Genomic DNA, 72089 nt, shown 5'->3' on the forward strand with positions numbered 1-72089 from the left:
TCCCATCCACCGACGACAGGGGCCCAGGGATAAGTGGTACCTCCTAGTACTTACAACAAAACTTTGGGTGCCCAAGGTCCCTCTGCAGAGCCCATCCACCAGCATGATCTAGGGAACAGAGATGTGTTTTCCTCAGAGACACTTGGGGGTCGGTTCTCAGCCCCCTGCCTTGTTGAGAGTGTCACCTCCTGCTGCAGTCAGATACCAGTATATACGCCAATCACCCCTGGCCCTCTAAGACTGTAGGACAGAGCATGTACCACACACTTGATATCAGCTACCTGGAAACCTGAGCTGAATTCAGACAAGAAAACTGGATGGACTCCTAGACTGATATACCTGATAACAGCTCTAGCCAGCTGGGGACAGGACACCAGAGCTCCCAAGGCAAAAATAATCGAGCTAGCTCCCTCAAGCAACCCATGGGGCATACCAAAACAAAACAAAGCAAACAGCTACAACACAGTAAGCAAGTATAAACTAATACAATAACTTATAGATGGCTTGGAGGCAACAGTCAATATCAAGTCACATAAAGAAACAGGCCATGATCACCTCAACGGGCTCTCAAAACAAAGAATCCAGGGATCTTTTAGATGAAAGTGCATTCCTGGAATTACCAGATGCAGAATACAAAAGTTTAATATACAGAACATTTAAGACATCAGGAAGGAAATGAGACAATCTGCAGAACAAGCCAAGGAACACACAGATAAAGCAACTGAAGAAATTAGAAAGATTATTCAGGAACATGATGAAAAATTGAATAAGCTTGAAAAATCCATAGACAGACAACAATCAGAAATTCAGAAGATTAACAATAAAATTACAGAATTAAAAAACTCAATAGAAAGTCAGAGGAGCAGAATTGAGCAAGGAGAAGCTAGAATTTCTGAACTCGAAGATAAATCACTTGGCACTAATATATTTGAAGAAAAATCAGATAAAAGAATTAAAAAAAAATGAAGAAACCTTAAGAATCATGTGGGACTCTACCAAGAGAAATAACCTGCGAGTGATTGGAGTACCAGAACAGGGAGGGATAACAGAAAATACAGAGAAAATTGTTGAGGATTTGTTGGCAGAAAACTTCCCTGATATTGTGAAAGATGAGAAGATATCTATCCAAGATGCTCATCGAACTCCACATAAGGTAGATCTTAAAAGAGAGTCAACAAGACATATTATGATCAAACTTGCCAAAACCAAAGATAAGGAGACAATTATAAGAGCAGCGAGGGATAAAAGAAAAGTCATCTACAAGGGAGAGCCAATAAGAATAAGCTCGGACTACTTGGCAGAAACCATGCAGGTAAGAAGGCAAAGGGATGACATATTTAAAAAATTGAAGGAAAAAAATTGCCTGCCAAGAATCATATATCCATCAAAACTGCCTCTTAAATATGAAGGTGAAATTAAGACATTTCCAGATAAACACAAGTTGAGGGAATTCGTAAAAAACAAACCAAAACTACAAGAAATACTAAAGAGAGTTCTTTGGTTAGAAAAATCAATAATATCAGGTATCAACCCAGGAGTAGAACACTGGACAGAGCAACCAGAAGTCAACCCAGACAGGGAAATCCAAAAAAACAACAAAGCAAGATTAAAAAAAAAAAAAAAAAATGTTCAACACAGGGTAATGGTGACATTATTATATAAAAGAAGACAATATTAAAATAATAAAGAGGGACTAAGAAATGTAATCATACACCTTCCATATGGAGAGGAAGATACAGCGATACAAAGAAATAAAAGTTAGTTATAAATTTAGAAAAATAGGGGTAAATAATAAGGTAACCACAAAGGAGACAAACTATCCTACTCATAAAAATAAAATATAAGGGAAGAATACAGACTCAGCAGAAACAAAATCAACAACAAATATGAGGAAAGGACAATATATAAAGAAAATCTACTCAGCACATAAAATCAAGTGGGATAAAGAAGCTGTCAACACACAAAAAAAGACATCGAAATGATACCACTAAATTCATAAAAAACAAAAAAAAATACCTATCCATAATTACTCTGAATGTAAATAGACTAAATGCACCAATAAAGAGACAGAGAGTGGCAGAATGGATTACAAAACAAGATCCGTCTATATGCTGCCTACTAGAGACACACCTTAGACTTAAAGACAAAAACATACTAAAACTCAAAGGATGGAAAAAAATATATCAAGCAAACAACAATCAAAAAAGAGCAGGAGTGGCAATATTAATTTCTGACAAAATAGTCTTTAAAGTTAAATCCATCAGAAAGGATAAGGAAGGACACTATATAATGATTAAAGGGACAATATACCAAGAAGATATAACCATATTAAATATTTATGCACCCAATGAGAGGGCTGCAAGATACATAAAACAAACTCGATCAGCATTGAAAAGTGAGATAGATAGCTCCATAATAATAGTAGGAGACTTCAACACACCACTTTTGGTGAAGGAGAGGACATCCAGAAAGAAGCTCTGGAAAGACACGGAAGATCTAAATGCCACAATCAACCAACTTGACCTTATAGACACTTACAGAACACTCCACCCAACAGTAGCCAACTATACTTTCTTTTCTAGTGCACATGGAACATTCTCTAGAATAGACCACATAAAGCAAGCCTTAGCAGAATACAAAACATTGAAATACTACAAAGCATCTTCTCTGACCATAAGACCATAAAAGTGGAAATCGATAACATGAAAAGCAGGGAAAAGAAATCAAACACTTGGAAACTGAACAATACCCTGCTCAAAAAAGACTGGAGTATAGAAGACATTAAGGATGGAATAAAGAAATTCAGAGAGTCCAATTAGAATGAAAACACTTCCTATCAGAACATTTGGGACACAGCAAAAGCGGTGCTCAGAGGCCAATTTATATCAATAAATGCACACATCCAAAAACAAGAAAGGGCCAAAATCAAAGAACTATCCCTACAACTTGAACAAATAGAAAGAGAGGAAAAAAAGAAATCCTCAGGCACCAGAAGAAAAATATTAAAAATTGGAGCTGAACTAAATGAAATAGAAAACAGAAAAACAATTTGAAGAATTAACAAGATCAAAAGCTGGTTTTTTGAAAAACTCAACAAAATCGATAAACCATTGGCCAAACTGACAAAAGAAAAACAGGAAAGGAAGCGAATAACCTGAATAAAAAATAAGATGGGCGATATTACAGCAGACCCAACTGAAATTAAAAGAATCATATCAGATTACTATGAAAAACTATACTCAAACAAATTTGAAAACCTAGAAGAAATGGATGAATTCCTAGAAACACACTACCTACCTAAACTAACACAAACAGAGGTACAACAAATAAATAGACCCATAACAAAAGAGGAGATTGAAAACGTAATAAAAAAAAAAAACTCCCAACATAAAAAAAGCCCTGGCGGGGTCTTAAATCCTAACAAGTGGCCATCTAAGATGCATCAAATGGTCTCAACTCACCTGGATCAAAGGAGAATGAAGAACACCAAGGTCACACGATAACTATGAGCCCAAGAGACAGAAAGGGCCACATGAACTAGAGACTTACATCATCCTGAGACCAGAAGAACTAGATGGTGCCCGGCCACAACCGATGAATGCCCTGACAGGGAGCACAACAGAGAACCCCCGAGGGAGCAGGAGAACAGTGGGATGCAGACCCCAAATTCTCATAAAAAGACCAGACTTAATGGTCTGACTAAGAATAGAAGAATCCTGGCGGTCATGGTCCCCAAACCTTCTGTTGGTCCAGGACAGGAACCATTCCCAAAGACAGCTCATCAGACATGGATTGGACTGGACAATGGGTTGGAGAGAGATGCTGATGAAGAGTGAGCTACTTGTATCAGGTGGACAGTTGAGACTGTGTTGGCCTCTCCTGTCTGGAGGAGAGATGGGAGGGTAGATGGGGTTAGAAAATGGCAAAATGGTCACAAAAGGAGAGACTGGAAGGAGGGAGCGGGCTGACTCATTAGGGGGAGAGTAAATGGGAATAAGCAGTAAGGTGTATATAAGCTTATATATGACAGACTGACTTGATTTGTGAACTTTCACTTAAAGCACAATAAAAATTATTTAAAAAAAATTTAAAAATATGGAGGCTTGGGCTGGAGAGCTAACAGATGGATAATCAGTATACTTGAGGAAGAAAACAAAGCTATTGGAATAGAAAAAATAAAATGAAATAATATTTTCTTGAAAAAAAAAAAAGCTCTGGCCCAGATGGCTTCACTGCAGAGTTCTACCAAACTTTCAGAAAAGAGTTAACTTCACTACTACTAAAGGTATTTCAGAGCATAGAAAAGGATAGAATACTACCAAACTCATTCTATGAAGCCACAATATCCCTGATACCAAAACCAGGTAAAGACACCACAAGAAAAGAAAATTATAGACCTATATCCCTCATGAATGTAGATGCAAAAATCCTCAACAAAATTCTAGCCAATAGAATTCAACAACATATCAAAAAAATAATTCACCATGACCAAGTGGGATTCATATCAGGTATGCAGGGATGGTTCAACATTAGAAAAACAATTAATGTAATCCACCACATAAATAAAACAAAAAACAAGAATCACATGATTTTATCAATTGATGCAGAAAAGGCATTTGACAAAGTTCAACACTCATTCATGTTAAAAACTCTCAGCAAAATAGGAATAGAAGGAAAATTTCTCAACATAATAAAGGGCATTTATACAAAGCCAACAGCCAGCATCACCCTAAATGGAGAGAGCCTGAAAACATTCCCACTGAGATCGGGAACCAGACAAGGATGCCCTTTATCACCACTCTTATTCAACGTTGTGCTGGAAGTCCTAGCCAGAGAAATTAGGCTAGATAAAGAAATAAAGGGCATCCAGATTGTCAAGGAAGAAGTCAAAGTATCTCTATTTGCAGATGACACGATCTTATACACAGAAAACCTTGAGGAATCCTCCAGAAAACTACTGAAACTAATAGAAGAGTTCAGCAGACTATCGGGATACAAGATAAACATACAAAAATCAGTTGGATTCCTCTACACCAACAAAAAGAACATCGAAGAGGAAATCACCAAATCAATGCCATTTACAGTAGCCCCCAAGAGGATAAAATACTTAGGAACAAATCTTACCAGAGATGTAAAAGACTCATACAAAGAAAACTACAGTACACTTCTGCAAGAAACCAAAAGAGATTTACATAAGTGGAAAAACATACCTTGCTCATGGATGGGAAGACTTAACATTACAAAAATGTCTATTATACCAAAAGCGATCTATACATTTAATGCAATTCCAATCTAAATCCCAAGGACATTCTTTAATGAGATGGAAAAACAAATAACCAATTTCATATGGAAGGGAAAGAGGCCCCAGATACATAAGGCATTACTGAAAAAGAAGAGCCAAGTGGGATGCTCTACTTTACCTGATTTTAGAACCTACTATACCGCTACAATAGTCAAAACAGCCTGCTACTGGTACAACAACAGATGCATGGACCAATGGAACAGAATTGAGAATCCAGACATAAATCCATCCACATATGAGCAGTTGATATTTGACATAGGCCCCAAAACAGTTAAATGGGGAAAAGACAGTCTTTTGAACAAATGGCGCTGGCATAACTGGATATCCATCTGCAAAAAAATGAAACAAGACCTATACCTCACTCCATGCACAAAAACTAACTCAAAATGGATTAAAGACATAAATATAAAATCTAAAATGATAAAGATCATGGAAGAAAAAATATCAAGAACATTAGGAGCCCTAATACATGGCATAAACATTATAGAAAACATTATAAAGGATGTAGAAGAAAAACTAGATAACTGGGAGCTCCTAAAAATCAAACACCTATGCTCATCCAAAGACTTCATCAAAAGAGTAAAAAGATTACCTACAGACTGGGAAAAAATTTTTAGCTATGACATTTCTGATCAGCGCCTGATCTCTAAAATCTACATGATACTACAAAAACTCAACTGCAAAAAGACAAATAACCCAATTAAAAAATGGGCAAAGTTATGAATAGATACTTCACTAAAGAAGACATTCAGGTAGCTAACAGATACATGAGAAAATGCTCATGATCATTAGCCATTAGAGAAATGCAGATCAAAACTACAATGAGATTTCATCTCACTCCAACAAGGCTGGCATTAATCCAAAAAACACAAAATAATAAATGTCAGAGAGAGCGTGGAGAGATTGGAACATTTCTACACTGCTGGTGGGAATGTCAAATGGTACAACCACTTTGGAAATCGATTTGGCGCTTCCTTAAAAAGCTAGATATAGAACTACCATACGATCTAGCAATCCCACTCCTTGGAACATATCCTAGAGAAATAAGAGCCTTTACACAAACAGATATATGCACACCCATGTTTATTGCAACCCATGTTTATTGTAGCACTGTTTACAATTGCAAAAACATGGAAGCAATCAAGGTGCCCATCGAGGGATGAATGGATAAATAATTTACGGTATATTCACACAATGGAATAAACAGAAATGTAATACTACGCATCAATGAAGAACAGTGAGGAGTCTGTGAAACATTTCATAACGCGGAGGAACCTGGAAGGCATTATGCTGAGTGAAATTACTAAGTTGCAAAAGGACAAATATTGTGTAAGACTACTATTATAAGAACTTGAGAAATAGTTTAAACTGCGAAGAAAACATTCTTTTGTGGTTACGAGAGGGGGGAGGGAGGGAGGGGTATTCACTAAGTAGATAGTAGATAAGAACTACTTTAGGTGAAGGGAAAGACAACACACAATACAGGGGAGGTCAGCACACTTAGACTAAACCAAAAGCGAAGAAGTTTCCTGAATAAACTGAATGCTTCAAAGGCCAGCTTAGCAGGGGCAGTGGTCTGGGGACCATGGTTTCAGGGGAGATCTAAGTCAATTGGCATAATAAAATCTATTAAGAAAACATTCTGCATCCCACTTTGAAGAGTGGCTTCTGGGGTCTTAAACACTAGCAAGTGGCCATCTAAGATGCATCAATTGGTCTCATCCCACCTGGATCAAAGAAGAATGAAGAACACCAAGGACACAAGGTGATTACGAGCCCAAGAGACAGAAAGGGCAACATGAACCAGTGACTACATCATTCTGAGACCAGAAGAACTAGAGGGTGCCCGGCTACAACCGATGACTGCCCTGACAGGGAACACAACAGAGAATCCCTGAGGGAGCAGGAGAGCAGTGCGATGCAGACCCCAAATTCTCATAAGACCAGACTTAATGGTCTGACTGAGACTGGAAGGACCCTGGTGGGTATGGCCCCCAGACCTTCTGTTGCCCCGGGACCAGAACCATTCCCAAAGCCAACTCTTCAGACATGGATTGGACTGGACAATGGGTTGGAGGGGGATGCTGGTGAGGAGTGAACTTCTTGGATCAGGTGGACACTTGAGACTATGTTAGCATCTCCTGCCTGGAGGGGAGATGAAAGGGTGGAGGGGGTTAGAAGCTGGCGAAAAGGACACGAAAAGAGAGATTGGAGGGAGAAAGCAGGCTGTCTCGTTAGGGGGAGAGTAACTGGGAGTATGTAGCAAGGTGTATATGGGTTTTTGTGTGAGACACTGATTTGATTTGCAAACTTTCACTTAAAGCACAATAAAAATTATTAAAAAAAAAAAAATTAAACACCTATGCTCATCCAAAGACTTCACCAAAAGAATAAAAAGATTACCTACAGACTGGGAAAAAGTTTTTAGCTATGACATTTCCAATCAGCATCTGATCTCTAAAATCTACATGATACTTCAAAAACTCAACTACAAAAAGACAAATAACCTGGTTAAAAAATCTGCCAAAGATATGAACAGGCATTTCACTAAAGAAGACATTCAGGTAGCTAACAGATACATGAGAAAATCCTCACGGTCATTAACCATCAGAGAAATGCAAATCAAAACTGCAATGACATTCCATCTCACTCCAACAAGGCTGGCATTAATCCAAAAAACACAAAACAATAAATGTTGGAGAAGCTGTGGAGAGATTGGAACACTTCTACACTGCTGGTGGGAATGTAAAACGGTACAACCATTTTGGAAATCGATTTGGTGCTTCCTTAAAAAGCTAGAAATAGAACTACCGTACGATCCAGCAATCCCACTCCTTGGAATATATCCTAGAGAAATAAGAGCCTTTACACAAACAGATATATGCACACCCATGTTCACCGCAGCCACAAACAGGTATATGCGCACCCATGTTCATTGCAGCACTGTTTACAATACCAAAAAGATGGAAGCAACCAAGGTGCCCATCAATGGATGAATGGATTTTTAAATTATGGTATATTCACACAATGGAATACTGCACATCGATAAAGAGCAGTGATGAATCTGTGAAACATTTCATAACATGGAGGAATCTGGAAGGCATTATGCTGAGCGAAATTAGTCAGTTGCAAAAGGACAAATATTGTGTAAGACCACTATTATATGAACTCGAGAAATAGTTTAAATAGAGAAGAATATATTCTTTGATGGTTATGAGAGGGGGAGGGATGGAGGGAGCAAGAGGGGTATTCACTAATTAGCAGATAAGAACTACTTTAGTTGAAGGGAAAGACAACACACAACACAGGAGAGGTCAGCACAATTGGACTAAACCAAAAGCAAAGAAGTTTCCTGAATAAACTGAATGCTTCGAAGGCCAGCGTAGCAGGGACAGGGGTCTGGGGACCATGGTTTCAGGGGACATCTAAGTCAATTTGCATAATAAAATCTATTAAGAAAACATTCTGCATCCCACTTTGGATAGCTGCATCTGGGGTCTTAAACACTAGCAAGCGGCCATCTAAGATGCATCAGTTGGTCTCAGCCCACCTGGAGCAAAGGAGAATGAAGAACACCAAAGACACAAGGTAATTATGAGCCCAGGAGATAGAAAGGGCCATACAAACCAGACAGTACATCATCCTGAGACTAGAAGAACTAGATGGTGCCCCGCTACAACAGATGACTGCCCTGACAGGGAATACAACAGAGAATCCCTGAGGAAGCAAGAGAGCAGTGGGATGCAGACCGCAAATTCTCGTAAAAAGGCCAGATTAATGGTGTCACTGAGACTAGAAGGACCCCAGTGGTCATGGTCCCCAGACTTTCTGTTAGCCCAAGACAGGAATCATTCCCAAAGCCAACTCTTCAGACAGGGATTGGATGGGACAATGGAACAGAAAATGATGCTGGCGAGGAATGAGCTTCTTGGATCAAGTAGACGCATGAGAGTATGTTGGCATCTCCTATCTGGAGGGGAGATGGGAGGGCAGAGGGGTCAGAAACTGGCCGAATGGACATGAAAAGAGAAAGTGGAGGGAAGGACTGTGCTGTCTCATTAGGGAGAGAGCAATTATGAGTGTATAGCAAGGTGTATATAAATTTTTGTACGAGAGACTGACTTGATTTGTAAACTTTCACTTAAAGCACAATAAAAATTAAAATATACACATATATACAATAGCACCATCAGCTGATTTTCTAAAGACAATATAATAAAAAGACTACTGGTAGAGGTGTGGATGGGTTTAAAGAAACCATCACACTATGTTAAAAAAAAAAAAAAAAAAAAAACTGTAGTCATGATTCCAACCCGTGACTATGCCATGTACGTCAGAGTAGAATTTTGCTCCACAATGTTTTCGATGGCTAATCACAAGGCCTTTCTTCCAAGGCATCTCTGGGTGGACTCAAGCCTCCAGTCTTTTGGCTAGCAGCCGGGTGCATTAAAGACACCGAGAAGCTAGCTGCAGTGGGGAACCATTTCTATATCTAGACCTGGAAGACCAAGGAGAGGAAACCGTGTTCCTGGGGCCTGATGATATCCAGAGCCATGGAGGCTGCCACCTGCAAGAGAATGTAGTCATGGAGGGCTGCAGCCAACTCCAGAAATGTGCACCAAAGTAGGGAGGTAGTGGGACAAGAATAACCTGCCTCTCTCTTCCAGCATTCCATTCTCCTGGTGACTCTCATTAGCCAAACAGAGGTGATGTGGGACGCAGGGGCGAATGATGCAGTTCATAGGATATAATCTCGCAGGATACTGGAGGAGGAAAAAATGGGCACAGAATAGATTTGTTGGGAAGTGGGGAGGGGAGGTTGGCAATGAAGCATACCAACACCCTGGAATTATTAAGCAACTTATCGTGTTGTTGTTGTTAGGTGCCATTGAGTTGGTTCCTACTCATACCAACCCTATGTGCAATAGAAAGAAACACTGCCCGGTCCTGTGTCATCCTTACGATCATTGTTTTGCTTGAGCCCGTTGTTGCAGCCAATGTCAACATATTGTTGAGGGTCTTCCTCTTTTTCCCTGATCCTCTACTTTACAAAGCATGATGCCCTTCTCCAGGGACTGGTCCCTTCTAATAACTTGTCCAAAATATCTAAGATGAAGTCTTGCCATCCTTGCTTCTAATGAGCATTCTGGCTGTACTTCTTCTAAGACTGACTCGTTAGTTCTTCTGACAGTCCATGGTATATTCAATGTTCTTCACCAACACCATAATTAATAAGTACTTCTTTATCCTGGAAACTCTGATGGCGTAGTGGTTAAGCGGTATGCCTTCTAACCAAAAGGTTAGCAGTTCAAATCTACCAGATGCTCCTTGGAAACTCTATGGGCAGTTCTAGTATGTCCTATAGAGTTGCTACGAGTTGGAATCGACTCAATGGCAATGGGTTTGGTGTTTTTGGTTATTTATCCTTTCATAGTATCCAATTATGAAAATGAAATGTAAATACATAAAAAGAGTTGACAAAGGAATGGTAATACAATGCTGTGAGTTCTCAGGGTGCTGCAATCAGTTAATACATTCACTGCTAACAGAAAGGCTGGTCATTTGAGTCCACCCATAGATGCCTTAGAAGAAAAGCCTGGTGATCTAGTTCTAAAAAATCAGCCATTGAAAACCTTATGAAGCACAGCTCTACTCTGATACACACGGGGTCTCCATGAGTCGAGGCCTACTCAACAGCAACTGGTAAGTAATACAATGTTGTAGTCTGTGCACTCTTTAAGCAACTCCAACAAATGGAATGCTGGTTAGCCTTAAAAGACATGGAGCACCCTCCAGAACGTAGAGAATGAGTAACATTTTGCTATAAAGGACTTACCAATCAGTTGCTAAAGGTGTTCAGAAGTGATTTGTCCTTTAGCATTTCCTCCAATCTAAATATACTCAGCAAGAAAATGATACAGCTCCAACTTCCTCCTTCCTCCCCAGCAGCCCAGCCCAACCACTGCTCAATTCAACCAATTAGCAATTTGCAGGGGGAAATGTGAACAAATTAACGCTGATGACTGTGGGCCACTAATTGGCTGCTGGGCTGTAGGAGTGGGAGTACACTTGCTAAATCAAATTGATAGCTAGAGGCCTTGAGCTGTTCAGCTCTCCGTTCTTCTCGTTTGGGGCTTCAAGACTGAGGAAGAGGAGAGTTTTCTGTGGCACTCTGGTCAATCTGTCATGACTGGTCCATCATCCCCACATCTGTCGGTGGCCAATAATTGTGGGGCTGGTTTTGAGGCTGTGGCTCTGGTCAGGCAAGAGGCTGCCAGTCTTGGGCAGATATTGCCAGTGTTTCTGACAGGCAGCAAGCATCTGAGGTGAACTGTGAAGTGGGTCAGATTCTGGAGAAGCAGTGTGACACCTCAGAGGCTACGTGGTTGGAGAACAGACACAGGGTAGAGCGAGGGGGCAAAAACGGCAGCACCACGCGGGGAAGAGGCAGGCCTTGCAGAGAAAGACACTTGGAGTTAAGTTCAGTCAACTACGGCTAGTCACTGTGGGTCCCCAGGTCCCCTCTCCCTATTTGATGGGAGGATTCAGGGCACACTGCTGCCCTGGATGGACAAAGGTGGGATGCAAGAAAATGAAATAAGGACTCTGATTTTTTTTTGTTGTTGTTATTGAAACTAAGTCACAGAAATGTAAATATGTAAATTGGTATTGCTCCCTTCAAAGCAGCCCCCTTATGAAGGCCTATTACTTATTCCAAAGGTGCTGCTGGTTCTCAGGTCAACTCCAGACATGGTGCTGGAGAATTCCCAAAACAACAAATACTTGCATCTGATTTTTAGAAAAATATCCTCTTAATGGTTTACAACAGTGATTCTCAACCGGGGGCCAGTGTTTGCCCCTACAGTAGGACATTGGGCAATATTCATTAGTATTATTAAAAATATAATAACAGTAATAACTGGAGACATTTCTGGTTGTCACAATTTGGTGGGGGTGCTATCGCCATCTAGGGAGTAGAGACCAGGCACAGAACAGCCCCCCACATTTGGACAGAATTTCTAGTCCAAAATGTCAATAATGCCAAGGTTGAGAAGCCCTAATTTACTGAAATTGGGTTGATTTTGTGAAATTATCCAAAGGTCAGCTGGAGCTAAGTCTGGTGATTGAGGAGGTTCAGGAAGCTGGGTAATACCATTCCTGGACTGCAATGAGGGTGGTAATATAGTAATGACACTGATTTTCTTGCATAGCAATTTCCACCATGGAGTCCAAGAAAAGGTTTTGAGTAAAACTGTCATTTATTCATTCATCAAATATTTATTAAGCATTTAATATATGCCAGGAACAGATTAACAAAACAAAATCCCTTTTTTTCCCAAGAGCTCTTGATCTAGAAGTACATAAAGTAATATACTAGGACTGTTTGGCAAAGCTCACCCTTTTAACCCCTTCACTATTCTACTTCTCCAAAGTTTGCTTCTTATGAGTTAATACATGTAAAATATTTAGAAAAGGACCTTTAAGCAGTTAACCAGTTGGCATTGAGTTCTGACTCGTGGCAACCCCAAGTGTGTCAGAATAGAACTGTGCTCCACGAGGTTTTTCAATGGCTGGTTTTTTGGAAGTAAATTGCCAGGCCTTTCTTCCAAGGTGCCTCTGGATAGACTCAAACCTCCAACCATTCAGTTAGCAGCCAAGCTAACCATCGGCACCACCCAGGGATGCCAGAACAGTACCTGGCCTATAGTAAATACTCAGTAAGTCTTAAATATTAGTTATTATTATTTTAAAAATATAATAACCATAGATGACTTCTCAAATGGATTATTTTGAGGAACACATAATCTTTAGACGTACACACTTAGGCATCTTTGCAATTATACACATATTGCCAGTTGAGCATTTTTCTATGTTAGACTGTGATTAATAAGGTTTCCCAAGAAGGAATATATGATCACATCCTCATTAGAGATGATTAGATCAGAAAAAACAATCAAGCATTTTGTAGACATTTGTCTAGCATTTCTGACCTGAAAGGCATTGTATAGGTTAAAGTCATAGTTATAAAATAATGCAGTCACCTCTCTCCATCCTTAGCTGTCTTTCAATAATCTTGGGGAGATAAACCATAAGATAATGACCTTGGAGAATGAGCAAAATCAATAATTGGTCAAGAGATTCAAAAGAGGGAAGGGTCTTTATAGGCTAAGAGGAATACTTGCAGAGAAATGGTAGTGAGAGACATGAGCACGAGAGAGAGACAGATATCGGCCCTCCATTCGCTGTCCTCATGCAAGAAGGTCTCAGCAAAATATACTAAGGTAGCAAGCCAAATGACTTGCAAAAACAGCAGTACTAGGAAGTTTTTGTTAGAATAATCCTGTAATTATGGCCACTGAAATGGAATGGAAAGAAAAGGCCAATGGGAACTCCTGAGCTGATTGGAGGCTAAGAATTTTGGTGTGACCACTGATTCAGAATTATCTCAGACTGACTAAATAGGGTCATGGAGACCCTCAAGTGGCTCAGGGGAGAGACTCAGAGCTAGGTGCATCAGGGACCTCAGTGTTATCTTTAAATAACTCCTTTCTGGTCTAGATACACATTGCTGAAACTTCCTGAGATCTGTCATAAATTTAATACTCACGAGTGCCTGTTGGAATATCTATTTAGCATCAGGCAAAAGAAGGAATAGGAAAAGGTGGTATGTAAATCAAATCTCTGCATATCAAACCCTATTTGAAAGGCACGAAAGAGGTTCATTATTTAAGAGAACTCTGTAGGAAATCTTTATGAAAAGCAAATAAGACTTTTAGAATTGTCCTACCTTGACCATCTCCTGGCTGTGTGACTTTGAGTATGTCATTTCAACCCACTTAGACTTATTAGGATTAAAAAAAAAAAATTGTGCTATCGAGTCGTTTCCGACTCATAGCAACCCCATAGGGTTTCCTAGGAGCGCCTGGCGGACTTGAACCGCCGACCATTTGGTTAGCAGCCATAGCACCTAGCCGCTCCTCCACCAGACTTATTAGGATTATTAGGACACCATATTATAAACGAGGAAACTCTTTCCTTGGCCGTTCCCAAGAGGCTGTTGCAAGCCTGAGATGGATTAATGTATACAATTCGGTTGCTGTCAAGTAGATTCCAACTCTTGCTGACCCCATGTATGTCAGAGTAGTGCTGCGCTCCATAGGGTTTTCAATGGCTGTGATCTTTCAGAAGTAGATCTCCAGGCCTTTCTTCTGAGGTGTCTCTGGGTAGATTGAAACTGTCAACCTTTGGTTAGTAGCTGAGTGCTTAACTGTTTGTGCCATCCAAACCCAACCTAACCAAACTTGTTGCCATTGAGTTGATTCCAGTTCACAGCAGCCCTATAGGGCAGAGTAGAACTGCCCCATAGGGTTTCCAAGAAGTAGCTGGCGGATTCGAACTGCTGACCTTCTGATTAGCAGCCGAGCTCTTAATCAGTGCATCACCAGGTTGAATCACTGTTTAAAAAGTTTGAATTTTGGCAACTTCATATGATTTTTTCTAGGTATTTCAGCCTTGTCTATACATGAGTAGTACCATTAAAGTAAACTTGGAGCAAGAGTTCAAGACCTAAACATGGTGAGTCAGCTTCTTCAGCTTGAAAACATGAGGAAAATGATGCCAGAATAATTTCCTCTAAAGAATTTAGGTATAATGGAATAGACTAATGGATGGGAAGATATTTTAGGTAAATACGATTATATTATTGCTATATAAGATAGCGATGTTATTTTTTTTCTTCCTCTGGTATGAATTTGAGCTGAACTTGATATTTATGTAGTAGAGTCATATCTTGGCAGAAATTAATTAGCTCCAATGGAACCTCCTGCAATCCAGGTTCACACATGCAGAATGTTCTAGGGTCTATTTCCCAGACCTCCATCACTCCATTTGAAAAAGAACCTTATAGTCAATCCTTACAAAAAGCAAATAAACTCTGGGATTGTCCCAGCTTTGCTGTCTCCTGAGTAATCTCCTGGGTGTATGAAAACAGAAGCAAAAATCTACTTCTATGCCGCCATTTATCTACCAGAGAGACTACACAGTAACAAAACTCAAGGGCTGGCAGGACTCTTATCTAAGTGAAACCAGTATGTTTATGCATTGAGGTTTCCAGAAAGTAAGGAAATCAAATAGTGATTATTGTTAGTGTCCTATTAAAGAGGTTCCAGGCTGTTTGGTCCCCTGGCAGGAATTGCCTGATGAAAAATTTGGGACTAGAATGGCTCTTAGAGCCCAGCAAACTAATTGCCTCATTGGTTCTTTAACACGGATTCGGGAGGCAATGGAAACAGAAGAGCAATCAGAGAGAAAAGCAGGCCTTTCATTGTCCCGTGCTCTCTGGCTAAGTTCTCTGCTCATAGGCTGCCTGGAGGCTGTGGGTCAGCAACTAAGTTACTCTTCTGCTTCAAGGAGAGAAATAGTCAATTACCAGAAACGAAATAAATGAACCACGAAACTCACCAAACCTCTCTCCATTTCATGTCTTAGCATCTCCCAGACAATAAGCATGCTCCAGAGAGCGTGTCTGGTTCTTCTTGATGATGATGGATTTCAATGTTTAGTCTTTAGTCTCTAGTATCTGTATGTCTGTATGTGAATCCATGTTAAAAGGAAAAAAATTCCGTAATATAAAAATGCCAAATAACATGAGCTGAAGTAATGGATAGTGTACCAACACAAGGCAAAGCCCAAATCTATCAGAGATTTACCGCTTTGAAGTATAGCCTGATGGGGATAATAATACCAAACCCAGACAATAAAAGCGCCCTTTCTATTGTACAGCGACATTGAGATCCATTTCTTTTCTCTTGCATTCCATCAACTGTGTAAATCCGCTCTTTGGACCAGACACTGTTCTAGGTGCTGGGATACAGTGGTGGTGAGCAAGCTGGATAAGGTGACTACTCTCTGGGAGCTTACATTCTAAATGGAGAGGTTGGGGAGGTGGGCGGGAATAAACCAATACAAACACGAGAAAAGTTCAGAGTGGCAAGTGCTGGGATGAAACTAAACAGGCTGGTATGAGTTCATCCTTCATCACAAACCTGTAAAACACCTCAAGTGAGTAACTGGAATTTTTATTTTGTGCAAGGTTCACAGAATTCTCTGACCTAGGCAAGATCATGTAGCCAAGAAGGTCCTGGGTGGTGCAAACGGTTTGCATGCAACTACTAATGGAGAAGTTGGTATTTTGAATCAAGCCAGCAGTACCATGGAAGAAAGTCTTGGTGATCTGCTTTCAAAAAGACTATAGCCAAGAAAACCCTATGGAGCATTTCTACTTTGTAACCTATGGGGTTGCCATAAGTTGGAATTAACTTGACAGCAAAAGGTTTAGGGTTTTTTTTTTTTTTTTTAATAGCCAAGAGTTGCTGGGTCAGAGACCAGCTTCCAGTCCAAACGTCTGTTCTTTATGTCATGCTGCCAATTCCAAACCAACCAAACCATTGATGTCAGTCGATTCTGGCTCACAGTGACCCTATAGGACAGAGTAGAACCGCCTCATAGGGTTTCCAAGAGCGGCTGGTGGATTCGAACTGCTTTACCTCTTGGTTAGCAGCCAAGCTCTTAACCACTGCGCCACCAGTGCTCCTTGATACCTTTTAGGAATGTCTTATTTTTTACATATGACATGGCCAGATCTGGGCACACTAAGATTCACAGCCTTGTGGGGTCATCTTGATATTAGTGAAGACCCGGGGCAGCAATTTAGCGAGGAAGGAGTGAAAACTCTAGTTAGATGGAGCCAGGTTTGAATTCTATTACTGTCCCTGTGAGCTTGGACCTCTCTAAGCCTTAGTTTCTCCTATCTGTTAATAGGGATGATAGTGCTTCATAGGTGATAGATTGTTGAAGGGCCTAAAGGAAGGTTTTATGTTTGTCTCTTTAATTTCACCTAGCACCAGGCTGTAGTATTGGTTGAGTAAGGAAAAATCATGTGGGGGTAGAAAGGAGGGTGTGTAATCTGCAAAGGACATCACCTGTGTTCTGAGGGGCAAGGAGGTTTCCCTAAGAAACATGTCAGATGTTAAAAGTTCAATGCCAGTTTTGATAAGCTGGCACGTTAGTTGATGACTTGGTTTATTTGCAGAAAACTTTAAAAAATTTCCCTCTCCTTTTAACAACCTAGGATTAAACTATTATGTAAAAGTATTTCCGCCTTTAAGAACACAAGGGCATCCTAGCTGTTGTCTGAAGCTCTAACTGAGAAACAAAAGGAACTCGGACAAACACTTAAATACGGCATACTAATTATTTCTGAACTAGAAAAATCTGGATTTCAGAGGGGGCTTTCCAGAAGCCCCAAATCAGACGAAAGGTCAATTCACTAATGTCTAAGGGGTGCTGAACTAAACCGGTGAAGCTTCCAGCAAAGTAGACAATGTGTTCCTGAGGAAATGTAAAGGCTAAAAGCTCACCTTTACTGTTCAATGTCCATAGATTACCTTTTGCAACTTTCACATACAACCATAGTCAGCTGCGGTTCTAAAGCACTTTACACATCATTTAATGTTGGGTGGGAAATAAGTAATTTGTTTTAATTTCTCGATTTTAAACCTTTTAATTAAAGGAGGCTAATTATAGGCCTCAACCTGCGAGGTTGTTTTGAAGTTAAAGTAAGATAATTTAACACATTTAGCATAGGGTTTGGCATGTGATAGACACTCGATGTTAGATATCATTATGATTATTATTACGCCTTCCAAGAAGTCTAGTTCATAAAATTCTAAAAGAAAACTGAAGCTAAAATAAAATTGCATAAAAGTGGAAATCGTTTTGCTAATATTTTTTAGAGCTTTCCTTGGCCAATACAAGAAAAGTAGTGGGAGGCAGTCAGTTTCCATGAACAATATTTTCTGCACACAATTGTCTTAAGAAAAAAAATCACCTTTTATAAATATTTAAGAAATATTAATTTGTAGAGGGGTTCAGTTATTGGCTTGCTTGGGATTACCATGTAGCTTGCTCAACTGGCCTTAGATAAGATGTATTGCTATGACAAATAGCATTTTGCCCATTTAAACTGCTGCTGTTTGTCCCAATTTTCCAACTCCTAAATACATGGCATGTCTCCCTATTGTGTGGTGTTTACCAGAATGCCTGTTACAGCAATGATTTCTGTATCTGTCTGGACGAAACATCCACTGGAAGCAGGGAAACAAGCCTCCTGCCTGCCTGCACCTTCACAGGTTATAGCACTGTTTGTTCTACATCATAGGGCTGAATGAATAAAAAAAAAAAATACTTAATACATAAACACTGTCCTCTTTGGGAGTGAAGAAAGGAGACGAGAGAGATTATGTAGAAGCTTAAAGTGCTTTTCAGATATCTCTACCATGCCCTTTTATTGACTCAAAGGGATATAAATTGTTTTTTCTTTGCAGAACCTGCAGTCTAGACTTCTACTGTGGCATTCCTCATTCGTGAATACACGTGTAGGTTTCTGGTTGGTGACGCAGTAACTGAGTTGTGGAGAAATATGAATTCAGCAAGGCTTTTTCCCTGAACCGGGGACCTTGAATGGATGCCCCCATTTCCACGAGCATGAAGCCAGAAGAACATCTTCCATTAGAACTGAGTTCTTTTCTGCCGAATGCTTATGTGTATTGCTAAGAAGCAGGCCAAGAAGCTGGCTGAGTGTTTCTTCCTGCTTTGCTTCTTTTGTTCTGTGTTTTCCTTCCTGTTTACTGGATTTGTCTAATACTGTGTGTGTTTCATCGGCAGACCGGTACTGTGATTTTGACTGCTGATATTACAGGATACAAAGCAATTTTGACTGAGAACTCTGGCAGATACACATTTACCTAAATATAGTCATTTGCTGTTAGTTCCTTCCTCAGGACCTGCGAGAAGGTGGGAACGTGTACTTGGTTAATCCCAACCCCTGTATCTTTCTGTTTTAACAGCGCAGTTAACGACTGCTGTGGGGGCAGGTTGGGGAGGGATGGGATTCAATTTTTAGCAGCCTCAAAGCACATAGCCTAATGATCTGCTTTACTGTGTCCCTAGACCCTGAGTGTGCTCACCTCCCGGAGCACGCAGGGCCATTCCATGCACTCTGTTCCTCAAGGACTGCCAGTGGAGCACAGATTGGCTTTAGTACCCTATTAGCAGTTGTTAGGGCAGAGCGAGGTTTGCTTCTCAGCCCACACACTCCATACCTCTAGAATCATTTTTTAATGAGTTACGTTTTACTTTCAACTTTGAAATTTTGCTACTAAGCTGCAGTGTGGAGTCAGAAGCTAACGGGTTTAGATCATGAATGTTAGCCAGGAATTGATGTCCTGTATAGATACCGCTGGCCCTATTGTATTTGCTAGCATCGTATAAATCTTAGTTAATGAGTTGTCTAATCTATATCTTTGGCCTCATATTGTACTCTAAGCTAGGCCCCTGGCAGCATTTTCCCCTCATTGGAGAGATGTCAGCCATATAGAACTTCCAGCTCACTAGGATCCCCCAGCCCCATTATACGCAGAACTTGGCCACCACCATCTAAAATGGTTTGGATTAATAGTTTTTTCGTTAAGAGTCAATAAACGAGCTCCTGGTACACACAGCTTCTTATAGCAAAAGCTCTATGTTGCCATTCATCATTGCCACCAGAGAACCAGAAACTCCATTTGTTTTCTCTGCTGCTGACAAATGTAATTTATAGGCTTTAAAGACCTGATTATTTTCTGTTGCAGGATTAAACCTTAGCACTTCTTACTGGAGGGGTGGAAAAGGAATTGGAGATCTTGGAAGCCCAGGGCCTCCAAACTCTATGTCTCAGACTCTCAGCTGAGTGGAGGTAACGTTATCCCCTGAATTGTAAGTTCAGGCCAATATAAATGGAGGACAACAACAATGCTCCCATAAAACCAGTGCCCCCACTGAAACATTCACTGTCTGTGTTCATTCCAGACCCCCTCCCACCACTTCTATGCATCCCTTCCTGGCTTCTGTGTTCCTTTGAGTCTGATCTTCAGCAATCCTTCAGAGGGCTGCCTGAAGGCTACTTGTCTGCAATAGAGATCTAGAAGTGCCTAGGAGTTTTCTTTCTTATTTTCTCCCCAAAGAATATATTACTCAATGACCAATTGATGCAAGGAAATTAAAACTCATTCCCTTGTCTTGCTGAATTCAGAAAAAACTCTGAGGTGTAAGTCACACTGTGGTGTTCCTCTGTAGGATCAGGTTGACCTGGCTCTTTGCCTGAAATCTCTTCCTTCTTGGCTTCTTCCCACTCCTTGTCTTTGTCCCTCCACTCTCTTACTGGTTTCTCTGGGCAACACTTCCTCAATAAATGATTTCATCACAAATTACAATCTCGGGATCTACTCTTGGACCACCTGCCCTAAAATACCCACCAACCAGCCCCACTTGGAGGAAAGTTTCAATGGGGCATTGAAGAGGAATATTGGAAGCTCATTGTCCAAGAAGACAGTCAGCAATGGTAATAAATACCTACTCACAACTCGTGACTGTTCTTTGTTAATCCCATTTTAAATCTCTACTTGGCCAATTGTCTCCCAGAAAAAGTCAGCTTGATATGTGAGAGCAACCTGGAAGATCACACTTATCATCTCAGGTGGGTCTACTTTACCTCACACCTCAGTTACTGCCTTAGTGGGCTGACTATCACAACATTGCATAAATACACCTGTAGACACCTGATTCTCTACGAAGCCAAGTGCAAGCACCTCTCCTTGGCCTTGGAGATGTCCTTTGTCTTTCTTTACATCCCTCCTAGCCAACTTTGACTTCTACATGACTTTGCATGCATAGTCCATGCCCCAATCTGTCTTGACTCTTTACAGTCCCCAAAATGTTTCATCCATAACTTTGGGGTAAGTGCTGCATTCTTCTGATGATTCTCTATCAGGTACACTTGTTCCTGGGTTGGGTAACACACTGAGCCACCTACATCTAAAAGAAATAGTTTATCTGTTTGTTGTTCTTCTACAATATGAGTGGTAAGATTCATACGTGAGCGTTTGCCCCTTAGCCATTGAAATAAGAAAATAAAGGCAAACATGAATGAAGGGGAAAAACACGGTGGTATCAAATTATAAAGCCCTGGGCTTTGGTATTGCTAGCTGGTGGAAATACATAACCTGTTGCATGTTTGTACACAAGCCTGTGTATGTACATGCACATATAGTTTGCCAAGTTGCCACAATTTCTCTTACTAACTTCCCAGACTAAGTTCTTAGCTCTTTGGATGCTGAATCAATGCACTTAATTTTAAGCAGAGGATGAGAGAAAATCTGATTGGAATCCCAGTATATGTGAAGCCTCAGCTATAGCCACTTCTACCAGAATTAACCAAATCAATAGACCTGACAGGCATAGGAGTTTTATATTGTGAGGTTTTCCCCCCCAAGATGTCTCATAGATTCCTGATGTTATTTAATTGGGAAACACTTCAATTCTCTTTTGATTCCAGATTAGTTCAATTTCAGAAAGCCAAGTTAGGAATGAGTGTGCTAATTTAAGTTGTCAGGCCACTGGGGGATTCATTAGAGACCAAGAAATGGACTCAAACATCAAATACTTTTATTTTCCCCACCTCTTAAATGGTAGAAAAGGAAACCCTGGCTAAACCTCTTTGTAGGTCACTTGAACTTAAACTGAGAAGATGTAGGGAAAACTTGTCAGAAGCCTTAATAAAGAGGTTAAATTTATCTAGAAATGAATTGAGAGTATAGCCAATCTGGGTTATTGTAAGGAAAGGTCACTCGCTACTTCCAATCTACTTGGCCAACATACAGAGTAATTCAGGTATCTCTTTGGCAGACAAGCTAACAATATATACAAAACTATTTACAGATGAATAAATAAATTGTCTGTGGTTGAAGGAGGCTATCGACCAACCATCACATGCACCTATATCTCTGGGTATGTAGGATAATAAATAATCCCTTGCTGTCTCTGTGTGTGTTAATCTTGAAATCTCTGGCCGCTAAGCTATAGTTGACTCCATCCGGGGAAGGTAGGCTAGATAGTTGCTTATTATTAGCAGATGCTAAGTTTAAATCTCTTCTTGGGATCTGAGTCTGTTTATATGAGGTGACATGAGGTATCCACCATTCATCTGTCAGTTTCTTATACTGTGGTGGTTTGTGTGTTGCTGAGATGCTGGAAGCTATGCCACCTGGTATTTCAAATGCCAGCAGGGTCAGTAATAGTGGACAGGTTTCAGTGGAGCTTCCAGACTAAGACAGACTAGGAAGAAAGGCCTTGCACTTTACCTCCAAAAATTAGCCTATGAAAACCCTGTGGATCACAACAGAATATTGTCTGATATTGTGCTGGGAGAAGAGCCTCCTAGGTTGGAAGGCAACAATGGACTCAGGCATGCTAGAGGTCATAAGAATGGCAAAGGACTGAGCAGCATTTTGTTCATTTGTACATGGGGTCACTGAGAGTAGGAGCCAATTTGATGGCAACTAATGACAAAAATTAATGAGGTGTAATATTCAGATTTTGTTTCAACGTTGTTATTATTTTTCAATATGACTAATTTTCTAAGCAGAATCTAGTTCAATGGGAATTTATTTCAAGAAAATTTATTAAATTTATCATTCAAACCCATTTCTCTCTCTCTTAGCTTTGATAGAATCTGTTTCTAAATTTAGGATACATTGAGATGCCATGAAAAGTTTTGATCTTGTTTGGATGGGATAACTTCACCATGTGTCCAGTTTTCTTGTCTGGAAAATGGAAGAAATCATACCTGATTGTTTCCTTTCCTTCTTCATTCTATGGAGAGAGGCCAGCCTTAAAATGTTTCATTTTAGGCAATAAAATAGTGTCATAACTTAAAGGTAATAAAAATGTTGAGGAGTTATGGTGTGCTCTGATAGTCTTGGATGACAGCTGCTATTTAAATACTAATTTTCCCTCCTAGATTTTCTGTATCTTCATATTGTTGTGGAAAAATATATTTCTCATGTAGGAGATTGGAGTATATGCCTGCTTTTCATGTGTGAGAAGCAATTAAGGATTTTATATGATTTTAAAAGGACATATTTTATCATTCTGAAAAATATATGGAGATATGGTGTAAGCTCATCACATTATTTTAAACGATGGCAACTATCTCTCAGTAACTTGTTTTGGGAAGGCCAAACAGTACTTAAAAATATTAAATGTGTCCTTTGGTGAGATGAATAAATGAGCATACTGGCTCTAGTGGCTGCAGTTATGATCACAGAGTAAAACACTTCCATCATTGCATCTTTTATGGAGGTATAACCAAAGCCAAGTTCCCAGTGAGTTGACTCTTGGCAACCGCATATGTGTCAATAGAACTGTGCTCCACAGGATTTTCAATGGCTGATTTTTTCAGCAAGTAGATCACTAGAGTGTTCTTCTGAGGTACTTCAGAGTGGACTTGAATTTCTACCCTTTCCGTTAGCAGCTGAGTGCTTAACTGTTTGTACCACCCAGGAATAAAGGATGTTAAAAATATGGCCCTCCCAACTTGAAAACTTAAAAAGGGCTAGTATTTATTGAACACTTAGTATATGCCAGGCATTTTTGTGTGGTTAATTTCATTTGATCCCTGTAACAGCCCTATAAAGTAATTCTGGTTATTGTCCTCATTTTACATAGGAGGAAATGAGGCCCAGGAAAGTAATCACTTGTTTAGAGTCATGTTGCCAGCAGTGGGCTGAGGGAGAATGCCAGCGAGATGCATGACACTACAGAGCTCTCACTCTTAACCCTACACGACGCCGCCTCTCACTAGCAGACACATTTCACCCTCTGACAAAGAGTGTAGGAGTCAGATGTTCTCACATGCAGCTGTATTGTGCAAAACATGTATTCAGACGTTCTTATACCTTCCTTTGGGGGAAGAAAAACTAAAAATAACAAAAGTGGAAGGATCTGTTACCTCCAATGCTCAGGGAATGAGTTCATGCGATTAACTCAGAAGTGAGAACAAGTCAGAATATGTGGGGAAAGGCAGGGGATGGGGAGAAACAGAACTTGAGTATTTCATGTCCAATGACATCTGGAATAAAGGAAGTCAGTTTGAAGTGTTATTAAGACAAATTTTCCAGAACATAATGACCAATAAGGGAAAGGAGAATTGGTGACGGTTAGGTGTGCTCAGCACTCGAAAATGAGAGTTTCAATTAGACAAGCTCTGGATAATTTGAGTATTTGGAATCAATCGAAAAAGTTATGGGCATTGCTATCTTAAAATATTGAAAAAGATACTTGGATAACTTAAGAACAGGCATGCCTTGAGGTAAGCAGGGAAGAGAATTAGATGAGTTCTAGACCTTTAGAGCTTAACATAGCTTTGTTCCACTTCTCAGTGTAGAGTATAAGTATAGATCCAGGGGTCTGTACAAAATAAAGGACATTTTACTGAACATGTTTGTGGAAGACTGAATAATGCCCCCCCACCCCCTCTCAATTTATCCACATCCTAATCCCCAGAGGAGCCCTGTAGGTGCAGTGGCTAAGCATTCAGCTGCTGTCCAAAAGGTTGACAGTTTGAATCCACCAGCTGCTCTCTGGAAGCACTATGCGGCAGTTCTACTCTGTCCTATAGGGTCCTTATGAGTTGGAATTGACTCAATGACAATGGATTTGTTTTTTGGTTTGGTAATCCCCGGAACCTGTACATATGTTACCTTATACAGCAAAAGAAACTCTGTGGGTGTGATTAAGTCAGGAATCGAGAGAGAGAGAGAGAGAGAGAGAGAGAGGGAGAGAGAAATTAACCTGAATTATTCAGTGTGCTCAATGTAATCACAACAGTCCTTATAAAAGGGAGTCAGGAGGGTCAGAGTCAGAGGACAATGTGATATGATGATGGAAACAGAGGTTAAGGTGATGCACTTCGAAGATGGTAGAAGGGACTACAAGCCGAGGAATATAGGTGGCCACAGTAAGATGAAAAAGGCAAGGAAATTGATTATCCCCTCAGACATTCCAGCAGGAATTATCCCTGCTGACACCTGACTTTGTTGTTGTATTGTTAAGTGCTGAGTTGTTTCTAACTCTCAGGGTCCCTAACATACAACAGAATGAAACACTGCGCAGTCCTGCGCCATCCTCACAATCATTATGCTCGAGCCCATAGTTGCAACCACTGTGTAAACCCATCTTGTTGATGGTCTCCCTCTTTATCGCTGACCCTCTACTTTACCAAGCATGATGTCTGTCTCTAGGGACTGATCCCTCCTGATGACACATCCGAAGTACATGAGACATAGTCTCCCAATCCTTGCTTATAAGGAATATTCTGGTAGTACTTCTTCCAAGACGGATTGTTTCTTTCTTTTGGCAGCCTGTGGTATATTCAATATTCTTTACCAACACTGCAATTTAAAGGCAATAATTCTTTTTCAGTCTTCTTTATTCATCGTCCAGCTTTCGCATGCATATGAGTTGATTGAAAACACCATGACTTGGGTCAAGCGCACCTTAGTCTTCAAGGTAGCATCTTTGCTTTTCAACACTTTAAAGAGGTCTTTTGCAGCAGATTTGCCCGATGCAATGCGACTTTTGACTTTTTGACTGCTGCTTCCATGGGTCTTAATTGCGGATCCAAGTAAAACGAAATATTTGACTTCAGTCTTTTCTCCGTTTATTACAATGTTGCTTATCGGTCCAGTTGTGAGTATTTTAGTTTTCTTTGTGTTGAGGTATAATCCATACTGAAGGCTGTGGTCTTTGATCTTCATCAGGAAGTACTTCAAGTCTTCTTCACTTTCAGCAAGCAAGGTTGTGTCATCTCCATAATGCAAGTTGTAAATAAGTCTTCTTCCAATCCCGATCCCCTGTTCTTCATATAGTCTAGCTTCTGAGATTATTTGCTCAACATACAGATTGAATAGGTATGGTGGAAGGATACAACCCTAACGCACACCTCTTCTGACTTTAAACCATGCAGTATCTCCTTGTTCTGTTCAAATGACTGCCTCTTAATCTATGCACAGGTTCCTCATGAGGAAAATTAAATGTTCTGTAGTTCCCATTCTTTGCAATGTTATCCATAGTTTGTTATGATCCACAGAGTCAAATGCCTTTGCATAGTCAATGAAACATAAGTAAACACCTTTCCGATATTCTCTGCTTTCGACCAAGATTCATCTGACATTAGCTATGCTATCCATGGTTCCACGTTCTCTTCTGAATCCAGCTTGAAGTTCTGGCAGTTCCCTGTCAATATACTGCTGCAGCTACTTTTAAATAATCTTCAGCAAAATTTTAGTTGCATATGATATTAATGATATTGTTTGGTAATTTCTGCATTTTGTTGGATCACCTTTCTTTGGAATAGGCATAAATACAGATCTCCTCCAGTCAGTTGGCCAGGTAGCTGTCTTCCAAATTTCTCGCATAGGCAAGTAAGCACTTCCAGCGCTGCACCCATTTGTTAAAACATCTGAGTTGGTATTCTGTCAGTTCCTGAAGCCTTGTTTTTCGACAATGCCTTCAGTGAAGCTCTTCTTTCAATACGATCAGTTTCTGATCATATGCTAACTCCTGAAATGGTTGAACATAGACCAGTTCTTTTTGGTATAGTGACTCTATGTATTCCTTCCATCTTCCTTTGATGCTTCCTGCATCGTTCAATATTTTCTGTACAGAATCCTTCAATATTGCAACTTGAAGCTTGAATTTTTTCTTCAGTTCTTGAGAAATGCTGAGCGTGTTCTTCCCTTTTGGTTTTCTAACTGCAGGTCTTTGTACTTATCATTATAATATTTTGTCTCCTGGAGTAGCCCTTTGAAATCTCCCCTTCAGCTCTTTTATTTCATTATTTCTTCCATTTGTTTTAACTACTCCACGTTCAAGAGCAAGTTTTAGAGTCTCTTCTGTTATCCATTTTGGTCTTTTCTTTCTTTCCTATCATTTTAATGACCTCTTGCTTTCTTCATGTGTGATGTCCTTCTACAGCTCATCTAGTTTTCTGTCATTAGTGTTTATCACTTCAAATCTATTCTGGAGATGGTCTCTAAATTCAGGTGAGCTATACTCAAGGTCATACTTTGGCTCTCATGGACTTGTTCTAATTTTCTTCAACTTCAACTTGAACTTGCGTATGAGCAATTGATGGTCTGTTCCACAGTCGCCCTTGGCCTTGTTCTGATTAATGATATTGAGATTTCCCATCGTCTGTTTCCACAGATGTAGTCGATTTGATTCCTGTGCACTCCATCTGGTGAGGTCCAAGTGTATAGTCACTGTTTACATTGTTGAAAAAAAGGCATTTGCAATGAAGAAGTCATTGGTCTTGCAAAATTCTATCATGCAATCTCCTGCATCATTTCTATCACCAAGGCCATATTTTCATCTACTGATGCTTCTCTGTTTCTTTCACATTCCAATCACCAGTAATTACCAACGCATCCTGATGCCATGTCTGATCAATTTCAGACTGCAGAAGTTGGTAAAAATCTTCAATTTCTTAATCTTTGGCCTTAGTGGTTGGTGTGTAAATTTGAATAATAGTCATATTAATTGGTCTTCCTTGTAGATGTATGGATATTATCCTATCACTGACAGCATTGTACTTCAGGATAGATCTTGAAATTTTCCTTTTAACAATGAATGCAACGCCATTCCTCTTCAAGTTGTCATTCCCGGAATAGTAGACCATATAATTGTCCGATTCAAAATGGCCAATACCAGTCAACTTCAGCTCACTAATGCCTAGGATATTGATCTTTATGTGTTCCATTTCATATTTAATGACTTCCAATTTTCCTAGATTCATACTTTCCACACATTCCACATTCTGATTATTAATGGATGTTTGCAGCTGTTTGTTCTCATTTTGAGTTGTGCCACATCATTGAATGAAGGTCCCAAAAGCTTGACTCCATCCCCACCATTAAGGTCAGCTGTACTTTGAGGAGGCAGCTCTTCCCCAGTGATCTTTTGAGTGGCTTCCAACACAAGGGGCCCATCTTCCAGGCACCGTATCAGACAATGTTCCACTGCTGTTCGTAAGGTTTTCACTGGTTAATTCTTCTCAGAAGTAGACAGCCTCTTCCTACTCTGCCTTAGTCTGCAAGCTTAGCTGAAACTTGTCTGCCATTGGTGACCCTGCTGATATTTGAGTATCTATGGCATAGCTTCCAGCATCACAGAAACACGCAAGCCCCTACAGTATGACAAACTGCAGATGCATACCTAGACTTTAGCTCAGTGAAACTATCTCAGAGTTCTGATCTGCAGAACTATAAGGGAATAAATTTGTGTTGTTTTAAGCCACAAAGTCTGCGGTAATTTGGAAACTAACATAAGGTTAATGGAGCCCTGGTGGCCAGCAGGTAAAGAATTTAACAGCTAACCAAAAGGTTGGCAGTTCGAAGTCATCAGCCCCTTCACAGGAGAAAGATGTGGCAGCAGGAGCGGCTTATCCAATAGGCAAGGTAAGCAAGGTGCTTACCTTGCTTACCAGATCAACTGTAGTGAACAATTTCAGTTTTTCACCACATTGAAGACTCTGCTTCTAGATACGGTGAGCATCTGTCTCTCTCTCAACCACACAGTGCTGTTCTACAGAATCAAAGCCTCTTATCAAATCTGTAACAAGGGTGGATAACCCAGTAAGCAAGGAAAGGGTGGGATTACTTGTGCTTACTTACTAATCCATAGTGAACAATTTCACAAGACTTTTACCACATCAAAGATTCAAAGATGTAGTGAGCCCCATGTGAGACTGTTCACTACAGATGATCTGGTAAGCAAGGTAAGCACTATGCTTACCTTGCCTATTGGATAATCTGCCCCTGTGTGGTTGCCTGCTTCCATAAATAATTACAGCATTGAAAATCCTATGGGGCAGTCTTACTTTGTCGTATAGGGTTGCTAGAGTTGAAATCGAGTCAATAGCAAAGGATAATGGAATTTTAATATCGTATTCAAGGAACCGCCTATACTTTACCCTTTACCAGCTCTATAAAATGCAGCACTGTGAAATTACTTTTTTCCATTAGGAACACCCCATTCTGTATCCTTAGCCCTCTCTTTGAACATTGCTTCCATCACTTTCCCTCGTAACACTACATATCTTGAAAACCTCTCATTCAATTATTAATTTAATGAATATTTACTGAGCATCTAGTATACACCACTCAATGTCTCAGGCACTAATATTAAAAGAGTAAATAGTTAACCAGAATGAATAAGCCCTTTGAGTTCATTGTGATTTATAAGCACATTAAAGTTTGAGAAGCACTGCTAAAGGGAGCATGATTAGGGTTAGGGGAGCACACAGGTGTGTTGTCTCATCCCAATTTGGGAGTTAAGAGAAAATTTGTGGGAAGAGACATCTAAAATGAGATTGGGCATGGAGAAATAGCTGGACAATCAGAGAGTGGGTAGCAGAATAGTCCAGGAAAGGAGGAGAGCTTGGTAGAAGCCCAGAGGTATGACAGGTCAGGATGCGTTAGTGAAAGACCACTTGTTTTTCGCATTTTCCCCAATTCACTAGGTCGAGGAAAGGAATCAGAATATTTGCTGCCCACTACTATCCCCACCTCCACATATCTGCCAGTTTGTCCTACTGCGGTGGCTTATGTGTTGCTGTAATGATGGGAGCTATGCCACCGTTATTTCAAATGCCGGCAGGGTCACCCATGGTGGACAGGTTTCAGCTGAGCTTCCAGACTAAGACAGACTAGGAAGAAGGACCTGCCCAGTGAAAATATTAAGAATAGCAGCAGAATATTGTCTGATATAGTGCTGGAAGACGAGCTCCTTAGGATGGAATGCACTCGAAACACAGTGGCTACAACAATGGGCTCAAGCACAAAAAAGGTTGTGAGGATGGTGCAAGACTGGGCAGTGTTTCCTTCATTCTGTTGTACCTAAGGTATCTATGAGTCAAAACTGACTTGATGGGACCTAACAACAACAATTTCCCCAGGCTATTGTTTTGTCACCATTACTCAGTAGTTCATCCTCTTTTGATGTTCTTCTGTCCTAATGGGCTTATGTCATCCCCTCATCCTTTGAGTTGTAATCTTCTATCACTTCCACTACATCTTCGAGGGCTTCTCTTTCTGACTCAGTCATCTCCTTGTTGTCTATCACTTCCTAGACTCTTGGTACTCAAAGTGTGGTCACTGGCTCAACAACATCAGCATTAACTTGTTCGAAAAGCAGATTTGCAGGCTCAGGCTCTACCCCAAACCCACTGAATCAAGTACTCTGGATGTGTTGTTGTTAACTGCCATCAGCTTATTTCAACTGATAGTGACCCTATATAACAGAGTAAAACTACCCCTTCGGGTGTTCTGGGTTGTAATCTTTATGGGAGCTGATCACCAGGTTTTTTCTCCCTTGGAGCCACTGGTGTGTTCAAACCACCAACCTTTTGATTAGCAGCCAAGTGCTTAACCACCACCAGGGCTCCTTACTCTTTGTGTGGGGACCAGCAATATGTATTTAAACAAGCTTTATAGGTGATTCTGATGCATGTTGAAGCATGAGAACAACCATTCTATAATAGTCGCTTCTCTAATTACATCCACCTTCTTTTCACCTCTCTAGTCCCTCCACAATGAGACTATTCTCCCTCCAGCTTCTCCATCCCACCCTCATTACTTGTTCTTTCTCCATACCCTGCCTCAGTTGACTTGGGATTTCATCAAATGGGCCAGAAGTCTGATTGATTTTTATAAATGGGCAAAACCACAGCCAGTCTTCTCTTTCTTGTGTCTGGTGTGGAAAAGAAAGGCAGGCAGGTGGTACAATTTCTAGAGTAAGAAGTAGATTACTCAGGATGGTGGAATACTGGTCTATTTTATCCCTGGTGGAGTTACCCTTCACCCTTCTTTTTGTACTCACCATAGCCTGATCTGAACATACGGACTATGTAAGACCCCATCTCTGAGACCCCATCATCAACACTTGGACTCTTCCCCAAGAATAGCACATATTTTGTATTTGGCAAATAAGTGTAAAGCTTTCTCTCAGAAGGTCAAGTTCCTATGAGTATGAGCACATGGGTACTGAGAGGAGGGTACACCCAACTAGCTCAGCTATTCTAAAAGCAGCTCACAATCAGTTACCCTGAACATTGCCCAAGGCCCCCTCTTTCTCTTTATGTTAGCAGACTTGAAGCTTAAGATCTCACCAGGTGAGTGTGAGTTTATTTTACCTTTCAACCTGACTTCATCTTCTCTTTGCTTTCCACTTTTTATTCAAAATAAACAATCTGCTGCTCCCTTTGCTGACTTGCAGCGCTGTTATAGTGTCACTATTTTTATATGTATCTTCAGTTACCTTAATGTCTTCCTTCACCCATTAGCACTTAATACTATTTCCTCCGCCTTTATTTTAAGAGCCCTACTGCTTTTCCTATAAGAGAAGGAGCCCTATTTGAGGTCTTTGGTGATAAGCCCTATCCTCTGTCCGTTGAGAAAACCTAAATCTAAATCCATAGTCATACCACTCTTTCCCCGAACTTCACATCCATTCATCCAATTTCTGCTCAGCATCTTGCTTGTACCCACAGTGACTTTTAACTCAGTGCAAGCAAATTCCAACAGATCTCCTCTTCTTCACATCACCTCCACTTTCTGACCAAAAGCGTGAGTAGGGGAGAAAAGGTTATTAATAAAAGTTATCTCTTATTTCTCACTATGTGTGAATCATAGTGATTATCTTTCCTTCCTGATGCCTCTTTATTCTTAAGTTATTCTCAACGGCTTCAGGCCCTTTTACCACTTGCATAAAATACTATGTGCTTCCCAACTAAGTCATTCTATCTCTAGCTTCCATATTCATCTTCCTAAAATGAAGCTCTGATCATTTATCAACATAAATCTTTAAGCTTTCTCATCACTTGCTGGCTTTAAGTGAATACTCCTTAGTTCAGCATATGAGGCCCTTGGTCTGGACCTCTCGCTTTGGTCTGAAATGTAGCCTCTATGTCCAACAAACTGCAATATTATTCCTTTTGTTTGTTTGTTTTACTAAATGTATGCCTGTTCTTTCCCACATCCATAATTTCAATGTTCCCTGTAAGAGAATCTCCTGTAACCACTCGCCTGTCCCACTTGGAGTAATTCTCACTCTTCTTTCAAAGCTCATTAAAATGCTTCATCTTCCATATTGTATTGTTTAATCATATCAGTTTGCAGCCATTTGTCCTTCCTTTCTTTTAATTTCCAGAGTTCTCTATATTTCCTATATAGTTCCGATCCTATTTTGCATTGTATTACATTGTATGTATATTAGGAAATGAATTTCTCTAGGACAGGAACCATGTTTTATCATTCTTTTACAGCCCCCAGTAAGAGCTCAGTAAATTTGGGCTGAATTAATTGAAATCAACAGTTGCTTTTAGGTCAGGGTGACTGAAAAGGTACACTTTAGTATAGTAGTAGTTATGTGCTTCCTTTTCACAGGCCATGAACACTTGGGAGTTAACATTACCTAATACATTTTTTTTTTTTTTAATACAAGTAGCCATAAGAAAATTAGAATGACAAATGAAAAACGGAGTCCCCAAAGTAACTTAACATCACCACCTACAGCATTTACATATTTATCCACTAAGCCCTGGGCTGATTGCATTATAAGCATCAATTTATTTAATTCTCAAAACAATCCAGCATTACAGATGAGGAAACTGAAATTGAGATGGAATATTAGCATAGCTAATAAGTTCACAGCCAGGATTCAAAAAGATGTTTTTCCTGTTTGCAGAGCCCATAACCTGTAATACCATGGCTAATCCATTAGAATCCCCTTCTTCCTTTGATGGGCCCTTATAATTCAGGGACTGCTCAGGTGACATTGAAGCCTGTAACTACATGAGAAAGTTAAAAGAACACTGAAAACATCTACTGACTGACCCTGGGAATCAATGTATCAGATAGACACAGACGTGCACGCTCCATGTACGTAATGTGGAAAGATACGTGGATTCTCTCTTCCTCTCCACTCGTCATTAGAACAGTTTCAAATACATAGTACAGGGAGCCATAGATAATGCAATTCTCTTTGTTAACTTTGTGCTTTTGCTTCTTTTCTTCAAAAAGAAGCCCAGGGAGCTCTTGAAACATCTACACCTGCAGCCAGAAGGAAGTGCCTCAGCCCGAATGGGCTCCTCTGAGAGATTATGCTCACCCATCTGTTTCCATGAAAGTTTAATACCAGACAGCAAACTCATAGATTGTTTTATCTTAATTTTCGTTTAATCTGTTGTCAGAAATCAGGCTTCTGCAATCTGGCAGCAGGTGCATAGTAACAAACACACCATGTGGTTTACCCACACTTCCCCAAGGAGGTCTTTGTGGATGCACAGACTCTTCACCTAGTAATAATTAGGACCTTCACTAGGATGTAGTCATCGGTTCTTAGAGTTCCCCATCTACTTTACCAGGAGCCCAGAGGTGAACTATTTCCTACTGAAGCAGTAAAGTTCTCACTTCTTTGCCAAGGCCATGATCCAGAGTTTTGCCTCCCTTGGCTTCTAAAACCTAGCACCCAGTAGTAGAACTGCCCTCATCTCACCTCCCTGAGCCCAGTCATCAGTAGGAAACACATTTGCTCTAGTCCTTGCAGTTCAAGCTCCCCTGGTGAGTCTCAGGTTTATGCCCAGTGCTAAGAGCCTCTAGCATTATTTTAATAATCCACACATTGGGTAGAAAGGGAGATATTTTACTCAGTTTTTATTTTACACTGTTATATTTTTCAGGAAAGTTTTCTCAGCTTCCAGCCCTCATGACGTTTGCCTTCCAGTCAGCCACAACAGGGTGTGGTGAGTGATTTGTCTTCTTTGTTATTTTTTTATTTGTGGATTAATAATAGTCGGGGAGCTGTACATTCCAGGTCTCCCAAATCAGAATGGGCTCTAACTCTTGTTGTTGCCATTGAATTGGTTCAAAGTCATGGTAAACTTATGTACAGCAGAATGAAATGTTGCCTGGTCCCGTGCCCTCTTCATGATCATTGGTATGCTTGAGCCTATTGGTTGCAGCTATTGTGTGGCACCTTCCAACCCAAGGGGCTCATCTTCCAGCACTATCAGGCAATATTGTTTTGTAATCTATAAGGTTTTCATTGGTTAATTTTCAGAAGTAGATCATGAGGCCTTTCTTCCTAGTCAGTGTAGTCTAGAAGCTAAATAATCAGCTTCTCTCAGAAAAGGTTGTGTCTGCTCCTTAGCAACTCCCATCAAAGAATTCTCCATCGGAGAAGGTGAGGGATGCAGTTTGATGAAACTTTTGCACATGGCTGTGACAGGGACTATCACCGAAAGTGCTGAGCCCTTGCAACTAATATGTTGTAACTACTCCATTACCATTATTATTTGCTCATTTACTTTTAAGCAGGAGGTAGGGATAGGATTGCCTCAAGCATATGAGGCCAGGATTCACATGTAGGTAAGGTTTGCATCATCCCAGTTGTAAGGGTTAAATCAATGGGTTTAAACACTGCAGAGCTCGAAGGGGGTGGGGGGAGGACTAGAGCTTTACCAGTTCCAATACTTCCAAATACTGGGGTAGAGAAAGAATAAAGTAACTCACTGTTCTAGTGCAGTGATTCTCAGGCTTTAGTGTGTATCTGAGTAACCTGCAGGGGTTGGTAAAACACAGATTGCTGGGTCCAAACTCTAAAGTTTTTGATTCAGGAGAGGAGCCCAGCAACTTTCTCATCTTACAAATTCCTAGGAGATTCCTATGTTCCTGGTCAGAGGCCCACACTGTTCAAGTGATTCACAAGTCCAGCTTCACATCAGAATCACCCAGGAGGGTTTAATGATGCACAGATGATTGCCCTACCCTGGACCAATTAAATAACAAATCTGGTGGTTGGGTCTGGGCATTTGATGGTTTTAAGAAGCTCCTTGGGTGATTCTAATGTGTAGCAAGGTTTGAGAACGACTTCTCTAGAGTCATGTAAGTCCAGCTTGCTGCTGGCCTGGTTCTCACCTTGTCCCTCACATTTTCAGGAACAGAGTTCTGCCACTTTCCTCTGCCTTAGACCTTAATTCCTCCAGGACTGACGCCATTAAATGTCTCAGTTTTTCAGGACTAGGTAACATTACTGAACAGAAACTTCCACATAGTGTTTTGTGCAATGGGCAGTACAGAAAGGTGGAGATCATCCTCAGGAAGAGGAAACGCCCTCTGCATTTGTTCCCACATTAGTCCTCTCTTCCTCTCCTCTACCCTTTCCACCGTAGAGATTAACTTTTTGAGCCATGTGCTGGGCACTTCAAAGGCCGAAACTGACAGAGGTCAGACAAGGACATGAGGTTCCTGCTGTGTGATTTTCAGAGGACCACACCTCCCACAGAGTGCACTCATACGTTGCTAGCAGCAAAGGGTGTCAGCTAATTGCTCTATACTGGAGAGGTACCTCCTGTCAGAAATTTAACTGAATTAATTGTCAACTCCATTATTTCTGCTGAAAATAATGGTTCGCTGTGGTGCTGGGACTCAGCTGGAGAGAGCATATCGCAACAGAGTAATTAACCATCCCCCACTTTCTCCTGTGTAGCTCCTCATTGCTTCTCATCTCCCAATTCGACAGGTCTCAGATGGAAGTAGACTAGCGCTAAGGCAGTCAGAGCTTAGCTGGTGAGAGCTTGAGCAATACTTTCAAAATGAGAAATGCCCTAAGCCTGGGCATATGGATAGTCAACTAAATGAGCAAATAAATCATGTCATTCCAAGGACTCCAGAGATGCTGTGTTTTCTATAGAAGCCTAGGAGCTAGAGGTTAAAGGACTGCAGAGCTTCTGCCAGGATCTCGCATTGTGAAAAGGTGTTCTCTGGACACTTCCTAACTAGCTGGCTCATTAAGAAAGATTTCTCTGGGTTGAACTACACATCCCCAGATTCATTTGGGGCACTGAAGGGACCTGGGTTTTTCTGAATCTGAATGTGTTAGCCACTGAAATGTCTTCTTTTTTTACCTTAGAAAGGAGCTGGACAGTAGAAGAGGATGAAGCGGGCCTGGTTACAGAAAAAAGCCTATTTGGGCTTTTTTCTAAATCATTCTGCCACACTTGACATGTTGAACCAGATAATTCTTTGTTGTTGGGGCTGTCCTGTGCACTGTAGGATGTTGAGTGACATTCCTAGCCTCTATCCGCTAGAAACCATTAGCAGCACCCCTCTCCCTCCCAGGTTTTGACAACCAAAAATGTCTCCAGATGTTGCCAAATGTCTCCTGGGGAGAAAAAAAAAACACCTCATTGTGAACCACTAGTCAACACCACATCACCTATTCTCCTAACAAGCTTCTTATGGGTTTGGATGGCCTGGCATTTGAATAGGATCTGTGCTTTTAAAAGTGCTTTTGTATGCATTTGCTTATTTGATTCTTACAAGTTATCTACAAGATTGGTAGGAAAAGAAACAAAGGTCTCGGGTTTTGTGTGGAAGAATTCTTTGTTTCCATTGGGTGCATCTTGCCTAGATATAAAATATACGCCCAGCTCTTTTACTTCGTAGGTTTTGAAGAGAGGGCTCCTTTCACTTGCCTTGTATTGATTGAAAGAGAGTTGGGCAGTGACAAGAAAGCAATAGGACTTATTAGGGGGTGGCTTAAATTCATGAAGAGATTAGGATTGATGTGCCGACCATCTGCCAGCCCCAAATCTGATTTACATGTCCCAGCTACCAGCCAACCACTGAGTTGATCAAGCTGCACAGACTGGCCAAAGCAGATTCTTTTTCTTTTTTTTAATCAAAGTTGGCTGTTCTAACATGTCATTTATTATTTGTCCTGTGAAACCTTTTCCCAGTCACTCAACCTCAGTAAGAAATACTGATCAACAAACGAGTAAAAAGTAAATAACTTTAAAAATTAATTTCAAACTTTGAAAGTATCTGTTGAACTTTATTTTTAAAGACAATAGTTCTCTGAAAAGAGCCTCGGCAGGGGTAAAATCTTTTCTTTCTGAAAAATGTGTTTTTGTTTTTTTTAACTAAAGTAAAAACATGGGCAGCAGTCTCTGAGTTCTTCAGCAAAAATAATTTCATTCCTCAGCATTAGCTAAAAACTAGATATGAGGAAAATGGTTATTTACCTTCTTCCTTTGGTATAATAGACCAACAAGGTTTTCACTTTGAGAAATGTCAAACTGTTCTAATCCCTCACTACGTATTTTAATTTATGAATCTTTTATTTAGTTGTGTATTTTTCTTTCCATTTCCTAGCTAGACTACTGCAAGCTTTGAGTTTTGTATTTACCTACTTAGTCCAAATTCTTCTCTTTTGTTTTTCTTCTTTAAGAACTTCACTGGTACTTTTTACCAGTTTTAGTGGGGAAAATGAACAAAGCTTTTGTAGATTGTGTCTGCCCCATGTTAAGCTTTAATTTATGGAGTGACTTTGAAATTTGAAACAAGGTAATTGGTGAAGCAGTGAACACTCTGGGAAATGTTTAACATGAATAAAGAAGGGAAAGTTAGTTAACAAATGTTTATTTAACAACTGCTGCGTTCAGAACTCCGTGGAAGTTCAAGGAACAAGGAGGTGGCACAAAGAAAATAGAAGTGTTGAGAGGCTTACTCCACAGGTGGGGGTCTGAGGACAGGAAATTGTGTGAAAATAATTTACAAAGTCACATAACAAAGTATCAAGTTACATAATACAAACCAGAACAAAGTAAAACCAGCAAAATAAAATGGCAGGATGGGTATCAGCTTTAATCCAACACCCCTGGGTCCAAAACCACCACCTAATACCCACATGAACTTGGAAAATTTATATGCACTTCTTTTATGTATCATTAAAATAGGCTTAAAGTAGGTAATTTTGTACAAGAGGCCCTAATGGCATAGTGGTTAAGCGCTTGGCTGCTAACCAAAAGGTTGGTGGTTAAAACCCACTTTCTTCTCTGGAGAAAGAAGTAGCAATCTGCTTGCCTGGAAACCCTACAGAGAATTCTACTTTGCCTTATAGGGTCCTTTTAGGGTCGCTACGAATGGGAATCAACTCAACAACACAAAACAATAAAAACCACCTTGCACAGGACTTGCATAGATAGGCACTGAGAATATGGTTAGTTGTGGTGGGGGTGGAAGTGGTAGTTGTAATTACTATTATTGCCATTGTTGCTACTACTACTAGCACCACCACTATGTCCCTTACTACAATTATTATCTTAATTTCTTTATCCTTCCAGTCATAACCCACACATTTGGAAGGGACTGAAAAACTTCATTTTTGGCTGAGGGATCCATGAGTGCACAAATGGTTTTTGTTTTTTTTTTTTAAGTTCCACCAGAGAATCATTCTGAAGATTTAAGCTAACCAACCAAAAAACCCACTGCCGTCAAGTCGATTCTGACTATAGTGACCCTATAGGACAGAGTAGAACTGCTCCCATAGAGTTTCCAAGGGGCGCCTGGTGGATGCAAATTGCCGCCAACCTTTTGGTTAGCAGCCATAGCTCTTAACCACTATGCCACCAGGGTTTCCTTAAGTTTAACAGTGTTTGTAAAAATGACATGTGGGCAGCATCTGACCTCCTCTAACTTTACAAGGGGGAAGTAGAATCAAGGTCAACAGCCCGAGGCTGATTCCTAAAAGGTAGAGGTCAGACATGCCTCCTCTCTTCGCCATCTTTACCAATTTTGACACCAAACGTCCCTCCCATAGCACTTTCTCTTCTCTGTGGGGTTCGATAATCCATCGCAATGGCCACAGAGAACCCATGGACAATATTCACAACTATGGGTTTTATTAGGGAAATAAAACCCAGTGCTGTCGAGTCGATTCCAACTCATAGCAACCCTATAGGACAGAGTAGAACTGCCCCATAGTTTCCAAGGAGCACCTGGTGGATTCGAACTGCCAACCCTTTGGTTAGCAGCCATAGCACTTAACCACTACACCACCAGGGTTTCCATTAGGGAAATAACAGGTTACAATTCAGGTTGAGGAACACCCAGGATACAATTCTTCCATCAGGACAGCCTCTTCTCAGCCACAGGCATGCCTCTCTCTGGCCCCTCAGCCTCTGCCCCTGCTCAGGCAAGTGTTACAAGCCTCTTTCAGGTCTATGGATAAGCACCCAGAGGCAACCCATTCTGCCAGTAAGCCTTGGTCCGAAGGTGCTTAGCTCTAGCTCTGTGGGTCAGTAAACCTACCTCCACTAAGTGTCTGGAGGCACCCTATTCCTCCAGCAAGCCTCCAGCCCAAAGCTTTCTCACTCCATGGCTTGAAAGCCAAATGCGCAGTCTCCTGTTGCCTTTTCTTTGACACCACTTCTCGTCATCTTCAGTGTTACAGCTCTCTGTCTGTCTTCTGGGTCCAGGGGTTTCTCAGCACAGGGATTCGAGGCCCAAAGGACATGCTCCACTCCTAGGTGTTCTTCCTTGGTGGTGGTGAGATCCTCTCTCTACTCTGAAATTGGCTGTCTTTTAAGCCCATCAGGGTGACGAAACTGACCAATCCCCTTGGTGGGCCACAACTATTTGTGCAGTCCCACCCAAGTTACAAGACAGCAGTGAGACAGGCCACACAAAAGTGATCCATTGCACCTCAGGGCTACATTTGGAATTCTACAAGTCCTGCTTAGATAAGTAGTCTGGCTTCCGTAGCAAAACGGAAAAGGAGGAAGCCAGCATAAAAAAGTAAGGTAACTACTTTGCGGGTGAAATGCTAAACCATCAGTGGTAGGGTATTACATGGAGCATCACTCAGCTGCTACAGATTCACCTGTGCTGCTGGCCCCCCAGCACTGTTGGGGAAGGTAGAGAATGCCTCAGGGGTGAATGTTGAATATGCACATTTATGTCAGAGTAGAGCTTTGCCTAAAGTCAGTATAACTGATGGGAGAAGAACCCGAATGAGGCACCTAGGTCAGGAACTCGCTTGGCAGATCCAGAAATGGGAAAGTTCTCAGCTGGTCAGGGAGACTGACTCACTATTTAAATAAGAACTTTATTTTCTTAGTGTTTAGAATGCTTGTATTTATTTCCGGGCTACTCTATTCCAGTGTCAGGATACCTGAAAATTCATTCTGCTAATTTCAGGTCCGCAATCCCTTTTTCCAAATCCTTGATTCCAGATGTGTTTTAGAATTCATTTTTTGTTTTGTTTTGTTTTTGTATTTTTGAATGGTCATACAATACATTTCACAGAGTTTACCCAATATAACACTCCCACTGAGCTCCGAGGCAGCAGGGGAATAAATAATGTCTAAATAGTACAATTCATATTTTGCCACCAAATAAATTTGCTGGAAAATAACAAAAAAAAAAAAAGAAGAAAAGTTTGTTGTTCAGAGGGGTTAGGATTTCAAAATTATAATTTATGGATCTACAGAATACTGTTTGAGATACAGATAACCTGATTTATTTACTGAGGAAACTTTTATCCTTACTAGGGAAATGCTGGTGAGCTGGTTCTGCCCAATGATGAAGTAGACATCTCTAGTGACCAGAAAAGGAACGCTGGTGGTGCAATGGGCTAAACGCTCTGCTGCTAATGGAAAGGTCAACCCTACCAGCCACTTTATGGGAGAAAAGACCTGGAGATCTGTTGCCATGAAGATTACAGCCCTGGAAACCCTATGGGGCAGTTCTACTCTACCATATAGGGTCTCTATGAGTTCAAATTGCCTCAACAGCATACAACAACAACAGTGACCAGAAAGTTTATAGCAGATAGAATATCTCTCACCTTCGAAAGTAGAACATGTACTCGTTTAATTTTGGGCTACACATAAGCCATCTTCTTCCTCTCTCTCTCTCTTTTTTTTTTTTAAGTTATGAAACCTTGTTTATTTTTCCAAGAACCTATTTATGAATCTTAAAAAATAATAGCTACCATTATTGAACCCTTAAAATGTACCATGGTCTGTACTGAGCACTTTGCAGTGACTATCTCATGTATCTCATAACAATCTTACAAGGCAGTAAGTACAGCTTTGCCTGTTTACTAATAAGAAAACTGAGGGTAGAAGAGGCTAAACTACCAAGATCATATAGTAACAGAGCTAGTGTTTTGAAACAGTCAATATCCATCAACAAAACATTTAACCACTACTCTAGTCCACCCTAACTAATCTCCAGTTTTTCTTAAACAAGAATATAGTTTTATGTGAATTACTTCCACGGAGACCCAGTTTCATCCTTCTCTCTGTGTTGATTTTCATCTTCTTTTGCATTCATAGGCTGGCTTTTTCTGGACCTCATCCTCAAATTCTGAATTTGCCTTTATATCACAAGATCAGATGGATCTGAATATCTTGGACAGCTGCTTTTTTTTAATCCTGAAGAGCCTGGTCACTGGATGGCTCTCTGGAAGAGAAAGTCAAACAAAACAATCAACACCTTAAAGAGTTTTGGTGACGCCAACTAATGCCACTCATGAATGTCCAGTTTTTCAATAGCAGCAACCAATGCCAAGTACGCCAAATGGTTTTATACTCCTCAGCTATAGAGGACAGGGTGATTACCCCAGGCCGCTTCCATCTGGGAGATGTGTATGATTTGTCTTCACTAAAATAGAAATTAGCTCTCCCTTTTCTGTCTGCCATGTTTCTGTCAACATTTTTCATGTAATTGCAGTATACTGTCCTCATCATCATCATATGCAACACTATATAGCTTCCAACAAAGGAAATCACAGTGAAAGATTTAAGGGGTTGAGTGCTATTTCTCTCATAGCCAAAACACAAGGGGTAGAAGAGGGCATGCAGTTCTCCCTGTTCTAGATAGACATACTTAATTATTATTATTATATTTTAATAATTTTTGTCTTTAACTGGACTCTGTTAGTTTAAAATATCCATAGTAAAGGGAGAGCGCTTCCTCCAGGAGAAAAAACAACAATGATTTCATTCAAATGAAGCTGAGATAGACTCCTGGCCAGGTACTTCAAACTAGAGCAAATAGGCAAAACAGTGGGAGGGATTATGGTGCTACCCAGTGTGAGTGATTCTCACTAGCAGGAGATTTTAGGATTGTTGTTACACAAAAATAACGAGGATGAATATGGATAGGTCCCTGAGATATTAGTGTCGCTTTATTCAGAGGTAAGTTTTAATGAAAGACTGCGGGAATCCCATATACACAGGGCCATTGAAAGCTCACATCCTTCAGGAACACATCCAGTTGATATATGTGCTGGGGGCAGAAATCACTAGTAGGAAAGTTTATCATAAGTACTAATTATGCCCTTGAGACTAGTTGTAGAAATAAGAATTGTAACATCCACCTGTATTTTTTTCCTGTATTTTTATTCATACATATCTACTAATATTTATCCATTTTAACTAATTTTCCTCTTTGTTCTTCCTTCGCCCCATGGTTACACAGGCATAATTACACAGGCCAGAGCCCTGATCTAATGTAAGGGGAGTTTCCCTAGGGTATGGCCTGCATTACCTTTTGTCTTACAAGAGATAAAAAGAGACAGAAGCCAGCAGAGAGACAGGAGGACTACATATCACCAAAAAGGTAGTGCTAGAAGCAGAGAGAGTCCTTTGGACCTGGGGCCCCTGTGCTGAGATGCTCCTAGGCCAGGGGAAGATAGATGACAAGGACCTTCTCCAGAGCTGACAGAGAGAGAAAGCCTTCCCCTGGAGCTGGCGCCATGAGTTAGGATTTCTAGCCTACTAGACAGAGCCCTGGTGGCTCAATAGTTAAGAGCTTGGCTGTCAACCAAAAGGTCAGCAGCTTGACTCCACCAGCCACAATCTGGAAACCCTACGGGGCAGTTCTACTCTGTCCTATAGGGCCGCTATGAGTTCGAATCAAATCAATGGCAACAGGTTAGCCTACTAGACTGTGAGAGAATAAATTTCTGTTAAAGCCATCCACTTGTGGTATTCGTGTTATAGCAGCACTAGATAACTAAGACACCTAGCTGTGTTGATATTTAGCTATCAACATAGCTAAATATCAGAAACACAATATGGACCTTAAAAATGTTACAGAAAGATATGCACAGTTTGATGTCATCTGCATAAATGATTTAAAATATGCAACGAAATACATACTTTGAAGTAAAAATGCAGTTAAGGTATAGAGACATGCATTAAATCAGGAAAGGATTTTGGAATTTAATGCCTTATTGACTTTTTAATATCTTTGAGATGTTAATATGCCGTTCTTCTTTTTTTGGACTATTGTTATGGTCAAATATATTAATAGATCAGATTATAAAAGATCATTGCATTCTTGTTTTAACACATTTAATTGTCAAGTATTATTATTTTACTATGTTATTAGATCTCATTTAGAATTTTTGCATTAACCATCACAAAGTATTTGTTTATATTTTTTAACACTTTTCATCAAGTGTTAGTAATGATATTAAAAAAAATTATGCTTCTGTTATTTTATTTGTTTCCTTCTCATCTATGTTTCAGTGAATTTGAATAGCTTTTATCAATTTCTAAAGTTTCAGTTGTTGTTGTTATCATTATTTGCCATCAAGTAGGTTCTGACTCATAGCAACTCTATGTACAACAGAAGGAAGCACTGACTTGTCCTGCACCATGCTCACAATCAATTTTATGCTTGAGGCCATTGTTGCAGCCACTGTGTCAATCCATTTTGTTGACAGTCTTCCTCTTTTTCGCTGACCCTCTTTTTTTTTTTTCTACTCTACCAAGCATGATATCCTCCTCCAGGGAGTGATCTCTCCTGACAACACGTCCAAAGTCCTCGAGACATAATCTTGCCATCCTTGCTTCCAAGGTGCATTCTGGTTGTACTTCTTCCTAGACAGATTTGTTCATTCTTTTGGCAGTCGATGGTATATTCAATATTCTTTGCCAACACCACAATTCAAGGGTGTCAATTCTTCTTCTGTCTTCCTAATTCATCTTCCGGTTTTTGTATACCTAGGAAGCAACTGAAAACACGATGGCTTGAGTCAGGCATGCTTTAGTCTTCAAGGTGACATCTTTGCTTTTTACATGTTAAAGAGGTCTTTCGTGGCAAATTTCCTAAGGCAATGCATGGTTTGATTTCTTGACTGCTTCTATGGGTGTTGATCATGGATCTAGCTTTTATGTTTTCTAAATTTGGAACTATAACTTTTATTCTTTCCTTGTTTTTAATTTTCTCCTAGCTTTAGTAGTTTTATTAAATTTTGATGGAAAAAATGTCGTTTGGGCTATTTTTACTTTTTTGTAAATAATGAGATTTTCTTTATTATCTATTATAAGAGACACTGTAGAATATTCTCTCTTTTCAGGAAATATATCAAACCACATTACTTTTTTAATTTACATGATCTCTTACGGGCATATCAATGATTTAACTTTAATGTATATTTTATACCCACCAAGTAGTGCTTATTGCTAAATAAAATTTTTAAAGAACTACATAATAAATGCAAAAGGAAACAGTGTGATTTTTATTTTTAGAGTATCTGAAATCAATTAAGAAAACTGCCACATGTTTGCCAGCTATGGCAAGTGTCTTAGTCATCTAGTGCAGCTATAAAGGAAATACCACAAGTGGGTGGGTTTAATAAACAGAAATTTATTTTCTCACAGTTTAGAAGGCTGGAAGTCTGAATTCAGGGTACCAGCTCTAGGGGAATGCTTTCTCTCTGTGTCAGCTCTGGAAGTAGGTCCTTGTCTCTACTTCTTGTTTTCTACTTTTTTGGAGATCTTCATGTGACTTGGCATCTATCTTCCACCATCTCTGCTTGCCTAATCTAGTCTTTTTGCATTTTGTAAAAGATTGACTCAAGATACATGCTACACTAATCCTGCCTCATTAATATAATGAAGACAACCTATTCCTAAATGAAATTATAACCACCAGCATAGAGGTTAGGATTTACAACACATACTTTTGGAGGACACAATTCAATCCATAACAGCGAGTCATGCTGTATCTAAGGAGAGTATAAAAGACCAGTAGATTCAGTCATTTCTAGGATTTATTCAAGTTAGAGTGAGTAAAGTGGTTAAAAAAATAATGAACAACACACACAACTATACACATATACATACAATTATTATATCCCCTGGATCTGCTCTCATTTGTATAAAGTACTCTGTTGTTAAAAAGATATATAATCCAATTAAAAAATGAGCAAAGGATTGGACAGGCACTTCACCAAAGAAGACATTCAGGCAACTAACACGTGAGGAAATCCTCGAAAACAAAAGCTGCTAGAGAAATGAAATTCAAAACTACAATGAGATACCATCTCACCCCAACATTACTGGCACAAATTAAAAAAAAAAAAAAATAGAAAATAATAAATATTGGAGAGGCTTTGGGGGAATTGGAACACCTATGCACTGCTGGTGGGAATGCAAAATGATACAACCATTTTGGAAAACAATATGGCACTTCCTTAAAAAGCTACAAATAGAAATACCATATGATCCAGCAATCCCACTTCTAGGCATATATCCTAGAGAAATAAGAGACATCACACCAATAGACATATGCACACCCATGTTTACTGCAGCATTCTTCACAACCAAAAAGATGGAAATAACCTAAATGCCCGTCAACAGGTGAATAGATAACCAAACTATAGTACATACACACAATGGAATACTACACAATGATAAATAATAATGATGAATCTGCCAAACATCTCATGACGTGGATGAATCTGGAGGGCATTATGCTGAGTGAAATAAGTCAATCACAAAATGACAAATATTGTATGAGACCACTAACATTAAAAACTCATGAAAAGGCTTACGTACTGAAAGAAACAATCTTTGATGGTTACTAGGGAAAGGAGAGGTAGGGAGGGAAAAGCACTTACTAGGGTTGCTATGAGTCGGAATCGACTCAATGGCAGTGGGTGGGGTTTAGACAACAGATAAGTGGTAACTTCGGTGACGAGTAAGACAGTACACAATACTAAGGAAGTTAGCACAACTTGACCAAGGCAAGGTCATGGAAGTTTCATACACACATCCAAACTCCCCAAGGGACCTAATTACTGGGCTAAGGGCTGGATACCATGGTCTTGGGGAACATCTAGCTCGAATGGCATACATTAATTTATAAAGAAAATGTTCTATATTCTACTTTGGTGAGTAGTTTCTGGGGTCTTAAAAGCTTGTGAGTGGCCGTCTAAGAGACTCCACCGGTCCTACCCCATCTGGAGCAAGGGAGAATGAAGAAAACCAAAGACACAATTGTAAGATTAATCCAAAGGACTAAAGGACCACAACTACCACAGCCTCCACCAGACTAAGTCCAGCACAACCAGATGGTGCCTGTCTACCATAACCAACTGCTCTGACAGGGATCACAATAGAGGGTCTTGGACAGAGCTGAAGAAAAATGTAGAACAAAATTCTAACTCACGAAAAAAAAAAGACCGGACTTATTGGTCTGACAGACTGGAGAAGCCCTAAGACCATGGCCCCTGGACACATTTTTGGCTCAGTAATGAAATCACTCCTGAGATTCACCCTTCAGCCAAAGATTAGACAGTCCCATAAAACAAAAGGAGACTAAATGGGCACACCACCCCAGAGGCAAGGACAGGAAGGCAGAAAGGTACAGGAAAGCTGGTAAGGTAGAACCCACGGTCAAGAAGGGGAGAGTGTTGACATGTCATGGGTTTGGCAAACAATGTCACAGAACAATATGTGTATTAATTGTTTAATGAGAAACTAATTTGCTCTGTAAACCTTCATCTAAAGTATAATAATAATAAAAAAATTCTCAATTAAAAAAAAATTCTGTTGTTGTATTACGTGCCCATTGAGTCAATTTCAACTCATAGCAACCCCATGTCACTCATAGTGACAGACAAGAGCTGCCCCATAGGATTTTCTAGGCTATAATCTTTACAGAAGCGGATTTCCAGGTCTTTCTCCCACAGAGTGGCTGGGTGAGTTCAAACCACCAACCTTTCAGTTAGCGGCAAAGCACTTAACAATTGTGCTGCCAGGGTTCCTTTAATATTCTGTACAGGCTAGTAAATGTGATAATTATTTACATATCTGGCTTATATACTATTATGGGTCCAAGTAAGCAAGCCTTGAATAGTTCCTGTTTTGGTAGCATGTCTGCAAAATACAGGCTGTCCCTGCGTTATGAAGCCTGACTTCCATACAACCCATAGTTACGAACCAACCCCTGTAAAACCCGTTATATTAAAAATTTGACGTACATACAACAGTTTGTCATAATGAACAGGCATTACTTTGAAATACATCAAAACATTATTATTATTACTGTATTATAATGTTAAATATGTTTTAATGTATCTGGAAGTGTTCATTGCTTTTTATGTACAGAAATGTACACTATATACCATATAGCAAGACAAACATTTTACTAACTGACTTTAGATACGAACTGTACCGAACTGTTCCAGTTTACATACAAATTTTCCTTAAAGACAGACTTAGGAATGCAAATCTTTCGTAATTGGAGACTGCCTGTAAAATGAAAAGCACGTTTTTAGGTTCACTATATATTTCCTTAAGAGCTCAGCTGCTAACCAAAAGGTCGCAGTCCAAATCCACCAGCTGCTCCTTGGAAACCCTATGGGATAGTTCTACTCTGCTCTATAGGGTTGCTATGTGTCCGAATCGACTTGATGGTGACAGGTTTGGTTTTGGGTACATACTTCCTTTTCAAGATGCACTCATTAGATCTGCAAAGGAGTTCAGATGTATCTGCACATTTTGAGAGTACCTGAAAGATTCTCTCTATCCCTCCTAGTTTTACCATCTGTAATGGTTTGGTTGGGTTAGAATGGGTGTAATTCCCATTTCCTCGTAAGTTCAATAGATTAGTCTACAAACAAAACGAGATTAATTTTGTCAATTCTGAAGCCAAGAAACCTTTAAATTCAAAATGATAATATCAGCCTTTCCTCTTGACCCTCCCCCCAGAAGAGATAAATTTGTTCTCCTCTTTCCCCCTAAGCAAAATCACAAATGCTTGGTACGTTGGAGTTGCTAACGGAATACCTTGTGTTCGGGTTTATATTTTCCACCTGTTTAGGGAATCTCCTTTAGCATTTCGGTTCCCAGCTCAGAAACAGCACTGAAAATGACAGCTAAAGTCGGCTGCCCGGCATACTAGCATTCTGACCTTTCGTGGTTGGTTTCGAGTTCAGGAGGTTAGACGGGCAAAATAGATGGGTTGTGTGTCTGTGTATGTATTTCTACGAATTTCAACAGGCCTTCACTTTTCACACACTATAGCAAAGCATTGTGTTAGGTGCCTGGCAAATGCAAAGTGAGCAAAACGATGTCCTCCAAGACCTTCCAGTCGAATGCAGCTAATCTTGCTATTTTTCTCTTCACGAAAAATACTGTATAACAAGCTCAGTCATGCAGAGACCTCACGTGGAAGCAAAGATAAAAATAAAGGTTTCTAGAGTAACTCACAGTTTCCAATAAAAAATAAAATAAAATAATTAAAAAAAATTATTTTTATTTTTAATTTCAAAATAAATAGGAAACTACCCAGATGTGGTGAGCCCCCTGGATGGGGAAGTCTCAAAATGAACAGCCTTAAAACCAGTTGCCATCCAGTCAATTACAACTCATGCACCCTCTCCTCTCCCCTCCACCACGTGTCACAGTAAAACTGTGCTCCATAGGATTTTCAACGGCTGGGTTTTCAGAAGTAGATCAACAGGCCTTCCTTCTGAGGTATCTGTTAGTGGACTCTAACATCCTACCTATCGGTTAGCAGCCAAGCACCTTAGCCATTTGCACCACCCAAGGACGCCCATGAACTGCCTTAAAGAGATGGAAAGGTAGTAGTGCCTATGAAGCTTCTGTCAAGCCCTCTCCAAGTCAATGAGTGGAGTACAGGAAGCATATGTAGGCAAAGAAAGCTGGCATTAGGCACAGAGAGAAGCCTGCGAGTGCCACACTTGCTAATGCTCACTAATATTTTTGGCTTATAGTTTAAAATTTATGGGAGAAGGAAAACATTTTATTTCTTTTCCCATATTTGAGTTTATTTGCTTTGTAAAATGCAAAGTGCAAGAGAATATCCGGTGGCTGAGGTTCTACTTTAAAGTGGTGTCTTGGTTTCCAGGGGCTGCCATAGCAAAATACCGTAAGTGGAAGGCTTTAAAAAACAAATATTGATTTTCTCACAGTTCTGTAGTTATTGTTGTTAGGTGCCGTTGAGTCGGTTCTGACTTATAGCAACCCTGTGCACAACAGAACAAAACACTGCCCTGCCCTGCGCCATCCTCACAATCGTTGTTATGCTTGAGCTCATTGTTGCAGCCACTGTGTCAATCCACCTCCTTGAGGGTCTTCCTCTTTTCCGCCGACCCTGTGCCCTGCCAAGCATGATGTCCTTCTCCAGGGACTGATCCCTCCTGACAACATGTCCAAAGTATGTAAGACGCAGTCTCGCCATCCTTGCTTCCAAGGAGCATTCTGGTTGTACTTCTTCCTAGACAGACTTGTTCATTCTTTTGGCAGTCCATGGTATATTCAGTATTCTTCGCCAACACCACAATTCAAAGGCGTCAATTCTTCTTTGGTCTTCCTTGTTCGTTGTCCAGCTTTCACATGCATAGGATGCGATTGAAAATAGCATGGCTTGGGTCAGGTGCACCTTAGTCTTCAAGGTGACATCTTTGCTCTTCAACACTTTAAAGAGGTCCTTTGCAGCAGATTTGCCCAACGCAATGCGTCTTTTGATTTCTTGACTGTGGCTTCCATGGCTGTTGATTGTGGATCAACAGTTATAGAGGTTAAAAATCCAAATTCAAGGCATTGGCTTGCTCTTTCTCTGTTTGCTCTAGGAGAAGATGCTTTCTTGTCTCCTTCAGTTTCTGTAGCCCAGCAGTTGACTACTAATCTAATGGTTGGTGGTTTGAATCCATCCAGAGGCACCCTGGAAGAAAGGTCTGGAGATCTACTTCTGAAAAGTCACAGCCCTGAAAACCCTATAAAGCACAGTTCTGCTCTGCAACACATAGGGTTGCCATGAGTCGGAACTGATTCCATGGCAACTGATTTGGTTTTGGCTTGGGGGTTTCTTAGTGTTCCTTGACTTGTGGAAGGATCCTCACATGATCTCTTTCCCCCGTATGTGACTCTATTCCTCTGTTTGTCCTATTTTATAAAACACCACTTAGGATTTGGGCCCATTTTATTCAGAAATGACTTCATTAACTTAACTGATAACATCTGCAAAAAAAGCCTCTACTTACCCAAACAAGATCACGTTCACTGGTGCAGGGGTTAGGACGTCAACATAGCTTTTGGGGGGACACAATTCAATCCATAACAAGTGATCTTTTATGTATTATATTGTAATATATGCATTTTAACATAAAAATTTCCTTCTGAGAGTGTGAGGTTAGAGTTACTTTTGTTCAGGATTTATGTTCAACCTTTATAACACGAATAAGCATTATTTTTTCATGCCAACAGCCCAGATGCCCTACCCCTTTCTAGCTGAATCTTCTTACGAGTTCCCTAGCTGTAAGTAAAAAATGGCAGTGACTTCATTTCCCTTCCTTGGGATCACCTTGAAATGACAGCACCATTCTAAGTCTTCCCACCATGGTGTTCACCAGCAAGACTGTGTGTAAATATCCATCTATTTTCAGCTACTGTGTCTGAACAAGAAGGACCTGGAAATATGTAGGTAGCCAAATGTAAAAGACAGTATCATTCTTGATCACTGTCAATTACTATTTGGGAAAATAAATTCTTTCCAATTCTGAACAGTTTCAGAAAAGCTATTTATTGTGACCAATTATTCTGGGGCTTCAGAATATCGAGGCAGCTGCATTGTCCTCGCACGTCTTAGCTATTTGCCATTACATGTGACATGGGCATTGCAATAGGGATTTTAATACTTAGACTGATTAAGTCAGCTTTTGTTTTAGGGGTGGTTGTATTAGCAGGACTCTTTTTTTTTTTTTTTTTAACAATGTGTGTTCTCACCCAAACCTGAGTGTTTAATGGAACATGGGTGACTCTGTTAACTATCTCACTCATTGATTGGAATAATCCATAAATAACTAACATGCAAACAAATTATTTTTACATTCAGATGCTTTTTTTCCCTAACCTCACTCTCTCATTTCTGCTCATAGTTGCTGTTGAACATTACCCTGTCAACTCTTCAAGTATTTGACTACAAAATATGCTTGGTAAATAATGTAAGAAGATTAACTAAATGGCACATAATTACCACAAATTTAGAGCCCTGTGAAAGAATATATTTTATCCATGATTAGAAGGCTTACAGACTTTCCAAATCCGTTTTAATATATTTGACAGTAAGCCATGGGAAATTTTAAACAGCAGACAACACTTATTCAGAATTCATAAGTCAGCCCTAGATTAACGTATTATTAAAAATTCCAGTGCATGAAACTACTAATTTGTTTCCTTTTCCTATACACATATGCTTCCTTCCAGGACATGGGTACCTCCCCCACCACCAACAACTATAAATTTGTCCATGTTGAAAGCTGCATGAAATTGAAATTTAAGTTGATTTTTAAACTTTGCCAGTCTAACAAGATACAGCCAGTGCTGGCACACATTCAAACAGGTCAATTAAGTAAAGCAATGAAGCAGCACAGGAAACTCAGGTTTTGTTTTGTTTTTTCTTCTTTATTTAATTGGTACCAGGGAAGGCCGGGCCCGCTCTCTCTGGCAAAGGAAAATGTCCATGTAGTAATTGCCTGAACATCTTGGAAATGTCGCTAAAAAAACTTCTTTATCTCCTCATAACAAAACTGGGATCTGCAAATCTGGCACAGCTCTCTATGAACAACTGGAGAGCCTCATTAGGAACGTGCACTAATTTTTTTAACTGTTCATCAAAAGGACTGAAACTGATGAATACGTCCCATCTCTATCCACCCACTCTCTCCAAAAATATGTATTCCTATCATCCACTCTCTCCAAAAATACGTGTTCATGTTGAAGCAGAAGATGCCATCTCTACCCAACGCATGGCTCCTCAGCCCTGACCATTCCACCAACAGCGTGTTGCGGTGAAGTACTTAGGACTTTCTGCTGGGAGCTTTCTCTGACTACAGGACTATGCTCAGTCCCCATGCAGAGTGGGCTGAACATGCTGGGGAGCGAATACCCAAGAAGCAGCCCTCAGCAAGGAGGAGCTGGTGCATCAGCCTCCTTGTTAATTGGGTAGTATGACTCTATACCATTTCCCAGAAGGTCCCGACAGATAAGCCCCAGTCACCACCTCAATAACTTGCTCATTAATGCTCCCTGTCATTGGTTTCCTTCTCTTTCCTGACTCACTGTCTCATTCCCCAGTTCTCCTACTAGTGCGTTTTGGATCACTTCTCTTTCCTGACTCAATGTCTCATTCCCCAGTTCTCCTACCAGTACTTTTTGGATCACTTTCCAATTAAACAATCCGTACACAAATTCTTGACTCAAGCCCTCCTTCTGAGAGAACTCAATCAAAGACATAGCCTGTTATATCACAAATTAGATAAAAAGGTGGACTCTGGAGTCAGAATGCCGGGGTTCAAATCTTTTCTCTATCCAATATTAGCTGTGTGACTGGGAAATACTTCAGTTTAATCATCTATTGTGGTTGTCATATGAAATAATGTGTGTAAAGCACACTTGAATAGTGCTTGGCATATAGGAAACATTGACTAAATATTAAATTAATATTAACTACCATTGTTACTATTATTATTACACCCAAGCATTGGACTAGGTGCTGGGGTAAAATAAATAAACATGTAGATAAATTATTGTTGTTAGGTACCATTGAGTTGATTTCTACACATAATGACCACATATGACAGAGTGGAATTGTCCCATAGGGTTTTCAAGGCTTTAATCTTTATGGGTGCAGTTCTTCAGGTCTTTCTCCCACAGAGCTGCTGGGTGGGTTTGAAATGCCAACGTTTTGGTTAGCAACTGGGCACTTACCTGTTGTGCTACCTGTGCTCCTTAATCGATACACTAGTTAAATAAAATAAAAATCCTGGTCTCTGTCCTCAAGTTGCTCATAATCTAGAGGAAAGCTAAACATGGAAACAAAAGCCAACATAAAATCAATTGTAACTACAATGACCCGTTGCCATCAAGATGATTCCGACTAATGTATAAAATACATTTAATTTTATCTTCCGTAAACACATGGATGAATCTTCTACTTGACATACACATGTGTTTATCTCACAGAATAGTTGAGTATAAACATAATTGTGTTGTTATTAAAATAATAAATCGTCCTTACTAAACACTTAAAAGATCCTTGTTTTAAATTAAATTTAGAAAACACAGATGTCATGATTAATTCACTAGCATATTTTGTGTCTCAGATTCCCTTAAAATAAGCTTCACCTGAGCCTTGAAATGCATGTGAACTTCTGCCTGAGCCTCTATTCAGTCCATGGCTCCATGACAATCTCTTAAGCAGAGATATTCCAAGAGGAAAAAATGACATGGGTACTATTTGTTAGGAGTGGCGTAAATGGTTAGCTTAAGGTCGGCAGTTCAAACCCACCCAGAGGCACCTCTGAAGACAGCCCTGGAGATCTGCTTCCAAAAGGTCACAGCCTTGACAACCCTATGGAGCAGATTTACTCTGTACGCATGGAGTCACCGTGATTCAAAATCAACTTGAAGGCAATTAACAAAAAGCTATTGTTATAGTAATTGATGAACTAATCCAATCATTCCATTACATGTTCACTATCCCTGAAAATACTAAAAGGTAGTTCTTTCATGGTGTCTCAGAGGACAGCACTGTTACAGGATGACAAAGAAGAGATGGAGAGTTAACCAGGATTGCCGGCGATGCCAACCCAGATAATGCAGCGGACCAGCCCACCTCCGGAATATGCCCTTGTCTCTCTTTTCTGTATTAGATAGAAACATACCTAATGGAAAAATCTTAATGAGTAGACTTTGTCATCCATTGGGCCAGGACCCAGTTGGCTTCATGCTGAACCTGCGCTTGTCTCTAGGATGAAGTCCAGTGCCAGATGCCATGTGGTCTATTCAGTACATTAAGAGACAAGTTTAACTATTCACTGGCCCAAATCCAGAAATGAGTCTGACAAAAGCAGCTCCAGTTCGAAGGAAAAACTCAGTTTCTCCTCTGTGCTGCCTCCTTCACTTCCTCTGGTCACCTCAAATACAGATAATGTTAATAATACATTTGAAAAGAAAACAAAGATTTTGTGAACCCTGTTGTCATCAATAGCACAGAAGCTGCAAGGTATCTGGCACCAGAAAGGAGGAAGGCCTTTGCCCTTTAAGGGATGACATTTTTTTCGCAAGCATGTTTATACTAACTGGAGCTGCAAGAGCTCCCAGATGTGACCGGCTTTGTGGATGATCAGTCCCTTTTGTGCCTTTGAAAACATATGCATTTGAAGCTTTTCTTCCCTTTGAACATGGAGCGCTGATGAAAGAAATTTTGTTGTTGGTAGCAGGGAGACCTGCCGTGCTATAACTTGAAAGCTCACCTGGGCTTTAAAGTTGAGACCTCAGTTCAGCCCTTGGGAAAAGTAAAAAAAATAATAAAAAGAGCAGTACTGTTCCTCTTGAAGAAACATCTCAAGTTTCAAAACTGAATAATTACAGAAAATCACAGTTCTGCCTTGCTGCTTCTTCCATTTCTGTGTTCTCCTTGGCAAGACCTTGACACTATCGGAACTCGTGGTCTATTGTTTCCTCCTTGATGATGCAACTGGAAGCATGGGCACTCCCTATGGCAATGGCACATACACCTCTGACTTTGGCAGCTGTGCCACATGGCTTTAGAAGTTCTCGTTTTGGGAGTTCATCCTCACTGGGAAATATGCCCACTGAGGACTGTAACGTGGCTTCATTAGGATTTCAGACAGCTCATAAAGTATTCTTTCCTTCAAATCATGACGGTATTTCCTGAACCATTCTTTTTGAAAAAAGAATTAACTCATCTTGGATCTAGCCCAGGTAGAACTACTTGGTATTCACTGACCACATACCTTGGCACATCCCTCTTTGCTTGTGCTATTCCCTCCATTCAGAATATTCGTCTCAAATCTGCTTTTCTTCTTTTAATAAAGATAGTCCCATCCTTCAAAGTCCAAATCAACTGATTCTTATTCCACGAAGCCATTCTCCAGGTAAAGGGATTCTGGCATACTCTATAGCATACTCTCTTTTCTTTCTTTTACACTGAGCCCTATTCACTCTTCTTACCTGTGGGCACTTCCCTGTTGGTCTGGGACTCCTTCAGTGGCAGCATGTGCTGAGTTACCTACATTAAGATCTGATAAACAATAAGCATTGTTACATTTGCTTATTAGAATATTTCTTATGTAGGGACATTTTCTTCCTAAAGTTATATTTTCCAAACTTGGATATTCAAAATTGAAACAAAAGGCAGGATATTATCAAGAATCACCAAATTTCATAGGATATTCATGACTCATTATTTTAGAGCATTTTTTTTTTGTTTGCTTGGTTTATGTTTTAGTGTTGTTTGTTTGCTTTTGGATGATTGAAAAGAAAATGCTGTAACCTGCGTTTTTGATGCCCAGCATTGCATCCATCTGAACCACCTCTGATTTCAGCCGCAGGGGAGTGAGCAGTTCTGTGCAGGCCGATGGTGCCATCACTCAAGGACTCACTGTGTATCTTTCAACATTCCTGCTTCAGGAGCTTTTGGAGCCTGCTCAGACCAAGTAAAGGCAGAGCCCAGAAATTCAGGGCTATTAAAACCCCTGGAGTAACCTTCAAATGATAGGGGATAAGAGCCAACGGATAAATGCCTGAGCCTCTTATTCTTTGCCTGGCAATTCTGGAAAGTGTTTATCCACCTCTCAGAGATTCCTATGGAGTCGAGTCCCCATTTCCTACAGAAGCGACCTTGATAATAAAAATCTTATTGGTTTTTCTTCTTTCTTTGTCCCACTTTTCCCCACTCTCTCACTCCTGCTTCCAATGCTCACCTGCTAAATAAAATACCTGTACCCAAAGCCTTGTATTGAAGGAACCCAACTAAGACTGTAGCTGTGGCCCTAGAAATCAGACTCTCCAAACAGAATTCTGATATTGGACCAATGAGATGCCAACAAAGACTCTATTGCTGCAGGAGTGTAGTGAGGGTAACAAGTACCCAGGGGCAATTTCTAAATTGAACCCCCCCCCCACTCGAGCCCCAGGGGCAATCTCTAAATTCCTCCCTTCCCCAATTTCAAGATGAATAGACGTTTATCATTAATAGCAGCTATGCATCAGCAGAAATGGCTTCCCCCCTCTTGTCTGGCTGCCTCAGTCGTACCTTTCATATTTGTTCTGCACCTTGTCTGGCATCCCTCTGGCTTTGTGCCCATGGGCAAAGCCTCCCTCTGCCTCCTTCCCCCAGCCTCACTAAAGCTTCGTATTGCTGGTGGTTAGTGGAGTAGCCATAACTCCTGATGTGTTGAAACATCACAATTACTAAGATTTTCACCTTCAGTAGACTGTGACATAACAGGCGGAATGGCAAGCCATAGCTCATGAAGTAGTTCAAGCACTTTGATAGTTTGAGGGCAATAGCAATTATAAGAATTGTGGAAGTAATTGTCTTTTGTTAACTGTTTTAGACATCTTGAAGAAAGAGAACGGTGTGATTGCTTCAGCCAACTATCACATCAGAGAATGCTGTGAAAGCAAGAAGCCTTCATGACAACATTTAAAGAGACCCCCATTTCCTGCAGCTAGAGGGCAGCCCATGTCAGAAATCATACCCAGTGCCATCGAGTTGGGAATCATAGCAGGTAATAAAAGTAGTCCTCCTATAAGACCTTCCCATAGTAGGTCCAATGGGAGTAAGGACCCATCAAGTGGACATTTATTTATTGATTTATTTTTACACTGGTCATCAATTTAATGTAGAAGAAATAAATGGTAGACTTAGGTAAGGATATACATAGACTCCACCTCTTTGCAGTCAGGAGTCTGAAAGAAGCAACCCTACAAGACAGAAAAAAGGAGGCCTGGGGAAAGGATCTAAAGGAGTGGCACAAAGCCTGTAGATAATTGTATCTTACTTCATTGCTCAACTGAGAGCTTCAACTGCGAAAGAGTTGAATCAGGTGAACAGAATGACTCACTCAGTGGATATCAGCCAGTTTCTATCCTCAGCCACTCCAGGGCTTGTGCAATGGGGCTATGAAAGCCTATGGTTCCAGGGGTGGAGGTTCTACATGAGCTACTTTAGCCACTGCTGCTGATAAATGCCCAACATGTCAGCTGCAGTGACAGAAGCTGGATTCTCAATATGCGACCTCAAAGAGAACAGCTATTCAGTGGCAAGCTGATTCCGTCAGGCACCTCACCCTGGTGGAACACTGATTCTTCCTTATTAAAATGACACTTATTTCAGATATGGATTTGCAAGTCCTTCCTACAGTACCTCTGCTGGCCCCACTATCCAAGGGACTGATTTACGGATTACTCAATTCAGTGACCTGGGATCCTATTAAATAAGCAGGAAAGAAGTGACCATGGACTCATGACCAGAGGATTCACTGGTCCTACCACATACTTTATCACCTCAAAGTAGATGTCCTGATAGAATTTGAATAGATTTATTAAAGGCTCAGCTAAGGTACCTGTTTGTGGATGAAACTTGGAGTGGCAGACATTGTTCTCAAGGATGCAGAAACAATAACTGGAGTACATGAGACTGGAAACCAAAAAAGTGGATGGATGATGGGCCCCTCTCTTCAAGACTCCAAGCAACCCATCATTGCAGAAGTTGTGCATTCTGGTACCATAATGTTATGCTTTCTTGGATTAAGCTCCTGGTTCCCAGCAAGGAAATATTTCCACCAAGAGACACAGTGAAAGTATCACAGAACCTGAAGTTACAACCGCCATCTAGTCACTTTGTGCTCCTCTCCATCTTGATTTGGGTCTCATCCTTCTGGTTTCATTAAAGATATTAGTTCCTTTGTCAAGTTTTCTGAACTGAAGCCTGAGTTAAATGTCTTCTTACATACTGTGGTCCTTCCCTTATTTTAGCTCTTAATTTCTATATTGCTATTCTCTGTAGAGCTGTTTGTCTTTCTCCTCCTCTGTCCTCCTCCTCCATACTGTGAGAATCACAGGGCCCAGCATATAATAGGCCTGCCAAATGAATGATCAAGAACCTTTATCTTTTTGTAGTAGTCTTTTTTTTTTTTTTCTTTGACTGATAAATATTTTATCCAATGGAGAAGTCCTCAAAAATAATAGAGGGGAGAAAAAGAACCTTTGCTTAGAAGTCACATCTCCATTCTGGGGGGAGGGGAGCGGGGAAGCTAATGAGAATTTAGAAATTTTTTTTAAATTTTATTTCATTGCTATGCTGTGATGGTTAAGATTGTGTGTCATCTTTGCTGGGCCATGATTCTCAGTGTTTTGGCAGTTGTATAATGTTGCAGCTGGCTCCTGTTAATCTGACCCCTGGTTCTTTGTACTTGACCTAGCAGCCTACCTGTAGTCTTGCCTGCCAATCTTTGGATTTATCCATCTTCACAACCTGTGAGGGAGAGCCCTGTTCTCTGACCTGCTGACCTTAGGTTTGACAGCCCCTGTGGGTACATGAATCAGACTTGGGACATTCCAGCCTCTACAACCACGTGAGCCATTTCTTTGATATAAATCTCTCTATATATGTTTATATTTATATCCTTTACTGGTTTTGCTTCTCTAGAGAGCCCAGCCTAAGACATATATGCCTTTCTAGAAATCACCACAGGTATCTTCTTTCTGCTCTCTAATGTATACCCTTTCTATTAGTATAGGGAAAGATGTTTCCCAAAATATGAATCACCCGATAAAACAGAGGACCAGAATGCTCATCCAACCTACAGGATCTTTCAAGGTTATTATTTCGACTTGCTAATAAAGAAACCAAATGCCTTTGGTACAGGCAAGAAAAATCTCCAGATCATAGACACTAAGCCTGTCTGAATATTGACTGTCACAGACTGATGGCCAAGGCTTTGAAAAATAATAACAGCAATCTGTTATGGTCAACAGTCAAAGTCATAAAAATTACTGATATGGCACACTCATGTACCTAATTTTCTTAGTGCTGCAACACTATGAGGTCTTCATTATCATTTCCATTTTACAGACAAGAAAACAAGGCTCAGAAGGTGTAATTGCATGGGCCAGATCAAACACCTAGTAAGTAAGTTGCTCTGTCACTGGCTGCCCATCTCTGTGGCCCCCATCTAATGATACCTTGTTGGCTTGTCTTGCAATCTGGAGTTGGTACTGAACTTGACTCTCTTCCACAATCCATATTCTACATGTCCATGATTACCTCACAAGCAAGCTGCTGCCCTGACCCTTACGTAGCCTGGTATCAACATTTCACTTATATCCCCATCTGGGTTCAGTTTGAAAGCCATGTGGCTCTCAATACTAACATGTAAAGAGTTTTCCTTTTATTTTTTAAGCCATTTGCCACAAGGAACAAACACATCTGAAAGACTAAAAGCAGCCCCAAACGTCTTCCTTCTGCTTGGTGTCAGATCAAAGGATCATATATAATTTTCACCAGTGTTGAGAACCTAGAAAGGGCCAGATCCCAATTGTTGCCCATGAACTGGGATAAATGAAAAAACAAATGTGTGAGAGTAGTTTTATTATTTGTCATTTATTGGTTCTCAGTACATGTTGAGCACTCTGATCAATATTTTATATGTGTTTTCCAAGCTAATCTCCCACAACCCTACAAAATAGGCATCGGTAAAACCATTTTATAGAAAAGGACACCAAGGCTTAAGATGTATAGAAAATTTGGCCAAGGTAACAAGTAGTAAATGTTAGAAAACGGGTTCGAACTTCAATTATACATTCTCTAACAGCCATGCTATAATATTTATGTACCAGGATCTTGCTATAAGATGTAAGCAATAAATCCTGTCTATGATATTACCTGATTATAGATTAGTGTCTTTCTTCCAACCAATTATGCTTTCATTTTAATAAGTCACAATAGCTTCCCCTCCAAGAAATGTATTTCTGATGATGAAAGTTTAGGTGTTGTAGTATTAGGGGCAAGAATCCTGTCTAATTCCATTCAACATGACACTAAGGAGATCAATTCTTCTTCATATGGCAGAGGTCTAAGGCTCAAACTGTGATGCTTGGAAGCATCAATCACTAGGTTTGGATCTGGAATTGGAACTGTTATCTAGAGCTCAGCTTAATGCTGATACACGCAACAACAAAATTGCATCTTTCCATCAGACGAGCTCTCCGCAAGCCTTAGCTAAATGTGTGAGGCACTGCGGTGCTTTGGTGGAATCATACACGACCCAAATACAAACTTTTGCGGAGCTCAGGAAAAAATGAGATGTCTATATCATAACTGTTATACAATATTTAACATTAAAAAATGCTAAAACAGAAGCTTAAAGATTAGTGAATAGCCCAAGTAGATAATATTACCTTTGTTATTGATTTTGTTTTTGTTTTGTGACTTAGGAGACCCCATAAGTTACAGAGTAGAACTGCTCCATAGGGTTTTCTTGGTTGTAATCTTTAGAGAAACAAATCGCCAGGTCTATTTTTTCCACAATACCACTTGGTAGATTTGAACTGCCAACCTTTCAGTTACTGGCCAAGTGAAAACCATTTATATCAGCCAGGGACCTTATTATTTCTGAAGTCACATTTGTAATAGATGAAGCACTGGTTTAGAGCTGGACAAACCTAGGAAGAAATCTCTGCTCCTTAACCTAACTTTTAGATGATGTAAAACATATTACTTAACCTCATTGTGCTACTGTTTCCTTATCTATAAAATGGAGATAATTAAATTTATCCTTAAGATATATCTATTAAAATTTTGTATATATATATTTTAAAATCTAGCATAGTGCATGGCATACTATATGAACTCAATAAACAATATTTTCTTTCCAGTCGTTGTATAAGGGAAGAGCCAAGGAGAAATAGCAAGTAATGGGGTCTAGAAAAATTAGGAGAATTTTCAGAGCAGAGATGAGTTTGTTAGATGGAAAAAGGCAGAGTGAAACTATATGCAATGTTAAGAGGTAAGAAAATATGAGTTGCATGGGTTGGATTGGAATTGACTCAACAGCAAGTGGTTTGGTTTTTGGGTTGGTGTTGGACAAGTCATTATTAATTTGATTAGTTGAAGGATAGTTAAGTGGAATTAAGTTCAGAACAAAGTAAAGGACAATCTGACAACAGGCTAAAGAATTTAGAAATATGTATGAATACAAGGGAGAATTATAGGAAGTCATCAGTGGATAATGCCATTAATGGGGGCTGTCATGTTGTCATGGTCATGGAAAACTAGTAGAAAAGAAGTGCTAAGGACAGATTAAAAGAGGGTAAGATTATAGCCAAGAGATCACAAAGACAGCCAGAGCAATGATCCAGGCAAAAATACTGGGTGACTAAATTTATGCAATGACTATGTAGATGAGGTATGTAGGCCAGTGGAAGATGGTGGTTGAGAAGAATATAAGAGATAGTATCAAAGATTACATGATGTTTTAAGATCAAAAGATTGGAAACATGGTGGTATATTAACAGAAATAACTATGTTGGGGTAAAGAGTAGGGTTGAGGGGAAATGATCAAATTCCAGAGGAATGTATAAAAGGAAGTAAAAGGGAGGAAGAAATACAGTCTTTAAGCTTGGAAGAGAGGTTGGGATGCTTCAAAACTACATTTAGATTCCATCTACATAAAGAAGGAGCCTTGGTTGCTCAATGATTAAGCACTTGGCTGCTAACCAAAAAGCCAGCAGTTAGAGGCCACCAACTGCTCCAAGGGAGAAAAGACCTGGCAATCTGCTTGCATAAATATTTCAGCCTAGGAAACTCTGAGGCAGTTCTACTCTCTCCTATAGGTTCCTTGTGAGTTGAAATCAACTAGACAGTACACAACAACAATACATAGAGGTAATGAAGTTGTGAGGTCCCACCCAACAATCCATTGTTGTCGAGTCCATTCCGATTCATAGTGACCCTATAAGACAGGGTAGAACAGGCCCATAGGATTGACAAAGCTGTAATCTTTACAGAAGCAGACTGCCACATCTTTCTTCCATGGAGCAGCTGGCTAGTTCAAACAACCAACCATTTGGTTAGCAGCCTAGGTCTTTAAGCATTGTACCACCGGCTCCTATGAGGTCCCTAGGTAGCACAAATAATTTGTGCTCACCTGTTAACCTAAAGGTTAGTGGTTGAAACCTACCTAGTGGTACCTTGGAAGATAGAACTGGTGATCTACTTTTGTTAAGATGACAACCAAGAAAACTCCATAGAGTAGTTCTACTCTGTAACACACGGAGTCACCATGAGTAGGAATCAACTTGATCGTAACTAACAACAATGATAAAGTTGTGAGGACTAAGTGATGAAAGAATAGAAAAAGAGTTGTTTAAAGGCAGGGAGCCTCACATTTGAAGTGCAGAAGAAGAGATTTCAGAGTGGATATAACTTTAACATAGGATGAGAAGCAGAATATAGGATATCATGGAAGCCAGGGTAAGGTAGTTTCATGAGGTATTTTCAAAAGCTGGATACTAAAGCCCGTTGCTGTCAATTCCAACTCATAGTGACCCTATAGGACAGAGCAGAACTGCCCCATAGGGTTTACAAGGAGTAGCTGGTAGATTTGAGCTGCCAACCTTTTGGTTATTAGCAGCCATAGCTCTTAAATTGCTGTGCCACCAGGGCTGTAAATACTGGTTAGGAAACAAAAATGGTGATGAGCCAAAGAGTCATTGCATTTGGTTGGAGATTAAGTTTCTCTGAGAGAGAACTATTATTGATTAGAGATACAGAAGCCAAATTATAGGATTTAGGAATAAGTGGGCAGAGAAAAAAAGGAGGTAATTTGTGTAGTATGGCGGTTCTCAACCACAGACTTTTCTCCACCAGGACATTTGCCAATGTTTGGAGACATATTTGGTTGTCGCAGTTGAGGTGGGAGGAGGTGGGAGTGGAATGCTACTGGCATCTAGTGGGCAGAAGCAAAGAATACTGCCAACTATCCTGCGATACAAAGGACAGCCATCCACAACAAAAAATTACCTAATCCAAAATATTCAAACTTTGGTGTGGAACAAAGGGGAGACTTTTGCGGGGGGGGGGGTTAAATAAACAACAGAATCAAACATGTTTGAGCCCATCATTGCGGCCACTATGTCAATCCATCTCTTTGAGGATCTTCCTCTTTTTCGCTGACCCTCTACTTTACCAAGCATGATGTCTTTCTCCAGCAATTGGGCCCTCCTGATGACATGTCCAAATAGTATCCATCCTTGCTTCTAACGAGCATGCTGCTTGTACTTCCTCCAAAACTGATTTGTTTGTTTTTCTGGTAGCCCCATGGTATATTCAGTATTCTGACTCGCCTGACTTGTACCCTGAATAGTCATATTCTCTCTCTCTCTTCCTAAATATTTATCTAATGCAGTTATTTTCCTTCTTCCTTGCCTTTTCAATCATCACGTTTATTCTATACCGGAATATTCCCATCAGGATATTAATATACAGTAATACATCACATTTTTTAAAAGTCCTTGACCCACATCTCCAGTCTAACAATTTCCCTGCTTCTCTTCTCCCTTGAAGACCAACGTGAACAGAGTTTTCTATAGTCACTGTCTATACCACCTCCTTTTTTTCTGCTTAACTCATTCAAAGTGAGTTTCTTGCCCACCGTTCTACGAAGGCTGCTGTGTCAAAGTCAATAATGATTTCCATTTTGCTAAATTCAATGGTTCTGCAATATTGTTCTCTTGCTAAACTTCTCAATTACTTGATGACATTGATCTTATCTCCTTGAAACATTTTCTCCTACTGAGTTTCATGACATGACACTAACCTCTTCCCTCAGGACATTCCATCTTTGATTATTTGGCTGGGGCATCCTCCACTGGTAAATCTCTAAATATTTTTTGTCTTTGTTTTTTTGTCCTCTATCCTATTCGTGCCTTTGTCAACACATTCTCTATTCCTTTTTGACTGATCTCATTCAAGTAAATACTTGCTGTATACCAATGAAGCTCGAATTTATGATTACATTTCTGACCACTTCACTGACTCTAAACTCCTATATCTTACTGATTACTGAACACCTCCAATTAGGAATTTAATAGACATCTGAGAATTATAGTTTCCAAAGTAAAACAATAGACTTCATCATGATCAAATATGTTTCTCTTTCAGTCTTCCACATTTCAGTAAAGGTTTCAATATTTCGAGACTTAAACCAAGTTATTGGGAATCATCCTTGATTTCTCCCTATACCTCATCTTTCACATCTTCTTCATCTGCAAATCCCATCTGTACTACAACCAACAGATATTTTGAACCTCTCTACCTTCATTACTAATATCCTTGACCATACCGCAATTATTTATCTCTTAGACTACTTCCATAAACTCCTAATTGGTTCCCTGTTCCCCTTTCTGTCTCGTAACAATCCTTCTTCAGAAGTGAGAATGATCTCTGCAATTCAAATCCAGTCATTCTATTACTGTGCCAAAACTTCTGCATTGACTTCCCACTGCCTTAGAATCAAAGCCAAACTCCTTACCATAGTCTTAAAAGGTCTCCCCGCCTTCCTCTCCAATCTCACCTCCCACCACGTTCCCCCTCATTCTTGTGCTTTACTACTCTTGTTTTTGTTTCTGAATAGGCTAACCTTAAGGCTTCTGTGATCACTGATTGAACTCTGGAATTCTGGGTCACCAGATCATTTGAAGGTCCGCTCCCTATGCCCACATACACACAGAGATATTGTCTATCATGATATACTTATTTCCAACAAGTATTCATCATCTAAAATTATCTTATTCAGTTTTTTATTAATAGAGTATGTCTCTTTATAATTAGAATTTGATCTCTACCAAAACAGAGACTTTGCCTAATTCCCTGATGCATGCCAAGGATCTAGAATAGTGCCTGACACAAAGTAGGCCCTCGATTATATATTTGTCTTAAAAATAGGAAAAAGACATAAATGCTCATTTCTTTCTCTTAACTGTGAGGAAAGGCTGAGAAGTTAAATTTTGAGCAAGATTGGGGTGAAGATGTAGATATTCAGACTATCTGACCTGTATATTGGGACTGTGTCCTATTCATCTGGATCCCTTTTATCTATCACAATGCCTGGCTCATAATAGATATTTACAAAATATATCCTTAAGAAGTTAATAAACTAGAAGTAAATAAAAGTCCTTTGTAGAGTTCAGGGGTGAGATAGCACAGCTTAAGAATAGGTGTCTTGGATAATTTGACAGACCTCAGGTGTTGTTGTTGTTAGATGCAACTGAGTCAGTTCCAACTCATAGCAACTCCATGCACAATAGAATGAAATGCTGCCCAGTCCTGCGCCATCCCTACAATTGTTGTTATACTTGACCCCACTGTTAGAGCCACTGTGTCAATCCATCTTGTTGAGGGTCTTCCTCTTTTCTGCTGACCCTGTAGGTTACCAAGCATGATGTCCTTCTCCCAGCGTTGACTCCCCATGAAAACATGTCCAAAGTAGGTAAGACAGAGTCTCGCCATCCTTGCTTCTTAGGAGCATTCTGGTTGTACTTCTTCCAAGACAGATTTATTCGTTCTTTTGGCAGTCCACAGTATATTTAATATTCTTCCCCAAAACCACAATTCAAAGGTGTCATTTCTTCTTCGGTCTTCCTTATTCATTGACCAGCTTTCACATGCATATGATGCGATTGAAAATACCACGGCTTGGGTCAGGCACACCTTAGTCTTCAAGGTGCCATCTTTGTTCTTCAACACTTCAGGGAGGTCCTTTGCAGTAGATTTGCCCAGTGCAATGCATCTTTTGATTTCTTGACTGCTGCTTCCATGGATGTTGATCATGGATCCAAGTAAAATGAAATCCTTGACAACTTCAACCTTTTCTTCGTTTACAATGATGTGCCTTATTGGACCAGTTGTGAGGATTTTTGTTTTCTTTATGTTCAGATGCAATCCATACTGAAGGCTGTGGTCTTTGATCCTCATCAGTAAGTGCTTTAAGTCTCTTCACTTTCAGCAAGCAAGGTTGGGTCATCTGCATAACGCAGGTTGTTTATGAGTCTTCCTCCAATTCTGATGTCCCATTCTTCTTCATATAGTCCAGCTTCTCGAATTATTTGCTCAGCATACAGATTGAATAGGTATGGTGAAAGGATACATCCCTGATACACACCTTTCCTGACTTTAAACCACTCAGTATCCCCTTGTTCTGTCTGAACAACTGCCTCTGGATCTATGTATAGGTTCCTCATGAGCACAATTAAGTGTTCTGGAATTTCCATTCTTTGCAATGTTATCCATAATTTGTTATGATCTACACAGTCAAATGCTTTTTCATAGTCAATAAAACAAGTAAACATCCTTCTGGTATTCTCTTCTTTCAGCCAGGATCCATCTGACATCAGCAATGACATCCCTGGTTCCATGTCCTCTTCTGAATCTGTCCTGAATTTCTGGCAGTTCTCAGTCAATATACTGCTGCAGCCGCTTTTGAATGATCTTCAGCGAAGTTTTACTTGTGTGTGATAATAATGATATTGTTTGATAATGTCCACATTCGGTTGGATCACCTTTCTTGGGAATAGGCATAAATATGGATCTCTTCCAGTCAGTTGGCCAGGAAGCTGTCTTCCACATTTCTTGGCACAGACGTGTGAGCACTTTCAGCGCTGCATCTGTTTGTTGAAACATCTCCATTGATATTCCGTCAGTTCCTGGAGCCTTGTTTGTCGACAGTGTCTTCAGTGCAGCTTGGACCTCTTCTCTCGGTACCATTGGTTCCTGATCATATGCTACCTTTTGAAATGGTTGAATGTCAACTAATTCTTTTTGGTATAATGACTCTGTGTATTCCTTCCATTTTCTTTTGATGCTTCCTGCATCTTTTAATATTTTCCCCATAGAATTCTTCTGTATTGCAACTTGAGGCTTGAATTTTTTCTTCAGTTCTTTGAGCTTGACAAACACCAAGTGTGTTCATCCTTTTGGTGTTCTATCTCCAGCTCTTGCACATGTCATTATAATACTTTACTTTGTCTTCTCAAGCTGCCCGTTGAAATCTTCTGTTCAGTTCTTTTACTTCATCATTTCTTCCTTTTGCTTTAGCTGCTCAACGTTTGAGAGCAAGTTTCAGAGCCTCCTCTCATATCCATCTTGGTCTTTTCTTTCTTTCCTGTCTTTTTAATGACCTCTTGCTTTCTTAATGTACAATGTCGTTGATGTCTTTCCACAACTTCTCCGGTTTCAGTCATTAGTGATCAACACATCAAATCTATTCTTGAGATGGTCTCTAAATTCAGGTGGGATATACTTAAGGTTGTATTTTGGCTCTCGTGGACTTGCTCTGATTTTCTTCAGTTTCAACTTGAACTTGCATATGAGCAATTGATGGTCTGTTCCACAGTAGGCCCCTGGCCTTGTTCTGACTGATGATATTGAGCTTTTCCATCGTCTTTTTCCACAGATGTAGTCAATTTGATTCCTGTGTATTCCACTTGGTGAGGTCCATGTGTACAATCACTGTCTATGTTGGTGAAAGAAGGTATTTGCAATGAAGAAGTTGTCAGTCTTACAAAATTCTATCATACGATCTCCGGCATTGCTTCTATGACCAAGGCCATGTTTTCCAGCTACCAAGCCTTCTTTGTTTCCAAGTTTTGCATTCCAATCACCAGTAATTATCAATGCATCCTGATTGCATGTTCGATCAATTTCAGGCTGCAGAAGCTGATAAAAATCTTCAATATCTTAGCTTTAGTGGTTGGTGCATAAATTTGAATAACAGTCGTATAAACTGATCTTCCTTGTAGCCAAGCTCTTAACCACTGTGCTACCAGGACTCCCAAATAGTACCAGCACACCTGAAATAAAGGTGTTCTTGATAAGGAGCTATGGCTTAAGAGGAGCCCCAGTGGCACAGTGGTTAAGAGTTATGGCTGCTAACCAAATGGTCGGCAGTTTGAACCCACCAACCACTTCTTGGAAGCCCTATGGGGCAGTTCTACTCTTCCTATAGGGTCGCTATGAGTCAGAATACAACTTGACAGCAATGGGTTATGGTTACGGTTATGGCTTAAGAAAATTAAATATTAATGAATGCACTTTCTCCATTAACAGTCTATAGTTCCCTGAGCACCATTTGAAAAGTCTTCAAATTAAACAGAATCATCTTTGTTTCTGGGGTCAGTAATTATTTTCCAGGTGCAGGACTGGAGGGCTCTGTGAGATGTCTGTGTGTATCAGCCTCAACCATGGCTCTCACGTATGTCCACACAAGAGTTGGCAGTAATTGGCACGTGGGGAGGAAACACTAAGGACTCAATAACTGTTTGTTAGAGAAATACCTGCCAGACAAAATTGAGACCTGGCTGCAAAAATCAGAGACAAGAGAACAGCTTTTGTCCCTTGCAGCATTTGTAAAAAGAAGAGAATTCTTATCAACTGGCAAAGTTACCCCAATATTATGAATTGTTTAGACATCAGTGAACACTGAGCCAGGTACAGCAGACTTTTAAACTTTCTTTATGCTCATTATCTTTCCATAGTCTCCACCTAGGGGTTCTAAATACACAATTTGAGTGACGTCTTTGTGTCTGGCATTGTTCTCCAGGATTTATGGGATACAGCAGACGTAGAGGACATGCTCCATTCTCTAGGTGTGATGGGGTTTATTCCCCAGGAAAAGGTTAGAAATCCTACAGCAAGGGGCTCTGAAAGCTCAGTAGGGGGAGGCAGAGATAAAATGTGCTCTAATGTGAGGTGAAATGGGTACAAAATGAGAGTTTCTGGGTGGGATCCAATAATCAGTTTTTAGCCACATTTTAGTGGGAACACAATGCATCAGCTATAGCTTGGGGATGGACAGAGCAATTGGGAGAGTGGTTGCTCTCAGAGTCCTGAATCAACTTTTGGGCAACGAACTCATTCGGGCTAGACAGATATCATTGGTTCACCTTGTCTTCATCTGGCGCTGTCTTTGTTTCCTGTCCTCTGAGATTCTAGCAAGTAGAAACCGATCTTAGCTAGGCTTTTCAGAACAAATTTAGGGAGGAATTACTGTTTCCAGGGAGACACTGTTTCTGTGCCCCACTTTGGAAGCCCTGTGTGAGCAAAGGCCCCAGTACCCCTCCCGGTCTGGAGGCTCTGCCCCCATTCACCCCAGAACATGACTCTTATTGGACAATCACCACTACACCAAATGCATCTAAACTAAGCCATAATCATTTCACATGTTAGAGTGTGAATCTATTACCTATAATAACCTTTTGAATCTTCATTTCTTATGGCTGTGAAAGTAATGATGATTTTTCCCCCAATTCTTTCTAATGCCACATTTATTAGTGCCATTATTGAGGTAATAGTCAGTGGAAAAGGATGGAAGCATTTTATTTCTCATCTTTCACTCACTCGCCTTGATAGGCACAATTAAAAGAACATTGTTATGTGGTGAAGAGGACAATGGGGTGTTAAAGACCCCCTCAATTAAAAAGGAAGGCTGGGCTTTGACCTTGCCTTTCATCAGAAAAACCCTGGCTAAGGCTCTTCTGCATTTCTCCACCACATACTTCTGGGAATCCTTGAGACTGGGCCAATATTTTTATAGGAAGAGAATGTAGTTTCTAAGCATCAATCATGCAATCGCTGTTTTGAGCATATTCTGCTTAGTCCAGTGATTCCTAAACTTTTATGTGGGCGGGGGGGGGTGAATACATTGGCTAATTCTAAAATATTTAGTGGTAGACATTGAGAGACTATTTAAAAATGGTGGGGGGAGTCATCAATCACTACTGTGTTCATTTGATACCCAACACACACACCTCTGTACTGTTTTTAAGTCATATGCTATAGTTTCTGGGGCAGAGTTCACACGTGGGTGCAGGAGGGGGTGAAGTGAGGATGATCAGGTCCTTATTTCTTTATGTGCCTGTGTCAGGCCAGCTGCTGTGAAGAATCAGAGGTTTTGATGGGTTTGGGGACAGGGAGAATAGGAGAAGATGTTGTGGTGATATGGAAGTACCTGACTCTGCCCAAAGAGCTGGGCCATTTAGGGGGATGCAGTGAAGTTTCTGGGGTCTGTAAGGCTGCATATGGGTTCCAAGCACTCCTAAGTCAGTCTGGGGAGACAAAATTTTCTAGAGGTGATGGGAGGGAGAGTGGTTAACAAAGAAAGCCCACAAGCTTTAAAATGAGATAGACGTTGATCAACTATTGGTCCTATCAATAGTTACTAGCATTGTGATATGGACAAGTTACTTAACCTCTTTCTGAGTTTCAGAATCCTAGGTCATAGGATCGTTGTGAGGATTAAAATAAAGTGTTCATGTGAGAACTCTTAGCACTGGGTCTGGCACATGGTAAGCATTTAATAAATATCAGATGTGATCACCATCATCATCAATACCAATAGTAGATTCATATCAATATACTTCGGGGCTGGGCATGGAGGTAAGAGAAGAGGAAGAGTAATACTACCTAAAATGGAGTTGAATGCCTAGAAAGTAAAAACAAGTCCACTTAAGTAATAGGAAAGTGCTCCATAAATATTACCAAAAACGTGGCAATCTGAAAGATTCCTCACTCATCAAAGTTCCCAGGGACCTTAGAGGTCATAGGGTGAAATAATCTTTTAAGATGATATTCTGTCTCTCTGGTTTTTCTATTTCCATCCACCAGAATCAATAGGGAGTGAAGGCTCCTGGAAGCCTCATCTACAAGCATTTCTAAGTCAACAGCTCATCATTATTAGGGTCATTGTTAAGTTGACATTTTATGCAGTAAAATATGCATTCAAAAGGAGGACTCCCTGCCTTCCCTCCATCATGAAGGGGGAAATAGGAGCTCAAATTCAGAGAAAGAGCTTGGCATATTATAGAGACTATCAGCTGTGGACCCAGAGAGAGCTGGCTTCACCAGATCCTCTATTACTAATGATGCCTCCTTGAGAAAATTACGTGGGCTTTCTAATGCTCAGTTTTCTCATCTGTAAAATAGAAAGAAGTAAAATAAAAGTAGGGAAAAAATATGAGATATCAGTAGTAGATAGAGTTGTTTTTGTTGTTAGGTGCCACTGTGTTGATTTCAACTCATAGCAACCTCATGTGACAGAGTAGAACTGCCACATAGGGTGTTCTAGGCTGTAATCTTCAAGGGAGCAGATCGCCAGGTCTTTCTCCCAGAAATCTAGATGGATTTGAACCACCAAACTTTCTATTAGCAGTTAGCAGTGAGCACTTAACCACTGACCACAAGGGCTCCTTAGTAGATGGAGATTAACCCTAAGTTTACTTTTCCGGCACATTGACGTTGTACTGAGGTAGTGTGGAGAGGTACAATTCCACAGTGGAGCTATGTTAGTTTCCTATTGCTGCTGTAATGAATTACCACAAACCTAGTGGCTTAAAAAATAAATTAGCACAAATGTATTGTCTTAAAGTTCTGGAAGGCAAAATTCCAAAATCACTTCTCCTGGGCTCAGCTCAAGGGATCAGCCTCCTGGAGGCTCTAGAGGAGAATCCATTTCCTCAATACCTTCTCCAACTTCTACAGGCCACCTGCATTCCTTGGCCTGTGACGTCTTCCTGGTATCACTCCAACCCCTTGTTTCCACTGTTACATCTTCTACTTCCTCTTCTGTTGTCAAATAACCTGCCTGAGATTACATTTCGGGCTCATTCAGATAATTCATAATAATTTCCCCATCTCAAAATCCTTAACTTAATCATATCTGCAAGTTCCTTCGTTACCCAGTTCAAGTTCTGGGTTCGAGCCCGGTGCAACTTTCACCAGTAAAGATAACACCAGGGTGAGGAACAAAAAGAGGATTTATTCTGAGTTTGTGCACAAGCTGAGCCAGAGAGGAATACAGTCCTCAGTTTCTGCCT

The sequence above is a fragment of the Loxodonta africana genome, chromosome 16 (genome assembly GCF_030014295.1).
Source record: "Loxodonta africana isolate mLoxAfr1 chromosome 16, mLoxAfr1.hap2, whole genome shotgun sequence".
Taxonomy (NCBI): domain Eukaryota; kingdom Metazoa; phylum Chordata; class Mammalia; order Proboscidea; family Elephantidae; genus Loxodonta; species Loxodonta africana.